Source organism: Astyanax mexicanus, chromosome 12 (genome assembly GCF_023375975.1).
Source record: "Astyanax mexicanus isolate ESR-SI-001 chromosome 12, AstMex3_surface, whole genome shotgun sequence".
Classification (NCBI taxonomy): Eukaryota; Metazoa; Chordata; class Actinopteri; order Characiformes; family Acestrorhamphidae; genus Astyanax; species Astyanax mexicanus.
Window position 1 is genome coordinate 14,386,557 of NC_064419.1, and position 51,902 is coordinate 14,438,458.

At 41.2% G+C, this 51,902-nt stretch overlaps 1 protein-coding gene across 1 annotated transcript; it reads right to left on the reverse strand.

Moving 5' to 3' along the window:
- Positions 1-18,338: 18,338 nt before the first annotated feature.
- sult1st4 (sulfotransferase family 1, cytosolic sulfotransferase 4) lies at positions 18,339-49,536 on the reverse strand. The gene is made up of 6 exons (XM_049485681.1): positions 49,385-49,536; positions 48,571-48,671; positions 29,568-29,694; positions 19,164-19,261; positions 18,879-19,053; positions 18,339-18,549 (listed from the first exon to the last, which is right to left on the reverse strand). Exons 1-6 carry the CDS (start codon positions 49,428-49,430, stop codon positions 18,437-18,439), a joined length of 660 nt encoding a protein of 219 aa, XP_049341638.1. The 5' UTR covers positions 49,431-49,536; the 3' UTR covers positions 18,339-18,436.
- Positions 49,537-51,902: the final 2,366 nt, after the last annotated feature.

The following is a 51,902-nucleotide window of genomic DNA, read 5'->3' on the forward strand; positions in this document are numbered from 1 at the left end:
TAGGCTGCAATGCAAAGTCTTGGATGGTCGTCTCTTAAGGCGTGCAGAATTGAAACAGTTAGCAGGTTGGTCACAGATATTGGCAGGTGATGCCAAACAGCGGTTTTTAGTTGTCTTGTAATCAGATTGGCGATATTGGGTCCACTCAAAGTAAATATTCGCGTAGGAAAATGATGAGAACTGGTCGGAATTTGACATACAAACTGTTGGGTCGACATAAGGACAGTATCGTTCACACGTGCAATTGCCCGATTCATACCAAGTCTGATGGACAATGGAACGTCTGTACTTGTTCATGTCAAGTGAGCGTTTAAAGATAGTCTGGGAAGAGTTGTCAGACTTTTGGATGGGAATCGTAGCCTGCGAGCCGGTTTGGTAAGTGCTACATATCATAGCTATGGCTAAGGCACCCAATGCAGAGGTAATAAAGGCTGCCATGACTACTGTCAAACCGAGTAAGAGATGGTCCTTATGGGACCTCCACAGGTCAAGACTCTTAGTCTTGATTTGTACGAGTCGCATGGTTAGGACGCAATCCAATGGCAGCAGTATTCTGTTAGTGAGGACTTGCTTGTTACAAATGAACGAAAGTATTGTCTGCGACTTAGAGATGTGTTATCACCTGGGGTGGCAAAATACCATACAATGGCGGTAGTAAAGTTTGGTCTAATTATTTCAGCAACTAGAAGGTGTTCAGGGTTAATCAATAGGGTTGATTCTAGAAAGGGAATAAAAGCAGTGTATGTTTCCAAACCAGTATCTACAATACCATTTGGTCCAGAGTGGTTAGAGGATGGTGCTATGAATGTGTGCGCTGTAGAGATGTCTGCTTTGATCAAATATAAAGGTAGGTCTTTGAAAAAGGAAAAAACAGGTAATGGATAGGGGAGAGTTGGAATATGAAAGGCTTGGCAGGGGGTCATCAGGTGGAATTTGGCTAAAAACATACACAAATCACAACAATAATGCAAACATAAAAACAAGAAAAAGGTCCAAGTACTTAATTAGTACTGTCCAGTAGTATTCGATTCAAAAGAACAGTTTGCACAAAGTTCAAGTTCCGTGTGAGGTGACTGTGCAGAGTGTTCCGTGAAAAGAATAGTGAAAACAATAATGCAAGAGATGATGATCAAAATAAGGGTGGTACCTTTTAGTCCGCAAAAACCAGGATGCCTAAAAGGATGCCATGGAGGCATTTCTTCCCCGAAGGATGTCAGTTGCAAGGTACCCGATTTTTACGGTCGGCAGTGATTTAGCTGGAATCAGAGTCTGAACCAGGGTCAGGAGAAGTTAGACGTGCACGTTGTCTAGTCAGGATCTGGTATCCACTTGGTCCTGCCCTAGGTGAAACAGGAGCAGGGTCACCTTGTGTTTGTTCAGCAGGTTGCTCATCAGTTTGCTGTGGTGGTTGCTCATCAGATTGTTGTGGGGGTCGGTAAAATGGAGGGGCTCTTGAACAATGGTTCAAATGGAACCAAACAGTCTTTCCCTCCACTTTGACAGCAGTGGGTGTGGCCAAAACTACCTTGTACGGGCCTTCTCGTCTGGGTTGATCCCACTGCCTTTTGTGTACTCTGACATATACATAGTCTCCAGGGAGCAGTTCAGTCAGCGAGCTGTCAATCTCAGCAGATCTGTTAGCACTTGCTCCTTTTACTTGAGCAAATAGGTCTCTGTGAATTTTGGTAAGGCATGTGACATAATCATGAAGTTCAGCTTGGAGCTGTTCAAGACTAGGGCCTTGGTATGGTGCCCTAAGATACGTGACTGGCATTGGTCTGCCTGTTACCATCTCATGTGGTGTTAGGTTGGTCACTCTATTTGTGGTCATTCTCATGCTCATCAAAGCTAGCGGTAGGGCATCTAGCCAATTGATTTTTCCTTCACTGTGCGCAATGATCTTAGCAATTTTTGCTTTTAAGACTCCATTCTGTCTTTCAACAATGCCTTGGCTCTGTGGTCTGTAGACACACCCAAGCCTACGCTTGATGCCAAGTGATCTGGCTATGGCTGCGATAACTTTTTAGCAAAATGCGAGCCGTTATCTGAACTAATCGTATCCGGGATTCCAAATCTGGGAATCACCTCCCGGATCAGGAATCTGGCAGCTGCAGTTGCTGTTTCTTTTTGAGTTGCTTGTGCCTCAGTCCATCTACTAAATCTGTCAGTCACTACTATTATGTAGCGGAATGCCCTAATGGGTTTTCCCATGTCTAGGTAATCCATTACCAAGTGTCTGAATGGGCCATCAGGAACAGGTATGTGTCCTAATGGAGCAGTCAAAGATTTTCTGAAGTTATACTGTATACAGACAGCACAATTGTTAAGGAATTGGTCTACGGTATGAACTAGATATGGAGTCCACCACTCAGCCTTAATTTGTTTGATTATTTCTTTCCGGTGGACATGAGATATTCCATGTGTATCAGCAATTAGAATATTTAATAAGGATATAGGAGCTACTGGCAGGCCATTTGGGCCGTACCAGACACCATTTTCTGGTTTAGCTCTTCTTTTGATCCAAACGTTTCTTTCATAGATGCTGGCATTTTCTTGGCTTTCACTTAAGCTAGTTAAGTCTGGTGTAGGCTGAGTTAGTTGTTCCTCCAACTGGAGCCTGTCTCGAGATTGTACAGGGCACTGTAATGTTGTGGTAGCAGCATCTTTTGCCTCCTGGTCAGCCATATTGTTGCCCTGGGTAATCAGAGAATCGTCATGTCTATGAGCAGCACATTTAACAATGGCAAGTCTGTCAGGTAGCAAAATAGCTTCTAAGAGGTCTGAAATGGCCTGTCCGTGTGCAATTTCGGTACCATCAGCTCGTACGAACCCGCGCTGGGCCCATATAGATCCGTACACTTGCGCCACCCCGTGGGCGTACGCTGAATCTGTCATCACAGTCGCTTGTTTACCTTTAGCTAATTGACAAGCAGTTGTCAAAGCTTTGAGCTCTGCCAATTGGGCTGAGCATGGCTGTGGTACGTTAGCTTTAAAGAGAGTCACAAATTGGTTTGTGGTCTGATCGTAATTTACTACGGCAAAACCAGCCAGGTTGCCATCTGGTCCTCTAAAACAGGAACCATCTACAAAGAGAATCAAGTAATTGTACGTCAGAGGCTCACTTGCTAGGTCATGTCTTGGTTTCAGAAAATCTGAGGTAAGTTGCTCACAGTCATGTGGAGTACCCTCCGTTGGGAGTGGTATCTTGTCAGCTGGGTTGATTTTGTTGCATCGTTTAATGGTTAGTTCAGGTGCAGACAGAATAACGTCATAGCCTGTGCGTCTGGCATTTGTCAGCACAAAAGAATTAGATGTTAGCAAAGTATGTAGACAATGGTTGGTATACATGGTAACTGGGTACCCCATGGTAACTGTAGTAGCTTTCTCAAAGGCATAGGCCGCTGCTGCCAAACCTTGGTAGCAAGGTGGCATACCTTGTTCAATTTTGTCAAGTTGTGTACTAAAGTAGGCTATGGTGTTTGCTTGAGTGTAGCCCTGTATTGGGTTTGACAATTGTCTCAGAATTGCATTAACAAAACCCTTCTTTACAGATACAAAGAGTTCAAAAGGTTTTGAGTAGTCTGGGTTGGCCAATGCTGGAGCATTGCACAGATCACGCTTGATTTGCATGAAAACTTGTTCAGCTTCCTCATCCCAAACCAAGATTCCTTTAAGGTCTCTCTGTCCGGCTGCTTTTACCAACCTCCTCAGGGGAGCGGTTTTAAGTGCGAAATCACAAATCCATTGTCGACTATAGCCAGCCATTCCTAAAAATGTGAGCATTTGGCCTACTGTAATTGGCTTAGGAACAGACTGGATGGTTTTAATGTGTACTGGCATAATTGTACGTTTATTACCCTTTAGGCGTCTGCCAAGGTAGTCTACTTCCTCGGCACAAAACTGCAATTTAGCCTTGCTAACTTTGTGGCCTTTCTCTGCCAATTTGGTTAAGACTGTTATTGTGTCTTGTTCACATTCCTGTTTGGTTTTGGAAGCAATTAGCAGATCGTCAAAATACATAATCAATGTACTGCTGATTTCGATATCACCTAGGTCTTGTGCTACTGTTTTGTTAAATATGCTAGGGCTTTCACTAACAGTGAAAATGCGGCATGCGGGTGTAAGTGTATTGTTTGCCTCCATATGTGAATGCGAATAAAAATCTGGATTGTTCATCAAGTGGAATGCTAAAAAATGCAGAGCAAAGGTCAATAACACTGTAAAAGGTAGCATCAAAAGGTATGTTTGATAGCAGTGTGTGTGGGTCAGGCACTACAGGAGTTTCGCCTTCCACAACAGCATTTACAGCCCTCAAGTCATGCACTAGGCGCCATTTATCAGAGTTGGGTTTTTTCACAGGGTAAATTGGAGTATTGCATCGACTGGCAGTTTGTACTAGAACTCCTGCCTGTAACAAGCCCTCAATTGTTGGCTTAATTCCCTCAAATGCAGCTTTACTCAGCGGATACTGTCTTTGGTAAGGTAATCTGGCATTAGGCTTAAGAGTCACTTGAACTGGCTCAACAAATCTAATAAAGCCTACATCAGTGTGGTGTTTGGTCCATAGTTGCTCAGGTACTGCCTTTAACAGTTCTTCCTGATCCTTGGTCAGTTTAGCTTGAATATAAGGCGCTAGTCTATCTACAGCAACCTTTTCAGCTATTGTTCTGTTAACAGACTTGGTGGTTATTTTGTAGTATGTTCGATCAACCGATTCGAAAACACACTGATCATCTGTTTCAATCCATGTCATCTTTTTGCTAGCCAACACCATTGGGCCTAAGTCCATTGGTTGATTGTATTTAGCAACCATAAGAGATACATGTGGTACAGAATTCTCAACCTTGTACCATTGTAACAAGTTGTCATCAAGGATGGCTTCTACAGCGACTCCTTGAGGACCTATGATCATATCTCCTGTTCTTAGTGTGATTGATTTACCTTGTAGACACTGTTGCCAACATGCGTCATACTCAGTCTGTGAATTATCATGATCATACAAAAGTGTACAGTGTAGATCATCAGACACATGCGTCATATCTGGCCTATGGCTCTCAATCCAGGGTTCCCACTTGTGGTATAACCTGTCAAGTAGGCTGTCTACTAGCCTCAGCCAGTAAACTGTTGGCAAGTCTTTGGTTGGTCTTCCCTCTTTAGCTTTTATGTACATCTGGTAAACTGGGGTTGGGAAGTCTATATACAATCCAGTGGGCGAGCATTTAATGTCTGCATTTAATTTACATAATATATCCCTACCTAGGAGATTAGCTGGACATGCTTCCGAATATAATAAAGGAGCTACCACAGTTTGCTCGTTTATAGTTAGGTGTACAGGTTCTGTAAATCTTAGTGTTTGCGTTTTCCCTGAAAAGCCTTGTGCCCTTAGTTGATGAGAGGACAGGGGAAGATTTACTCCTTCTGGACCAATTACAGAGTGGGTGGCTCCTGTATCAATTAGGAACAATATGTTTTTCTCACCATTAATTTTAACCTGTACTTTTGGGTCACTAATAGATGAATTTGATACTGCCAATTGGATATTCTCCCCCTCAAGGCTTTCCGGGCATCTTCAGTACCATCCAGCATTTGGACAGTTTCTTGAATAGTGGCCAGGTTGGTGACATGTGTAGCAAACTGGAGAGGTTCCAGCTTGTTGATAGCTTTGGCCTTGTTGGTAGGTTTGACCTTGCTGGTATCCTTGACCTTGTTGGTAATTTTGGCCTGGAACGTTAAATGTGTCTAATTGATCCAGGGTCTGCGCATTAGGCATTCCAAATGGGTTGTTATTAGGTCTTGGCATCCCACAGCCTCTACCTCTTCCTCTTCCTCTGAGTCCTCCCCTGTTGCCTGATCCTGTGTTAACATAGACATTGACAGGTGGCATAGGTCGTTGGAGCTGGTTGAGATTGTGGTTGGTCATCTGAATAGTGTTGGGCTGCATGCCTTGGTTCTGTGGCATGGGATTGATCGGCATCATTGGTGTTGCAGGTGCAGGAAACGTCTGAGTTGCAGGAACAACTTGTTGTGGTTGCATCCCCTGTTGGCCTTGCATTGGTTGTTGTACAGGTATTTGTGTAGTCAGGACAGGCAAAATCTGATCAGTTACACTTGGTGCCTTGGGTTTATCAGAGGTCATCACTGCCATGAGGTCAGTTGATTTTTTATCTTTTTTCTTCAACTCTGTTAGTTGTGCTCTCTGTAGCTGCAAAGCTATTTTCTCCAACTCTTCTTTGTTCTGGGCCTTCTTCTTCTTGTATCGCTCTGCATGATGGACGATGTGATCTTTAAACATGTTCCAATCCATGTTATTCAAGCCCATGACCTCATCCAGTGCATCTTGTACTTCTTTGGGCAGGCTCTTTCTTAGCATCATTTTAAACAGACACTGGTTGGACGAGTTCCAAGCAGTACCTGTTTCCTCTAGCCATTTCTTTTGAAAGTTGGTGATGTACTCAGTGGCAGAGGTGTCAGGTTTCAGTTCAAGTGAATCCAGTTGACTCGGATCCATGTCAGTTGGGAATTCTTCACAAATGGCATCCCAGATTTTGTTTCTGTAGTAGTTGAAGGGTGTGTCTTCAAAGAATTGCTTTGTTGCCAAGTTCTTGTAATTGGCCAGTGAAAATATGTCTTCCATTCTGGCTTTTCCAACAGTGTGTGACAGGATAGCCTTTATGTCTCCAATGGCTATAGTGTAGCCTGATGTCTTGTCTTCAAAAGCAGTGATCCACTTCTGCCCTCCTGCGGTAATGTTGGGTAGTTGCTCAACCAGGCCTTTCAAATCCATAAATGACCAAGGCACATATGAACTACTCTGGCCCTGAGCTATGATGGGGAAGAATAGGGATGACTTGGATTGCTTGATTGGTCTGAGAAGGCCCTTGGATTTTTGTCTCAGTTCTATGCGTTTAGAACGCCTCGGTCCTGCAGGTGATTTCCAGCCTTGAGGTGCTCTCCAGTCTGTAGGGTCTTCATCCTCATCAGTATCGGTGGGAGGGAAATCTGAACCCAAAACAGGTTCTCTCGGCATTAATGGTGTCTGCAGCTCAACAGATCGGCTTCTACGCAAGCCATGAACAAAGCGTGGGGTTGTCAAGTTCTCTGCACTTTTATTATTCAGCTTCTTTAATTCTTCCTCAATAGCCCTTTCTGTTTCGTTGCAAGTGTTCTGGAAGTCGTCTCGCCTCTGTCTAGCGCTTGCTTCAGGTTCTATCTCCAGCACGCCAGTAACTCTCCGCTGTAGTGGAGCTGTGAGGAATCGCACTTGTGGAAAGTTTTCTTCAGCATTTGGGAAGTGTTCTTCAGCTGCTGGGGTGCGTGACCTTGATCCTCCATCCTCATCGGGTAGCTTTTGCACGCTGTTATCATAATTGCTTCTTGGTGTCGTGTCATCTCTCACCCGTTCCTTAGCAGGTCCTGTTGAGGAGCCATTTGCTGTGAACATCTCTGGGGTCATCAATGCGGTTTTTGGCACTGTCCAAGTGGGTGCCAGCTGCAGGGGTTCACCAGACGGAAATGTTTTTGGTGTGTGTTTACTGCGTCCCTCTGCAGCCTCTTGATCTTCTATCGGTGTGGTCACACGTCTGCCAATTGATGGGTCAGGCCTAACAATTGGTGGGTCAGGTGTGTCATCTGATGCTTTATCAAAGCTTAATGTGCCTTTTAATTCAATTGAAGCATCCGGCCAACATGTTGTGACAGGGTAAAGCCCTGTCGTCGGTGTTCTCTCAGAAGCATAGGGCGGAGGCCTTTCTGGGATTGGAATTGGACTGGTAGGGTTTATCGGGGCACTAGTTGGCTTAGGGCCATGGTCCATAAATGCCCCCAGCAAAATCAGCCTGCGCTGCTGTTTAATCGTCTGACGGCTATTCCATACATAAGATTCTTGCTCTAAGGCACGAATCATGTTGCACAGCTCTGTGTCAAAGGTCCCTGCAAGGGGCCATTGCTTGTCAGCTTATGCCATCTAGTCATACACTGGGTCAGTTCAGCATAAGTGCCAACCCCTTTTTCAATAAGGAGCTGTACTGGGTCTACCTCATTTTTACAAGTCTTGGTGCTTCTATTACCCATAATAAATGAATTAAGAATGAGTAAAATGTACTCTTATCTGTTTCTGCGTGAAGGGTGTCACCACGTTAGTCTCTCGTTTTCTCCTCAAGTGGGACTGTCGTCCAGTCGATTTGAGGTTTTCTAAAAAGAAACTGAGAGAATATATTTACATTTCAAAATAGATTTCGAGAGTAAAATAAACATATTGCACCCTTCTTGCTATTTAGAAATGGTAACCAATGATTTGTCTTTGGTTTAGCTTAATAGCTAAAAGAACATCTACATGTTTCTAGTGTATAAGTGTATGTGTGTGCCTGTGTGTCTATGCATGTGTGCGCATGCCCATATATGGGTGGGTCATTATGTGTGTGTGTGACTGCATAAGCTTATGTATGTGCATTTTTTACAGCCTGTACATGTTAGACAAGGGTTTACGCTAGGGACTCTATTGAGCATATGGCTTGCTCCATTTCTTAATCAAATTCATCTCCCTAGCGTCTTCTCGTCTGCGCTGTTTTCGATGTTCCTTAATTTTCGCTCTGTTTATTCTCCTTCGAACTCGGCGTGTCTGAGCGATGTCAAGTGCTACTGCTGGCCCAGGGGCCGCTAGGCCTTGTAAACGCATTTGCAAATGAGTCATGCCCTTAAATCTGCATTGGTCACTCATTAACGAGGTGAGCCATGGTTTGGATGTGTATATCATAATTTCACCAACCCATGCTTCAAACAACTTCCAATTGCTTGGTCGGTACTGTTTGCAGTACCTCATGGTTCTGTCAGCTCTTTCGCTGGCTTCTAAATCGATCGGGAACTTTTGATAAACCACTGTTACTGTGGTTATGGTTATTATCAAATTTTTGTACTGTAATTTAGCATATTGCTTCACCGACTCCAACCTTGTAGTTGGCGGATGCATTCTTGTACTCTTCTAAAGGTGTCTGGGTCTAAAAACGTCTGCAGCTGTTTTACGCCCTTAACCACCTCTCGACCAACTCTCCTTACAAGAACAACACGAATGTCCACTCTACGAAAAATGCCACGCCTACGGTGTACGGCAACAGTCACTAAGCAACTAATTATTACTCTGTTACAAATTCTCAATACCTTTCTGGGTGGGCTCATCACTAAACAACATCAAATAACATCAATGACATTTAAACAGGTTATCTATAAGTCACAGCCAACAATAAACAGTTTATTTAAGTTTTGGCAAAATCTAAACAGTTGTTGACTTAAAATAAACTTAAAATGAACTAGAGATTTCAGACAGTAGTTAAACATAGACATTGAACATACAACAAAAACATATACCCTGCTAGTCAGAATTGAATAGCTTCCCTCGTCTCTTTTGTCAGTTACAGTGGCGTTCTGCACTAAGCGTTTTTCTCCGAGTGAGAATCAATCTCCGCTGTAAAAACAGTCTGGGATAGAGTGTCTCAACTTACGCTCATGGAACAAAGAGACGGATTTGATTTCTTATAACCTTCTGTTTAAACAGACAGGTGCTCAAATCTTTTCCCCTTTATTTCTTACTTCTCTTAGGCCTTTTCTCGGCGCACGCTCTCTTTCAGGCGTCGCTCTTATTTATATCTTTTTGGCGCACGCTTCACTCTCTAGCGTCGCTCTTATACTTATTGTTTTCTGTATTATTCTCTTTTTCTCATGTTCTTTTATCAAGTCTAACGTCGTGCTTTCTAGATCGCACTTTATGACGTGTCCCGTCTTTAACGCCCGGGAGATGAAACATACAACATACACTTAGACAGACATTAACATACAATTGTTTTATTGTAAGTTATTAGAATTTAGACTAGTTTACTTGAATTTAGGCGTCTAGACGCTAAAAATACTCATCAAGTATTTCATTAAATTTAATCAATTGGTTTCAATTTATATTGTTATACACATATTTCTAAACATCTATATATCTTTCTTTAAATCATAGTGCTCGTCTGTTTGTTATTCAATTAATTATTACATTAGCTTTTTACAAAAGTTTTTAATTTTCTTTTAACTTCTAAAGCAATGACATCTTTGTGAGCAAGAAAACACGTATTTCTTTTTCAGTAATTAAATTGAAAAAGGTTTCAATGCTCACCTTTCCTTGAAGAGGATTGTCTTCGCCGCCACACGATGTCACAGCTGCTTGTCTCTAATCGTTACTGCGTATGGGTTCGTTAGGGTTCGTTTTTTCGGGCCCCGGGGCTGGGCGCCAGAATGTCGTTCGTAATTCGACGACTCTTGGCCTCCCTTAAAGGGAAGCCTTAGGCTAGCTTAAATCGACTCTTATAAGGTCATCTAATCATGCATCACTACAAATATTTAAACTCAAAAGAAAGAAGATAAAATCAACAGACGAGAGCCTTAAGTTAAAGAAAGGAGAAGATGGAGTTCTTCGAAGTTCTTAAGATGTTCTTTATTGTCTTGAAGTCAGCCAGTTTCAGTCAGAAGGATCCAGTCTTCTGATCATACAAAGCAATACACACACTTTTATACAGTATTTGGGTGAACAAAGGTGGGGGCTTTAGGCTCCACCTTTTACCGTTATATAACCATCTTTTAGTTGAACATAATTGTTCTCAACATGATCATCTTTCAGGGAGGTTTTTTCCGGTCAAGGCTATGGGCATAATGCCATCAACCCCATAATTGAACTTAATTGTGATCAAATCAACATGGTATGTTTTTTTTAAAAACCTGACCTTCACCTGCCTCATGTTCCCAGGAGAACTAAGGCATATGTGGACATCTGGTTTCTGTCCAATGAATTTAGAGATACGCTCCCTAGCCATTATGTAGCGTTTTCCGGGAAAACAGCCAATTATGCCCTGTTATCTATAGCAGCTGTCTCTCGTGCCAGATATTTAAACTTGTTATGGAAAAGAGCAGACAGAGGATGAACGAACTTAATGAACCTGCTCATATAAGGCCAAGTGTGCCTTAGTATGTGAAGATTTATGCATATCGATCTCCAATATCCTAATTTAGGCCCCACACATATCAAACTGCCTGGGTTGGCTAACAAGTTAGTTAGCTGAGCTGTGCTACGTTACGTGCTTAACCTGCGTCCACAAACTTCTGTTCTGAGTTTAAATTTCTGAAAGTCTTGGTGATGAGAGAAATGCCTCAGGCAGCGCATCTGAACTTTTCCCAGCAGTGTTTATTATGGTTAGCGGGAGAGACGCTGCGTGAACCAGCTGTGCTCGGGGGAACCGGTGTTCTGTCGAGTTATGTTACCTATCAATATGTGCTTCTTTACGGCACTGGGCATGCGCCATCCAACGTTTTCTTTGTATGATTTCATGTTTTTAATGATATTTTTTAAAGTTTTTATTGGGAACATTACACAATCTGCTTGAATGTTAAAAAACATGTAAATAGCAGTTAAAGCATAGCAATGATAAGTTAAAAAATAATAATGAACTGCAAATCTATAAAAATACAGTTTATAGTCACAAGTATGACCATAACCTTTTGACAGTAAAGAAAAAAATGGATCATAGAAACATATGCCACTTGTTCTTGAAAATGTTTTATGGGATGGTCTGAACAAATACTTCCTAAGAGGTCTAAATTATTATGTGGAGTAACAATTTATATATATTAATTAATAATACTTAATTTATTATTTGTACTTTTTTACATCAACTAATTCAAAGTAACTGTGTAACTTTTACTAAAATGTACCAAGTAAATTTTAAATTGAGTATTTTTTTACTTTTACTTAGATTTTTAGATGGGTACTTTTACTTTTACTTTAGTAGAATTTTAGCAAAGTAAAGTTACTTTTACTTAATTACTGTGACACAGAAGAGGCAGGATGCAAATGCAAGTCTGTTTTATTTTCCATTGTTGCAAAATAAACAAAGAACAAAATACTAGGGACTAACTATAGAAAAAGGTTACTGAAACAAACACTATAAAACAAAGACTTAAACAAACCAAAAGCAAAATAAGCAAACAAAGAAACAAAGAAACAAAAAAAACTAACCAGAATACTGTAGACAAAAACACGGCAGGTCCAAGGCTCAACAAACACAGATAAACAAGATCCAAACAGAGTAACAGGACGAGGTCAAACCAGAGACTGTAAAAAAAAGATGGACGCCGTGTCGCTGTTCCCATTCATTCAAGAAAAATGAAGCCAAAATCTTCCTCCATGTTGGCGATCCTGAAACCCGAGTCTGCGCAGTAGAGACCAGAGGAGGGAGAAAGACTGTGGAGAGACAGCCTACTCATTTACATAAACTCACCCCTGAGGGCTGCCTCGCGGTCACAGACTCTGTCCAGCTATACACAGTCTATGGGTCAAACAAAAAGTACGACACAGAACAAAGGAGCACATGGGGTATTTGTACACAGGCACACAATAGGGACACCTGTGGAGGTAATGAGGGGGAGGAGTTACAAATGAGACACAAGGTTACAACACTAATGGCTAGGGTGGGGCTGGGGCGGAGACAGGAGGATAACCAAAACAATGCCATGTGCTCAAAAAAGCACATGGCTAGGGACACAAGACAGGATAACAGAGACAGACACAGGCTAAGGTGTGACAATTACAATTTTTTTAGTACTTTTTTCACCTCTGGTCGTTACCAGTGATAAGAAGCTGATTCTCAACAAAAGTTAAGCATGTTGTAGGGCATATTTAGTCAATGACATGTACACAGAACAATATATATTTGACTGTAATACGATCGCAGTGAGATTTCTTTTTTGTTTTGTTTTCTGTCAACTTGGACCAGAGCAGAACACATGAGGATTTCTTTTCATGCTTTTGTAACCTACTTCAAGGAATCGGTCACAGCAGCAAGGAGAGGACATGAAGAGCGGATGCAGACGCAAGTTAAAAACAGGAAACAAACAAACAATAAACCTAAACAAATAAAAAAATCTGAATCATAAATGCAGAATAAAGCACTGATAATGACAGACACAAACATGATGACAGGAACGGGACCAGAGACACAGGTAAAGGAACGAGGTAAGAAAGAGCAGGCCCGGGTACATGGGACCTGAGGCTGAATAAAGTCCTGGGAGTGGGTATTGGGCTGGTCAGGTGACGGGCATTGCTGGTACTGGAGCTGGCACGATGACAGCCATTGCTGGCACTGAAGCTGGTGCAGTGATAAGCACCACTGGCACAGCTGGTATTAGAGCAGGAGCGACTTGGAATGGAGCAGAGGCAGCGGGAGCTGTACAGCAGAGACTGCCGGGAGCTGAGGCTGCGGACCCTGCAGCAGAGCCTAAAGCTGCGTATACGTTGACAAGGCCGTTAAATGGCCTCAAATTAAAGCACAGAATGCTAAGTCACTTCACAGCTTCTCCATCTTTCTCACTGGGTGCAACAATGTTGTAAATGCGCATTAAGTCAAAGAAGAGCAACAACACCATAGAGACATATGCATTCATGGACTCAAAGTTCAGCAACGTTTTGCTCTGAGAGATGAGACGACTAGGTGTCAATGGTAAAAGGGCTCACGTGCTACTCCATACCATGGGCCAGAAGAAGCCTGTCTCCTGCTTCGTTCTTACCGATCTAGAAGTGTGTGGTCTCACGGAGAACAAGTACATCAGCCTGCCAGATGTGTACACCCACACTGACATACCTGTAACAAGGGAAAATGTTCCTTTAGAGAAAGACCTGGAGAGATGGCCGTATCTGCATAAAGAAGTGCGGCTACCACAGACTGATGCTGATGTGGAGATGCTCATTGGAATGAACGCTCACGCTGCAATGGAGCCATGGAAGATAATACACAGTCAAAGTGACGGGCCTTATGCCATAAAGACAACACTTGGCTGGGTAGTAAATGGCCCTCTGAAGAAAGACAATGACTACAAGCCAAGTCACATCATCCAGGGTGCTTGGTCAAAAGAGTGTCAGTCAGCAGTATGGACATCATGCTGTTGCAGCAGTACAATCATGACTTTCCTGAGCAAGCCTGTGAAGAGAAGTCTGAGATGTCGCGAGAAGACATCCAATTCATGCGGTGTGTGACTAAGACAACTAAGAAAATCAATGGACACTACTGCATAGGTATGCTTCTTAGGAACAAAGACGTTGTGATGCCAAATAACAAGTGTGTTGCTGAACAACGAGCACTAAGCCTGAAAAGGAAACTCGCTAAGAATTTCAGCTTCCACAATGACTACTCAGCCTTCATGTCAGAATTGCTGAGCAAAGGCTATGCAACGATGGCCGAGTTTGGTATATTCCCCATCATGGCATGATCCATCCACAGAAGAGGAAGTTGCGGGTTGTTTTTGATTATGCCTCTTCGTTCCAAGGGAAGTCGTTGAATGACGAGCTGTTACAGGGGCCGGACCTCACGAACAGTCTGATTGGAGTATTGACGCGGTTTCGCCATGACCATATGGCACTAATCTCCAATATTGAGGCGATGTACCATCAGGTGAGAGTCCCTGATGAAGACTCTGATCTTTTGCGATTCCTCTGGTGGCCAGAGGGAGATCTGAACCAGACTCTGCACGAGTACAAGATGGTTGTCCACTTGTTTGGGGCCAAGTCCAGCCTGAGCTGTGCCAACTACGCTTTGCGGCGGATTGCAGAGTACGGGAAAGATAAGTCATCTGCAGAGGCAGTAACTACAATCTCGAGCATTTCTATGTAGACGATTGTCTTGTCTCAGTTTCTGACAAGAAGAAAGCTACGTCCTTGACCAAAGACCTAATTGCACTTTGCGCAAGTGGAGGATTTCATTTGTCCAAATGGTGTAGCAACAGCCATGAAGTATTGTCATCACTTCCTGAACATGAGCGTGCAAAGGAGATGAAGAATCTAGATCTGGATAGGGATGAGCTACCCATGGAGAGGGCACTAGGAGTGGACTGGTGCATAGAGTCAGACTCCTTCAAGTTCCGCATCTTTGTGAAAAACATGCCTGTCACCAGAAGGGGTATCCTATCAGTTGTAAGTTCAATTTACGACCCCCTTGGTTTCCTGTCACCCTTCATTCTTCTCTGGCTTGGCCGCTCAAGCCAGTCACCGTGCCACGTCTCGAGCTGACAGCGGCCACCATTGCAGTGAAAATAGACAAGCTCATGAAGCAAGAACTTCGGATGGACCTCAAGGAGGCTGTGCTATGGACCGATAGCACAACTGTCCTCCGATATATTGGAAATGACGGAGCTCGCTTTAAAACCTTTGTGGCGAATAGAGTGTCAACAATCAGAGAGAACACAAGGCCAGCACAGTGGAGATATGCCAGCACGTCTTTTAATCCAGATGACCACGCATCACGAGGCATGAAGGCAGAGCACTTCATGAAGTGTCAGCATTGGATTGAAGGACCTGACTTTCTTGCCAAAGATGAGTCTCACTGGCCAGTCTTGTCAGCGTTCTCAAGGGAGATAATGGATGATGATGCCGAGGTGAAGCTCAAGATCTCTGCGAACATTAATGCCATCAACTCAATGCAGATCCTTTCTTCAAGTTGATTCATCATTACTCCGACTGGCACAGTCTGAGGAAGGCCGTTGCCTGGATGTTGAGGCTGCAAGAGCTGCTTAGGAACCTATGCGAAAAAAGGAAAATCTTTGAGTTACAAACTCAAGATGTGAAACTCAAGATCGTTGAAGACAACATGCAGAAGTGGAGATCTGGTCTAAAAGGAACCCATTTGACTGTCAAGGACATTAGGAGAGCAGAAACTGCTATCATCCAGTTTAGCCAAAGGCAAACCTTCCATGAGGAGCTTTGTGCGCTGCAGAAGGGTGATAAGGTCAGGAGAAGCAGTTTTATTGTGAAATCGGATCCTTTTCTCCAAGATGGTGTCCTCCGGGTTGGGGGAAGACTGCACCACTCAGCCATGCCGGAACATACAAGACATCCGGCTATTCTAGCAAAGAACCAACATGTTACAACTCTCATCATAAGGAATGCACATGAGGAGACATGGAGGAAGGAACCACACCCTCGCTCGGCTGAGACAAAAGGTCTGGATATGTAAAGGGAATGCAGCAGTGAGAAGTGTGCTTTCAAAGTGCATGAAATGCCGGAAAGGTCAAGCTGTTGTTGGTGAACAGAAGATGGCGAACCTACCACCAGACCGTCTTCAGCCAGACCACCCACCGTTCACTAACGTCGGCGTAGATTATTTCGGGCCCTTTGAAGTCAAGCGTGGACGAGCGCGAGTTAAGCGCTACGGAGTCTAATTTACTTGCCTTACAATCAGAGCCGTCCACATTGAAATAGCACATTCACTGGACACAGACTCTTGTATAAACGCAGTGAGGTGTTTTATAGTGAGATGAGGACAAGTGGAAATGATGAGATCTGATAACAGTTCTAACCTGGTAGCTACAGAACATGAGCTCCGCAAGGCAATAAAAGAGTGGAATCAATCCCAGATCTCTGAAGCTCTGCTGCACAAGGGAGTCACCTGGATCTTCATCCCACCTGCTGGGTCGCACCACGGCGGGATCTGGGAGCGCCAAATAAGAACAGTGCGCAAAGTAACGGGTGATCTGAAGCTCCAGACACTTGATGACGAATGTCTGCAAACTGTAATGTGTGAAGTGGAAGCAGTGATCAACAGCAGGCCACTTACCAAGTCATCAGATGATGTCGACGACCTTGAACCACTGACGCGAATCATCTTCTTTTTCTTTAGGAAAACCAGCACTCCCTCCAGGCATGTTTCAGAAAGAAGATATGTACTGTACACGAAGATGGAGGCAGGTGCAGTATATCTCCGACATCTTTTGGAAGCGTTGGTCTAGAGAGTACCTGCCCCTCCTACGAGAACGGCAGAAGTGGCTGGAAAAAAAGAGAAATGTGAAAGAGGGGGATGTAGTACTCACCGTGGATGAGAGGCTCCAAGAGGGTCCTGGTTGATGGGAAAAGTGGAGAAGACCATTCCTGACACCCAAGGGTTTGTTCGTCGGGTCCTTGTGAAAACCAAAGACCAACACCCTTGAGAAACCCATGGACAAGTTGTGTCTCTTGCTGGAAATGGAGGAACATCATGGACAATGAAATATATTTTCATTCAGATTATTGTTTTAGCTAGTGTGATGTTAGCTAGTTTATGTTGGTTTAGATCTAAGTAGAACCACTTAATGTGGATTAAAGTATAAAAAATGACAGTTTATTTAGTTTAGTGTAATTGTCATTTCCATAGTGAGCAATTAGGGGCCAGTACACCAAAACAAGAACTCAGAAAACAAACAGAACAGAAACGCAGCCAAAAGAGCGGCATAAACGCACAAGAACTGACAAACTAACACTGAGGACACAAGAGCTTATAGACATACACAAGGCGGAAAAAGTGAACAGGTAACACAGAGAAACATGAGCACAGAAGGGAAAAGACAGAGAAACAAGGTAAGGACATGACAGAATCAATAAAAAAGTACAGTGTTATATTTTTTGTTTTGTAAACAATTTCATTTGAAATGATCTAAGCCTTTTTTCGTTAGCACTTGAGCAGGTTCAGCAGCTCAACCTGCTCATGTTTATCTTACAATATTTATGAAGTCTAAAAAGGCTTCCATTTATTCACTGGAGAAAGACATTTAAAAAAAAAGTCAAACATTGATATGTTTTTAATACTGTCAGTTTTAAGATTTTGTTGGTTCTATGTAAGAATATGGTGCAACATTTTTGCAAGTGTTTTATTAGGTAATGTCAGTTTAAGATTTTTAGGTGAAAATTACCAAAAAGATTTGTTTGTTCTACATGAGTGGGCGGGAACAGGAAGGAGCTCTAGAAAACCCCGAATGACCGGATTCACATGTGAGCCCCCAACTATGCCTCCTGCTGTCAGTTTCACCCCTGGTCAAAGGGTCAGAATTTAAATTTAGGCACAATATTAGGGTTGAGCGGTATTGAAGTTTTTAATAGCTGTATGTAACTATTTTAAGCCAGACAGACACTGTGTGATTTTTTAATGGGGTGTGGAGAGCTCATCTGCATGTTTGAATGGTTTGTCCTGTAGAAAAACATTAATTCACCCGAGGAGCTTTAAACGCGCGGATGAGCTGTAACTTTTTGATCAGCACAAAAATCACAGTGCGATTTGTTAAATTGAAATAGTTCTACGTCCTGCCACAGACCATTTTCTTCAGCCGAACCCGACAGCGCGACAGGAAAGCAGTGAGAATTCTCACCTCGTTCAGGCTCGGGTTCAGGCAGACAATCTAAACTCTAGTATGCAGAACCATATTATTATTGTTATTAATTTTCCATTCTTTTAAATAGCAGGATACATCATTTTACATCTCCAAACATTCAACTTAACAGGAAAAGGAAGAACTTTCAGTGGAGGTCAACATAAGATTTTATTTTATTATTTTAACTCATTTTGGTCCCATTCATCATGAATATATACAATGCAAAGAACAAAAAAATCATGAGGGATCAAATCTCTGTTCTGAGCTGAAGGGTGATGTTCTTCATCTTCTGTTTGTAGTGTTCATCAAACTGGTCGTTCTGAGTGGCAGTGAAATGATTTTTCCAGTCCCCGACTTTCCCTACAGAAACAGACATATATAAAAAAAAAACAAAGCTGAAATTACATTTTCTGATCGCACAATGGCCTAATTTCTCTACTGTCTTTTATGACCTGTATGCATGTAACTTTCAGTGTCCTGATAGTGACAGATATAGAAGAGTCAGATGTTTAACATCTTTTTAAAAATATGTGCTTGAAATATAACATCAAAAATGATAGAATATATTGTTTTACACTCCCTTGGGCTTAAAATGCCTGATATAAACATATACTACATTCCACTTCTGGAAGGACCTATGGCCCATTTTGTGAAGTATATCTAAGATTCAGCCAGTGGGTCATATTAACCTTTTCGCATGAATGGTGAGATCTTGAAATCCATAATAGGGATTGTGGAGTAGTTGGTCATTGTGTTCTGCTTCATGTTGTCGAAGTGAACATCTTTTGTAATTTTCTCTCTGACTTCTGTTGGTATAGATAAACCAAGGAAGGAGCACAAACGTGCCACCTCACGTCCAGTATCCTAAGCAAGATAGAAACAAATGTTCAAAGCTCTAATTTTTGTCCTACAGCTATATACATATTAAAAAAAAAAAAATTGGTTAAATGTTTTAGTTTCAAAAGCTGCCTTACCTCCACCATGTCCTCAAAGAACATATAGTGAATATTTGAGTAGGTCTGCTTCTTCTCCCAGTATCCACACACATGATCATACCAAGGACCAAAAACCTCTAGAAAATAAGATGAAAGAAATCACACAAGCTTCATTAACTCATTCTTCTATTGACCATTCTTCTATCTGTCTGTTGTCACTGGCTAACACAATTTATCTCCCATGCCCCCATGCCTAACAATTGGGAAGGGGTGCTTTTCATCAAGTGCTGTTCTCATTCCTTATTCAAACCATTCAGACCACTGAATCTCTGATGCTCATCCCAGCATACAAAGCACTCATCAGGTGTGCCAAAATCAGAAGAAGCAACTGACAACCTGCCCTCCAGGAGCCATCTCTGCTCTTCAGGACTGTTTTGAGCACACTGACTGTTTAGATAAACTGCTACTTCTGATGACTCTATCAACCTGGAATCAGTAACTGGCTACATTAGCAAGTGCATCAATGATATTGCTGTCTCCAAAACCATCACAACACACCTCAACCAGAATCTGTGGATGACTGCAGAGGAGCATGTGCTGCTGAGAACCTGGCACAAGGCCTCAGGGGACAAGGGAGCCCTCAGAACAGCCAGAGCCAAGCTCTACCGAAGTTTTAGAGAGGCAAAGTGCACCTACACAAAAAGGCCATCACAAACTACAAGACACCTGCACTTTCACCACAGTGATACCTCCTTTCCAGATGCGCTAAACACCTTCTACACAAGGATTGAAGCACAGAACTACACGACAAGGAAGACCACACCTCCTCTAAACGACCAGGTTCTGTGCCTGTCCTTAGCTGATGTGCAGAGAACTCTACTCAGAGTCAACCCATTGAAAGCCCCAGGAACAGAGAGCATACCTGGAAGAGTGCTCAGAGGATGTGCAGACCAGCTCACAGATGTTCTCACAGACATTTTCAACATTTCTCTGAGCACTGCAGTCATTCCGATGTGCTTCTAGGCAACCATCATCGTTCCTGTGCCAAAGAAAACTTTGTGAAAGATGCCTCAGTGACTATCGTACCATTGCACTTACTCCCTTCATAATGAAGTGCTTTGAGAGGCTGGTCATGAGGCACATCAAAAACCAGCCTCCACTACCAGACTCAGCAACAGCTTTGTCCACCTGGCAGTCAGACTCCTCAACACACACAGACCCCATCACCACCACTACCATAACACACCCAAACGCACTCGCAGAACTTAACTGAACTTCCTCACCACTCTTCACACACACAAACACACACACACACACAACTCTTAGCACACAAAACTGAAATGTCTCTATCCCTATCAGCAATACTTCTTTCAAAAACACTATGTGAGTGCATTGTGCTGCTCACTAGCCTAACTAACTTTTCTTGGTTGTTTTATGTTTACTATAAACATATGATACAACACAAAAGATGAATTCCTATTTAAATGAAATTACATTTCTTTTAGAGTTATACAATGGTCAAAAGACTGTGATGCTCCTGGCTCACGGCTTCTGGCGTCTATGCGTCATTACGCTTATTATAATAATAATTATAAGTATTAAATCCACATCACAACAATATACAACTATACTCACCTTCCGTCGTTTTTTCTTTCATTTTAACATGTCTAGTTGTGGTCTCTAGTATGAATGAATGACATGTGAGACGTTTTTGTAAAAAAAAAGTGCTCAGGTGTCTCTGTATAGCTCTTTTTTAATGGACTGTTTTAGGGGTGTGTCCAAAATGACCGGATTCCAGCTTTGCTCATGAATATTCATACATGCAAACAGCATGCAAATATCTCTCCTCTGATTGGCTAGGAGCACTGCGACGCCCCTCCACCGCTCTGCCGCTCACTGCCTCCCACCTCCTAACTGATGAGCGGTGATGTTGCGTCGCTTCAGCTCCGCCTCTGGGAGTTTCTCGAGCCAAGGTGGGCTGGTCTGTGAGTTTCTGCCTACGTAGGCAGAAAGATAATTCAAAATTCACCCGTTTTTCGGAGGGGGGGAGGGGGGATTTCTTTGCTTAGCTCCTGCAGACAATGGGGGCTGCAAAACAGTTTAATGTGCAGGTGTACACATTCAACTCGGAGAGACCTACTGTATTCCACAAAAAACAAGAAAAATCGGATTTTCGCGGAAGGTGAGCTTTAACCAAACCAAAGAAATGGCTCTAACAACCTATAAACTCTCTACCTCAGTAACTGCTAACTGTAACTGCCTTATCATGGTTTAAATCATACTTAACTGATCGTTATCAGTTTGTGAGGATAAATGATATGTCTTCCAGTTATACTAAAGTAAGATATGGAATTCCACAAGGCTCTATATTAGGACCGTTATTATTTACATTATATATGCTCCCACTGGGCAAAGTTATTAGAAAACATGATGTAAATTTCCATTGTTATGCGGATGACACTCAGCTCTTCATATCAGCCAAACCTGATGACAGAGTCAGATTAAAGAAAATCGAGGATTGTGTAAAAGATGTGAAATTGTGGATGTTGCACAACTTCCTCCTATTAAACAGTAATAAAACAAAAGTTCTTCTATTAGGCCCCAAAGCTGCTAGAAATACTTTAGTTAGGCTGTTTTATTTAGATCTGCCAGAGTCATTAGCCACACTCTGATACGGTTTTATATTTTCTGTTTTACGTAAATCCAGTCAAAACTAATTCCATCTCTCTGCCTTCATCCGAGTTACTGACTGCCCACCTGTCTGACCCTATACCGATGTTAGACTCTCAGGCTCTCGTGTCTCCTGTCCGGCCAGACTGATGGAAGTTTCTGAAGTCAGCTCTTCTCCATCACCCACCCACCACAGATCAGCTGCTCATCATCCATCTTACTCTCCACTACAGATTACATCCAAGCCATTAGTGGCGCTACTACACTCCTGAGTACATAAAACCTATATGGATGTATAAAAGACTTTTTAAATTTTAATTTAAAAGCCGTTTGGCCAGTGGTAGGATGGTCCCCCCTTAAATGTGAGTCTTGGTCCTCCCAAGGTTTCTTCCTCCTCCTGCAGCTCTGAGGGAGTTTTTCCTTGCCTCCGCGCTCACTGGGGGTTCTGTATTCTGTATTTTCTATGTTTAATGTTTTGCTTAATTCTTTGTCCTGTGATCATGTTTCTGTAAAGCTGCTTTGTGCCAACACCAGTTGTAAAAAGCGCTATACAAATAAATTAGATTTTATTTGATTTGCTGTGATCATGTATGTTCTATATGTCACAGTATGTTACACATCTCTGCACCTTATCCTCACTATACACATTTTTATACCGTATCGGTACTGCACTGTCCTGTCTGTTAAATTGTCTCTTTTTTGTATTGATTTTATTTATTGTAGTGTTATGATTTTATTGTTACACTTTTGCACTTTGTTTGTCTATTGTATTGTTGTCGTACCTGTACTCAGATGTAATAATAATAAAAGTCTGTTGACTTGAGTTGGTTCCATCCAACTCTGACTATTCCTATGAGCATGAATAATTCTATGATTATTGCTATGAGCATGCTGGCCAGTGTTTAATGAGCTGAACCAAGGTAATTCTCTTCCATGACCTTGGTTCAGCTCATTGAGAAAATCTCGAGTGCATTCAACAACAATAAAATAACAATAGGTGTCTTTCTTGACATATCCAAAGCATTTGACACAGTTATTCATAGTATCCTCTTACAAAAGTTACAATACTATGGTGCTCATAACATGGAATTAGAATGGTTTAAAAGATATCATCACAGAGTGTGTTTCATGGCAGGGCACTTGCTCTAATCTCAATTTTAGGACTCTTACTGTTTTTAATATACGTAAATGATCTTTACATGGTAGCAAAAGACTACCAAAAGTTTTTTTTGTTTGCTGATGACACAAACATTTTCTTTTCTGATAAAGATGGTCACAAACTATTATCTCGTCTCTGGCAAACATTGATCACTGGTTTAGAGCAAACAAATTATCCCTTAATGTAAAAAAAGTTTATATATGTTTTTTAGTACCTAAAAAAAGGTATACTCATTAATGACAAATTATACTGGAAAGAACATATTTCAATAATTTCTAATAAAATATCTATGTTGGTGTCATTAGAAGAATAAAATATATTTTATTCAATATTTAAATAAAATGTTTAAATATGTCAGTTTATTTTCTCTTTTTCCAATAACCTTCTTCCTGATTGTTATGAAAATAATTTGCAATACAACTTTAAAGTTCATCACTACTCCATTAGATCCTCTAATAACCTCCGTGCTTTTTTAGAACATCAATTGGACTTTCTCACAGTGGGCCTTTTAATATGGAACAGCCAGTGATGGGAATAACGGCGTTGAAATAACGGCGTTGACATTTTTAGTAACAAGTAATCTTACTAATTACTGTGACTGTCACTATAACACCGTTACCATTTCTGACACCCTGTTACTGCACATTACTTCAGCCGCTCAATTAACTTTTTCTTTTTTTTTATTATACCTGTGATAGGAGATAGGAGACTCTATCGTCCGACACGTGAAATTAGCTACTCCTTTAGGGGCACCAGCGGCAACAGTTACTTGTTTACCGGGAGCCAGAGCACCGGACATTAGTGGCAACCTTAGGTTAGGGAATAGGAGATATTCGAGGGTAGTAATTCATGTAGGGGCCAATGATATTCGTCTGCGGCAGTCTGAAGTAACTAAGGCTAATATTAAAGAGGTGATTAAACAGGCCCAGACGCTGTCTGAGGAGGTAATCTGCTCTGGCCCCATCCCAATGAGGCGTGGTGATGAAGCTTACAGCAGGCTTTCTTCACTGAACCGCTGGATGTCCAATTGGTGTGCAGAAAATCATGTGGGCTTTATAGATAACTGGCTACACTTTGAGGGCAAGCCTGGTCTTTTAGGTAGGGATGGTGTCCACCCCACGCGGGAGGGTGCTGCCTTACTTTCATGCAGCATAGCTCATAGTCTTTTAGTTAGTCGGCAGAGTAGTATTAGAAGCTGCTGACAATCCAGAGCCGGGACCAGGCCGCAGACAGAGAGGCTTAACCGACCGTCTGCGAGCTGCAAAGAGACGTTACCTAGATACCAATGTATTCAGACTGTGTCTGTCCCCCGAGTCAAACAAAAACATCAAAAAACTAAAACAGTAAATCTAAATAACTTAACTTATATTAAACAATCATATCCAGACTGTAGTACTAACATTTCAAGCCTAAAGATTGGTTTACTTAATATTAGATCTCTAAATTCAAAAGCAGTTCTGGTGAATGAAATGATAACTGATCAGAAATTCGATGTTCTGTGTCTGACAGAAACCTGGATTAGGCCAAATGAATATGTAGCATTAAATGAAGCCACCCCTGCAGGCTATAATTATATACACAATCCGAGATTGTCCGGTAGAGGAGGTGGGGTCTGCATATTTTTCCAAAGTACCTTAGTTAGCAATCAGAAACACTATGATAATTTTACTTCTTTTGAGCTTCTTTACACCAGTATAATTAATCCAGTTACAAAAAAGAATGCATTTTCTTTAATTAACATCTACAGACCACCAGGGCCCTATTTAGAATTTTTAAAAGAATTTAGTGATTTTGTCACAGACTTAGCAGTAAGTAATGATAAAGTGATTATAGTTGGAGACTTCAACATTCATTTCGAAAAATTGGATGATCCATTAAAAAAGGCATTCACATCGATTTTAGACTCAGTTGGTATTATTCAAAATATAACAGGACCTACTCATTACTGTAATCATACTCTGGATTTAGTTTTGACCCTGGGTGTGAGCATAGATAACCCGAATATTCGTTCTCAAACCTCCGCAATTTCAGATCATTACCTTATTTCATTTAAATTACATCTCAGTCATAATATACGTACATCCCCTAGCTACTCTGTAAAACGTTCAATTACGCCTTTTACAGCCCAACAATTTACAGATAAGCTTCCAGACTTATCAACTCTAATGTACTCTCCTGTAGACCCAGTAGAACTAGACAAACTAACCGAAGGTTTAGAAAATACCTTTCGCTCTACCTTAGATGTTGTAGCACCCCTTAAACACAAAATAGAGAGACAGAAAAAGCTCGCACCGTGGTACAATGATCAAACTCGTACCTTAAAGCAGTTAGTACGAAATTTAGCGCGTAAATATCGGTCAACTAAACTGGAAGTGTTTCACTCTGCGTGGAAAGACAGTCTTGTTAAATATAGAAAAGAACTTAATAAAGCCCGCCTCACAGATCGAGATAAATAAAAATAATCCTAGAGTTCTCTTTAGTGTTATTTCCAAATTAACTAAAAACCAGGCAGGTACTGAACCTCAGATTCCAGCCATTTACACCAGCAACGATTTTATGGACTTCTTCAATAGTAAAATTGAAAACATTCGGGATACAATTAAACAGATAAATATTACATCCTCTCTGTCATCTGGTCTGGCTGATCTAGAACAAAACTCTGTTACTGAAGTTAGGTTGGAAGTCTTTAACCCACTTCCACAGCTAGAACTAGAGAAAATTATCTCCTCTTCAAACAGCACAACCTGCACACTTGATGCTGTTCCCACAAAATTATTAAAACAGGTACTGCCAGATATAATTAAACCTCTGTTAATGATAGTAAACTCATCGCTCGCCCTGGGCCATGTACCCAAAGCCTTTAAAACAGCTGTAATTAAACCTCTGATCAAGAAACCAAATCTTGATCCTAGTGTACTGTCTAACTATAGACCTATTTCAAACTTACCGTTTATTTCTAAGATTTTAGAAAAAGCTGTAGCCCAACAACTTTGCTCTTACCTGCAAAGAAACCAGATCTATGAAAAATTTCAATCTGGATTTAGGCCTTATCATAGCACTGAGACAGCTTTAGTTAGAATAACAAACAATCTACTTATAGCCGCCGACCAAGGCTGTGTTTCCTTACTCGTACTTCTCGATCTGAGCGCAGCCTTTGATACAATAGATCATACTATCCTTTTAGAAAGACTAGAGAACATGGTCGGTGTAACCGAAACTGCCTTAGCATGGTTTAAATCGTACTTAACCGATCGCTATCAGTTTGTGAGGATAAATGATATGTCTTCCAGTTATACCAAGGTAAGATATGGAATTCCACAAGGCTCTATATTAGGACCGTTATTATTTACATTATATATGCTCCCACTGGGCAAAGTTATTAGAAAACACAATGTGAATTTTCATTGTTATGCGGATGACACGCAGCTCTTCATATCAGCCAAACCTGATGACAGAGTGAGATTAAAGAAAATCGAGGATTGTGTAGAAGATGTAAAATCATGGATGTCGCACAACTTCCTCCTATTAAATAGTGATAAAACAGAAGTTATCCTATTAGGCCCCAAAGCTGCTAGAAATAAATTATCAGACTTAATGCTAAATCTGGCCGACTTCTCCGTCACACCTGGTTCAGCAGCTAAAAACCTTGGAGTTATCATAGATTCAGATCTAGCATTCGATAAACACATATCTAATGTTACTAGAACAGCTTTTCTACACCTCCGTAACATCGCCAAGCTAAGAAATGCCCTATCACTGCATGACGCAGAAAAATTAGTACATGCCTTTATTACCTCAAGGCTAGATTATTGTAATGCGCTACTGTCTGGATGTTCCGGCAGTAACTTAAATAAACTTCAGCTAGTTCAAAATGCTGCAGCCAGGGTCCTTACTAAAACTAGAAAATTTGACCATATTAGTCCAGTACTATCAGCACTGCACTGGCTTCCAGTCAAATTCCGCATAGACTATAAAATTCTCCTGTTAACGTATAAAGCCCTACACGGACTCGCTCCTGAGTATTTACAAGACCTCATCTCCTGTTATGAACCACCGCGATTACTCAGATCTCAGGGTGCTGGTTTATTAGTAGTGCCTAAAATTCAGAGGAGCTCTGCAGGAGGAAGAGCTTTCTCTTATAAAGCGCCTCAACTCTGGAATAATCTCCCCGAATATGTTCGGGACTCAGACACAGTCTCAATCTTTAAGTCTAGACTGAAAACTTACTTGTTTAGTTTAGCTTTTGGTAATTAATGTTTTTCCCTTTAGATAAGGCTGCAGATTCAGGGGTTCATGGACAGAGGAAATTGTGGTAAACTGAGATGCTGGTGCTGTTGTTCTCCCACTGCACACGGTCACTCAGGTTTGTGGACGGTGGAGTGGGTGGATGCTGGTGTTTCAGGGTGCCTCCATGTCTATGTTACCTTCTGGCTCTCTGCCTTTAGTTAGGCTGTTTTATTCAGTTCTGCCGGAGTCATTTGCCACACTCTGATAATGTTTTAATATTCTCAGTTTTGCATAAATCCAGTCAAAACTAATTCCATCTCTCTGCCTTCCTCCGAGTTACTGACTGCCCACCTGTCTGACCCGATACCGATGTTGGACCCTCAGGCTCTCGCGTCTCCTGTCCGGCCAGACTGATGGAAGTTTCTGAAGTCAGCTCTTCTCCACCACCACCACAGATCAGCTGCTCATCGTCCATCTTATTCTCCACTACTGATTACATCCAAGCCATTAGTGGCGCTATTACACTCCTGAGTACATAAAACCTATATGGATGTATAAAAGACTTTTTAAATTTTAATTTAAAAGCCGTTTGACCAGTGGTAGGATGGTCCCCCCTTTAATGTGAGTCTTGGTCCTCCCAAGGTTTCTTCCTCCTCCTGCAGCTCTGAGGGAGTTTTTCCTTGCCTCCGCGCTCACTGGGGGTTCTGTATTCTGTATTTTCTATGTTTAATGTTTTGCCTGATTCTTTGTCCTGTAATCATGTTTCTGTAAAGCTGCTTTGTGCCAACACCTGTTGTAAAAAGCGCTATACAAATAAATTTGATTTGATTTGATTTGAAATAAATAAATTTGATTTGATTTGATCAAGTCTCCTGTTTTGGCCCGGAAACTACCGTATTTTACCCCTCTTTCTCGCCGTCCTCCCGTATTAGTATTTTATATATATAAAAAAAAACAGCCAATCAGCTTTCTGGTTTTGTGGAGCGCGGAGGAGGGTCAGTGTGGGGAAGCCCCCCGTTGCTGTGAGTTCAGGCAGCTAGTCAAGTTTACATTATTACATTGCTACATGAAATCCATAGTTGGTGTACTGTTTTGCATACTTTATTGAGGAATGGAATATGAAACTGATGGAATATATATGGTCCATGTTCTTTAAGCTAAAAAAAAAAAAGCTTATTTTGCAGAATTTGTGCACCCTTTGTTCAATTTTCAATCCATTGAATAATAAAAAAATAACATAAGAGAGTGCATTCCTGACACAAAAAGTAAAGATTTCATGTAAATATCTAGAAAAGTGTTTTTATTTAGGCTGTATAATAAGAATTACATTTGTAGGAATGTCCACAACATTTCAGTGTCATCAAAGGTAGACCTATCAGATTCTGCTCATCAAATTGTAGTCTGTAAGTGGTTTACAGGTGGTTATTTAGATTTCTTGTAAAACTGTCTTAAATTGTAAGGGATACTGAACCTCAGTTGGGCTAGGGGGACGGCTCAAAGCAGGCGGCAGAAAATGTCCCTTATTTTTTAATTTAAACCTTGACAGGTATGCAAAAGTAACACAATAGTTACTTTAACTGGTAACTACTTTTACTTTTGTAGTGGAGTAACTCAGTTAGTAACTCAGTTAATATTTTGGAGAAGTAACTATAACTAATTACTTTTTCAAAGTAACGTGCCCAACACTGTGAACTGCCTACCAACTTATTTAAAAATATGCACTAGCATTATAGTTTAAAAAAACAGCTTAAAACGTATCCACTCTCACTGTAACCAATCCAAATACTAAATATGTATTGGTGTATATTGTTGTGATTATGTATTTTGAGTAACTACATATTATTATTATTATTTTTCTTTTGTTTTTCTTGTCTTTTTCTTTTTTTTGTGTTTCTCTTATAATTTCCTTAGAGGGAAAGTATTTCAATCCCCAGAACTCTATGAACTAAAAACACGATGACGTCGGCGCATTGCCTCTCGTGCATACAAAGCACTAATCATTGTGTTATATTCTGCTATTTTGTGTATTGACCCCTTTTTGTGTCTTTTGGACTTTTATTTTTGGATTAATCTATTGTTACTCTATTGTTGTTTGCTCGTTTTGATTTGTGCCTGGACTCGTTTCGTTGCGTTTGGTTGCCCGGTTTATGACCCTATTTTCTGGTATGTTGTGTTTTAACCTTCTGCCCTTCTGACACAGTTATTTTGTTTGTTTGTTTGTTCATTTGTTTACTTGTTGTCACATTATATTTGTGCAAATAAATACATAAAAAATAATAAAAAGAAAAAATTAATTTGACCATATTTTATATAATTTGTTATTATAATGCTTTATGTTTTTTATTTAAAATAGCTGTATACATCACATGACACCATTTTTAACTCACTCTTTCCATCCATGAACATCTGCAGAAAATTGTTCCAGTCTACAGGATCAGGCTGTATGAAGTTCATCCGCTCAAAGTGAAAATAAGACACGGCGTTGTCCTTGGCATTACGAGCTACATAGACAACCTGGATAAAGAAAGAAAGAAGTATTAACACCAATAGCAGAACCTGAACAAATCAATGATTAGATCCCAGCATGTTTACATACATATTGAATGCACACAGATCAGTAAAACCATTAACAATACCTTAATTTTTATCTTCCTTTTTTTACCATATAGGAACAATTTTTAACTCCTTTTAACTAAAATGACATTTAATATAACATCAAATTGACCTTGAATAGTGGTGACATATGACGTTAATATTTAGTTGTTTTTGCATCATAATTTTAGATAACCAAAATCCAACATTACCCAAACATCACATCCTTTCGTTAAATGGACATAAAATACCGATATTTTGTTGTATGATAACCAAAACCCAACATCTGTTACACATCTGAATCTTAACGTCAGCTTGATGTGACATCACTAGACGTGGATATGTAGTTGTTTTTGTGTCATAATTTTATCTAACCAAAATTCAATGTTACTCAAACATCATATCCTTACGCCAAATCGACATAAAATACCAACATTTCGTTGTAAGGTATGGTAAACAAAACCCAACCTCTGGTAAACATCTGAATCTTAAAGTCAGCTTAACAGGACATTTTAACATCATTTGATGTTGATATTTAATTGTTTTTGTGTTGTAATGTTTGGTTAAGTAACCAAAATCCAACGTCACCTAAACAACACATACTTATATTAAATTGACATAAAAAATACAGCATTGTGTTGTAAGGTATGATAACCAAAACCCAACATCTGGTAAACATCAGAATCTTAACATCAGTTTGACATGATGTTTTTACATCTTTAGACAAATTGTCAAATTGACGTAAAATACCAACATTTTGTTGTAAGGTATGGTGACCAAAATAAACAAACATTTAAACAACATAATGTAACTCCAAGTCAACCACACTTCTGTGAAATCAACCTCTCCAGTTAGGTAGCAACATTGATTGTGAATCAATATCAAAAAGTGGGTCAGTAATGGTGTGGGGAGGCATTTCTTTGGAGGGCGGCAAAGACCTCCATGTGCTTGCCACAGGTACCCTGACTGCCATTAGGTACCAAGATGAGATCCTCAGACCCCTTGGGAGACAATATGCTGGTGCAGTGGGCCCTGGGTTCCTTCTAAAGAAAGACAATGCCAGGCCTTATGTAGCTGAAGTGTGTCAACCGAAAATTAATTTAGCTAACAAGTTAGCTAGAAGCTGGATGTAGGGGATAGACAGAATTTAGTACAACACTGGGTAATGTTGGTAGTTTAAAGCAGTTTCTTAACCCTGATCCCTGCCCTAAAACTGTGTTTTCCATCAGATCCAACTGATTAGCTAATAAACAATCATTTATTGAGTGTACCTGTTAAAATCTCTTTAGCCCCCTATGGATCCTAAATTAATCATTATGTATATCAGCAGTGTATTAGACACATCATACCGCCACTTACTTTATTAAGTGCCTTTAAAGCAGAGAAAGCTGTAGAATATGCAGAACAGTGGGAATATGCAGTAGAACATGTAAGAACAGGGTTGAGAAACACTGATCTAACCTGACTTCTGTTCATATGTAGTTAACATAAAGACCACATGTCCTGACGTTTATATTAACAAAAATCTCTATGAAACGTAGTTACATTCTCTCAGTAGAAAGAAGTGCTCTCAGTAGAAAAAATTAAAAAGCGCAGGACCCAAAGTTTTTTTTTAAAAGAGTGGAGAAAATGTAAACATACAACAGAATTGACATACAATACAATAACAATAATAATACAACAACAACAATAATAATAATAATAATAATAATAATAATAATAATAATAACCAAATCTGTTAGATTATTTTAAATATTAGGTGATAACTGATCAGTTTTTGTACTATGTATATAATTCAGACATTGCATGCATAATTTGTTTCTAACACCAGTAAATGTAACGTGGAGTAACATGTTTAGGTTGTAAAGTCACCTTTTCTTGAATGCAACTAATTATAAACAAATACAGAAAAAAGGATTATTTGTGATAAAAAATTCCACAAATGTTGTTCTGGGAAACTATAGGGTAGGCTTTGGTTCATATTCACAAATGTGTCCCCCCGCTCCTACGCCCTTAATATATATATATAATATATATATATATACCATGAAACCAAGCTGAACTGCTTGAATTTTTGCTCCAGGAGTGTCATAAAGTTATCCAAAAGCAGTGTGTAAGACTGGTGGAGGAGAAAATGCCAAGATGCATGAAAACTGTGATAACAAAACAAGGTTAATTCACCAAATATTGATTTCTGAAAGCATTTTGCATTATTTGAGGTCTAAAAGCTCTGCTCTCATTTTCTCCAAATAAATGCATTAAATGACAATATTTTTTATTTGTAATTTGGGATAAATGTTGTCTATATGCCCCAGATAGGATGGGTGGAGGCGGCAAAAAATACAAATCAACTTTATGAATTGTTGAAACTTTCAAAACGTTTTTTATTCAGGTGAAAAAGTGAGTATAAGATCAACTGGTCAAAATCCATACTGATGCTTTTGACTGACACTGCAAAATCAGAGAATATACCATCCATCATCCCTATTAACTCCAGACCGACATATCTGGGAATTAAGTTCCTACCATCTCTTCTCACAACTACAAAAAAGTAACTATTCTTTACTTACTAATAAGGACTTGCAGAGATGCAGTGCTTTACATCTTTCACTTCAGGGTAGGATTTCAATAGTTAAAATGAATGTGTTCCCAAGATTCCAATTCTTGTTCTGATGATGATTCCATTTCAATCCCCATATTACATTTTTCTAAAGAGCTCCTAAACCCTTGTGCGATCTTAACATTCTGTGGTCAAAAATGACCTGCCCTAACAAAGCTGCCTAATTGAATTTTGAATCCTCCAAATTTGTATTCCCCAGGATTTTTTGGATGGCTGGTGTCATGAACAAGAGAAAGGTGAATGGGATGAAATGTCCTGGACATGGGAAGCTGAATACTCTGTTGGCCCTGGAGTCATCCTTATGTTTGATGCTGTGTGTATTAGAGAGAGTTTGTGTTTGGCCTTTAGATAGATAGATAGATAGATAGATAGATAGATAGATAGATAGATAGATAGATAGATAGATAGATAGATAGATAGATAGATAGATAGATAGATAGATAGATAGATAGATAGATAGATAGATAGATAGATAGATAGATAGATAGATAGATAGATAGATAGATAGATAGAATATACAGTGTAAATGTACAGTCTTCGTGTGTGTGTGTGTAATGGAGATGGAGAATGGAGGTAGTGCAGTTGAACACAATAGACAGTGAACACCAGTTGATGTGCATAAAGTGAGGATAACTGATGTCAGCCAAACAGAAAGTGCAAATACACAGTTATATAATAATTTAAATTCAGCAGTGCAAAAGATACGTAAACAGTGCAAAAGATACGTAAACAGTAGATGAATTAACTAGTGAATGAACTACTAGTGCAAAATATGGTAGAACTATAAAAAGTGTTCTAGGCATCAGCAAGTCTGAGAGTGTGTCCATAGCTGGGGGTGTGTCCATGGTGTGGCCAGAGTGGCCGGAATGAAAAAGTTTCACAGAGTCTTTAGTTTGCTGTGCTGAGAGGAGTTGAACAGTCTTATGGCCTGAGGAACAAAAGACTTTCGGAGTCTGTCTGTGGAGCAGGACTGGGACAGCAGTCTGCCGCTGAATGAGCTCCTCTGCCTGGTGATGGTGCTGTGCAGAGGGTGGTGAACATTGTCCATGATGTTCAGCAGCTTGCTGAGGGCTCTCCTCTCTGCCAGTGGTGTTAAGGACTCCAGCTCTAATCCCAGCACAGAACCAGCTTTCCTCACCAGCCTGTCCAGTCGTCCAGCATCCCTCTTGCTGATGCTGCCTCCCCAACACACAACAGTGTAAAAGAGGACGCTGGCTACCACAGACTGGTAGAACATCAGGAGGAGTTTCTGGCAGATGTTGAAAGCCCTGAGCCTTCTGAGGAAGTACAGTCTGCTCTGTGCCTTCCTGTAGAGGGAGTCAGTGTTCACTGACCAGTCCAGCCTGTCGTCCAGGTGCACACCAAGGTATTTGTAGGATTTGACCACCTCCACGTCAACCCCCTCGATGGAGATTGGCTGCTGAGCAGAGGGCCTGGACCTCCTGAAGTCTATGCACATCTCCTTGGTTTTGGAGATGTTCAGCTGCAGATGGTTCATCTTGCACCACATCACAAATTCCTCAACCAGGCTTCTGTACTCCCTCTCATCATCATTACGCACACACCCCACAATTGCAGTGTCGTCAGAGAACTTCTGCATGTGGCATGACTCCGAGTGGTATTTGAAGTCTGATGTGTACAGTGTGAACAGGACTGGAGAGAGAACAGTCCCCTGTGGTGCTCCTGTGCTGCTGATCACTGTATCAGAGGAGCAGTCCCTGATCCTGACATGTTGTGGTCTCCCAGTAAGGTAGTCAGTGATCCAGGTGACCAGGTGCATATCCACCTCCATCTCCATCAGCTTGTCTCTCAGTAGTAGGGGCTGGATGGTGTTGAAGGCACTGGAGAAGTCGAAGAACATGACCCTCACAGCACCTTCCCCCCTTGTCCAGATGAGAGTGAGCTCTGTGCAGGAGATAGAGGATGGCATCTTCCACTCCCACCTTTTCCCGGTACGCAAACTGCAGTGGGTCCTCAGCATGGTGGACCTGAGGTCTGAGTTGGTCCAGCAGCAGTCGCTCCATGGTCTTCATCACGTGAGATGTCAAAGCAACCGGCCTGTAGTCATTCAGCTCCTTCGGGTGTGCCTTCTTGGGAACAGGAATGAGACAGGTTGTCTTCCACGTGGCAGGAACTCTCCCTATACGCAGACTCAGGTTAAAAACATGTTGGAGGGGCTCACCCAGTTGAACAGCACATTCTTTGAGCATTCTGGGGCACACTCTGTCCGGGCCAGCTGCCTTCCTGGGGTGAAGTCTCCTCAGCTGTCTCCTGACCTGGTCAGCAGTAAAGGTTGGTGGACTGGAGGAGATGATTTGTCTGCCAGTTGATAGTGTTGATGGTGGTGATGATGAAGATGGTGGAGGTGAGGGTGATGATGGTGCTGATGAAGATGGTGGAGGTGAGGGTGATTGTGCTGATGGTGATGAAGATGATGATGGAGGTGAGGGTGGTGGTGATGATGATGACGGTGATGATGTTGATGAAGATGGAGGTGAGGGTAATGGTGGTGGTGATGAAGATGGTGGAGTTGGAGTTGAAGGTGATGGAGATGATGGTGATGATGGTAGAGATGGAGAAGATGTTGGTGATGCTACAGGAGGGTAGGAGGAGGGGGCAGCAGGAGCAGGACAGTCAAACCTGTTGTAAAAGTTGTTGAACTGGTTTGCTCTGTCCACACCGCCACCTACTGGGTTGCCGTTGTTGTTCTTGCACCCAGTGATGGTTTTCATTGCACCCCAGACTTCCTTCATGTTGTTGTCTTGCAGCTTTCTTTCCACCTTCTTCCTGTAAGACTCCTTGGCCTCTTTAAGACGTACCTTGAGTTCCCCCTGTACGCGCTTCAGCTCTACCAAGTTTCCGTCTTTGAACGCCCTCTTCTTTTGGTTGAGGAGGTCCTTGACGGAGCTGGTAATCCAGGGTTTGTTGTTTGGAAAGCAGCGTACAGTCTTTGTGGGAACAGCAACATCCATACAGAAATTCAAGTAGTCCGTAACACAGTGAGTCACCCCCTCAATGTCCTCACCATGTGGGTGCAGCAGCACGCTCCAGTCAGTGGTGTCATAGCAGTCCCTTAGGGCTTCTTCTGCTTCAGGAGACCAGACTCTGAATGAGCGTGTGGTAGTGGGCTGCCTCAGTACCAGTGGTTTGTACTGAGGCTGCAGGAACACCAGATTGTGATCTGATTTCCCCAGCGGTGGTAGTGGAATAGCCCTGTATGCATGCATCACATTAGCATACAGCAAGTCTATGGTCCTGTTTTTCCTGGTTGGACAGTCCACAAACTGGAAAAAGGCAGGCAGGGTAGAGTCCAGCGTTCCGTGATTAAAGTCACCAGTGATCACATAGAAGGCATCAGGGTGCTGTGTCTGCAGCGCTGCGACGGTGGAGTGGATGACGTCACACGCCGCCTGCTCGTCCGCTCTCGGCTGGATGTAAACACACACGAGGATCGCGTGAGAGAGCTCCCGCGGCATGTAATAAGGTCGGAGACTCACCGCTAACAGTTCAATATCCCGACAGCAGATCACCTCCTTCACGTACACATGTCCAGGGTTGCAACAGCGCGATTCCTCCACCTTTCCGCTTCCCGCAAAGCACCGGGTCCCGATCCGCCCTCACTGAAGAAAAGCCGGGTAGCTGCACGTTAGCATCCGGCGTGTCGGGGGTGAGCCAGGTCTCGGTGAAACACAGCATGCTACACTCCCTGTAGAGCTTCTGATTCTTCACCAGACACGCTAGCTCGTCGGTTTTGTTGGTCAGTGAGTTAACATTCCCCATAACCACCGACGGAACTGAGGGTTTGTACCTCCAGCGCTGCTCCGACTTCTTAGCCTTTAGCTTAGCCTTTAGCATAGCGCCGGCCTTGCAACCTCGGTACCTCCTTCTCAGATCATCCGGTATTGTGTGGACAATGCCCCCACGTCCCGCGGGTCGGAGGGCTAGCAGTTCTTCCCGGGAATAAACACGGTATTCCTCGCTGCCCCGCATATTTACACAAAAAATATCCTTAGGATATAAATAAGATGCACACTAGACGTGTGTAGTAGCACAGAGACGATAAATAAACGTAAAAAAACTCAGAAAAACACACAAAGAGACGGAGCTACTGGAACAGGCAGCCACTCGCGTCGGCGCCGGAAGTAGATGCTTTTTTCTGGTGTTTAAATGCTTTTATTATTCATGGGTCAAAAATGACCCATAAGACAATCTGTGTACCCTAGTGGTGTACAGTCCACATGGAAACATAAACAAAAACAAAGTATCACTCTTTCTAATAATGGGGTGCCTTTACGAAAAGTCATAAAATTTCAAGTTGGAAAAAATATTTTTTTTCTACAGCTAAACAGGGTAGCGGGTCACTTTTGACCCGCAAGACGACACAAAATCTTAGCATTTTTTTGGACCAAAAAAGGCAAGAATTAGTATCAAAACGTTACAGAAAAAGATCAGTGAAAGTGGCCTGGCATTACCAAGCTTTAAGTTATATTTTTGGTCCTTTCAGCTGCGGTTAATAAGTATTAAGTTAAATACAGAGTAGAGGTGCGAATCTCTCAGTGTCTGGCGATTCTATTCGATTCAGATTTTTGGGGTCACGATTTGATTTAGAAGCGATTTTCGATTCAGGAACAATTTTTGAATTCAAATGGCCTATACATTTTGTTAAATTATGTGAGAAGATAAAAGATGAAAGGACAATTTTAACAACTCAAACATTCATTTAAAACAATAAACTTACATTCCTTACTGTATTAAATCTTTTTGCAACATAGTGACAGTGTCATAATAATAAATGGCTAATTTCTATCATGGTTCATAAATCCTGAAATCATTTGTAAAAGGAAGACATTGTTAAAACTGGAAAACACTCATCCATGTAACACAGCCACAAGGTCAAGAATGGAATGTTAGATAGGCTATAATTACGTACCGCGGAGCCCACTTACTGTCGCAAGGAGCTCTTTAACTGTACTGTGGAGCTCACCTACTGTCGCACAGAGCTTTTTAACTGTACCGCAGAGCTCACCTACTGTCGTGCGGAGCTTTTTAACTGTACCGTGGAGCTCACCTACTGTCTCGAGGAGCTCTTTATCTGTACCACGGAGCTCACCTACTGTCGCAAGGAGCTCTTTAACTGTACTGCGGAGCTCACCTACTGTCGCACAGAGCTTTTTAACTATACCGCGGAGCTCACCTAGTGTCGCGCAGAGCTCTTTAACTGTACCGCGGAGCTCACCTACTGGCTGGTTTTATAAAATACTTTAATGTTATTCTTTAATTGATAAATATTTTTTTTTAAGGGTACACAACTCTTGAGTTCAGAAAGCCACATCCCATAAGAGCATTTGATTTCCAATTACGTGCTATACATTTTTTTTGCAGCAATTAGCATAATTTCAGTACGTTTTAGAGCATATTTATTCCTTAAAATCAGCTCTCAGGTCCTACATAACGCACCTTTAAAGCAACTCCATTGGACGTTATCATAGCTTTAAGTTTTTTTTAAATAGATCAATAAAGCCATCACCAAAGGCAAATTTCTCAAGAACCTTAAATAAATATGGCCACTCGACTCGATCGAAGGCCTTTTCTGCGCCAAGGGAAACAGCCACTCCTTGTATACTGTTAACTTTAGCTTTAAAATGTATTATATTAAAAAGCCTTTTTAAATTATTAGAGGAAAATCTCTTGATAAAACAGCCTGTTTGATCTGGATTAACTAATAATGGAAGATAGGATTCAATCCTATTGGCTATCATTTTAGTAACCAGTTTATAGTCTGTATTGAGAAGTGCCTGTAGAAGGAGCACTGTAACAGATCCTTCCCCTTTTTATAAATCACAGAAATTATAGCATTAAAAAAAGATTTTGGGAACTTTGTCTTTCCTTGCTTGCTCAAGCACCTTCATCAAAAGTGGAATAAGGAGATCCTGAAACTCTTTATAGAATTCAGGTGGGAATCCATCCTCATCTGGTGATTTATTGGATGGAAGCGATTGAATGGCTTTTTTTTAAACTCTGACAAAGAAAAAGATGTATCTAATTTCAACCTATCTTCCTCCTTTAAACTTGGTAAAATCATTATCAATTTTTTTATAGATCTAAATAATATTTCTTAAATGCATCATTTATCTCAGTAGGATGATATGTTATCTTGTCACCAGTATCTATCGCATTCATCAGAATTGGAATGGGAATTCTGGATATTTTAAGAGCTCCACAATTAAATAAATGAACGTTGTCAAAACACTAGCCTCATAATTAACTTTATAGTTAAATCCCGACCAACATAGGTCTTCAAAATTAAGCAGAGACTTCATCCCAAACAGAAACGTGAGAAGAGCGAGATCTTACCTAAAAGTCTCATTTAGCTTAAGCAAATAAAATATTTCCCTCTTGATAATATCAAATCAATGTACAAACTCAGAGGCAGTGCATATGCTAAAGAATTATCATCTAGCCTACCTGTGGTCGGGACCATAAACCTTGAAATTAAACAGTTCTACCAGTCCAAGAAGGTTATCAGCGACTAGCATCAAAATAGTGTGTTGTTCAAATTTCTTCCTCTTCCATAAACCTGGAAACTTCTCCTGGTGTGGTGAAAAGGGTGGAATTGCCCATCTTTTAGCTCTACTTACAGTCATGCTGGGTAAGTAAGGTAGAAGGTAAAGTTCTTCTCTTTCAGAGCCATCATTGCTGGGCTCTGCTCCCTGCTACTCTGGTCTGCTGCTATGCTGGTCTGCTGCTCTGCTGCTGAAAGCTTGCTCTAATCTTCAGCTTCTACGCTTTTCTCTGTTTTCTTCTCTTTTACTCTCTTCACACTTACTAATCCACTTTTAGTCTGCTTCCTCTTTGCTCTACACACCTATTAATCCACTCTCAGTCTACTTTTATAGACTTTTTCCTCAGGTTTGCTGGATTAGCTGTTTGCTGCTGCAGTTTGTTTGAGTAAGTTTCTAATTTCAACTAAAACAAGGAGTGCTTTTTTTCTCCATGGCTTCTGCTAAGGTTTACTCCTTTTCAGAGTGTGGCATGTTTCGCTTAGACCCCTTGTCCACCGACACTGGTAAAAATAGTGGTATTTGTACTAAGTGTGAGATAGTTAGCTCCTTGGTGGATAAGGTGAATAAGTTAGAGCTGCACATCCGGGGTTTAATAAGGGATAGACAGCAGGATTCACTGTTGGCCGGCCTGGGTGTCTCAGGGAGAGTTAGTACCCCCTCGACTCCAGCTTTAGAGCCCTCACAGCGGGGCGAATGGGTAACGTCTCGGCGGCATAGGCTAAGGCTAATGCTACCGCAAAGGCCACAGCCAGCCCACCTGAACACCACGCTCCCCCAGTTCACGTGTCAAACAGGTTTGCCCCGCTCAGTGAAACCCCCGCTGAGGAGCCTGTTAAAGGTACTCTGGTGACAGGAGACTATCATCCGACACGTGAAATTAGCTACTCCTTTAGGGGCACCAGCGGCAACAGTTACTTGTTTTCCTGGGAGCCAGAGCACCGGACATTAGTGGCAACCTTAGGTTGTTAGGGAATAGGAGATATTTGAGGGTAGTAATTCATGTAGGGGCCAATGATATTCGTCTGCGGCAGTCTGAAGTAACTAAGGCTAATATTAAAGAGGTGATTAAACAGGCCCAGACGGTGTCCGAGGAGGTAATCTGCTCTGGCCCCTTCCCAATGAGGCGTGGTGATGAAGCTTACAGCAGGCTTTCTTCGCTGAACCACTGGATGTCCAAGTGGTGTGCAGAAAATCATGTGGGCTTTATAGATAACTGGCTACACTTTGAGGGCAAGCCTGGTCTTTTAGGTAGGGATGGTGTCCACCCCACGCTGGAGGGTGCTGCCTTACTTTCATGCAGCATAGCTCATAGTCTTTTAGCTAGTCGGCAGAGTAGTATTAGAAGCTGCTAACAATCCAGAGCCGGGACCAGGCCGCAGACAGAGAGGCTTAACCAACCGTCTGCGAGCTGCAAAGAGACGTTACCTAGATACCAATGAATTCAGACTGTGTCTGTCCCCCGAATCAACCAAAAATGTCAAAAAACTAAAACAGTAAATCTAAATAACTTAACTTATATTAAACAATCATATCCAGACTGTAGCACTAACACTTCAAACCTAAAGATTGGTTTACTTAATATTAGATCTCTAAATTCAAAAGCAGTTCTAGTGAATGAAATGATAATTGATCATAAATTCGATATTCTGTGTCTGACAGAAACCTGGATTAGGCCAAATGAATATGTAGCATTAAATGAAGCCACCCCTGCCGGCTACAATTATATACACAATCCGAGATTGTCCAGTAGAGGAGGTGGGGTCTGCATACTTTTCCGAAATACCTTAGTTAGCAATCAGAAACACTATGATAATTTTACTTCTTTTGAGCTTCTTTACACCAGTATAATTAATCCAGTTACAAAAAAGAATGAATTTTCTTTAATTAATATCTACAGACCACCAGGGCCCTGTTTAGAATTTTTAAAAGAATTTAGTGATTTTGTCACAGATTTAGCAGTAAGTAGTGATAAAGTGATTGTAGTTCAACATTCATACATTCAACATTCATTTCGAAAAATTGGATGATCCATTAAAAAAGGCATTCACATCGATTTTAGACTCAGTTGGTATTATTCAAAATATATCAGGACCTACTTATTACTGTAATCATACTCTGGATTTAGTTTTGACCCTGGGTGTGAGCATAAATAACCCAAATATTCGTTCTCAATCCTCCGCAACTTCAGATCATTACCTTATTTCATTTAAATTACATCTTAGTCATAATATATGTACATCCCCTACCTACTCTATAAAACGTTCAATTACGCCTTTTACAGCCCAACAATTTACCGATAAGCTTCCCGATTTATCAACTATAATGTACTCTCCTGTAGACCCAGTAGAACTACACAAACTAACACAAGGTTTAGAAAATACCTTTCGCTCTACTTAAGATGTTGTAGCACCCCTTAAACACAAAATAGAGAGACAGAAAAAGCTCGCACCGTGGTACAATGATCAAACTCGTACCTCAAAGCAGTTAGTTCGAAATTTAGAGCGTAAATATCGATCAACTAAATTGGAATGTTTCACTCTGCGTGGAAAGACAGTCTTGTTAAATATAGAAAAGAACTTAATAAAACCCGCTCAGCATATCTGGCCTCACAGATCGAGATAAATAAAAATAACTAATCTTACGGCATATCTAATGTTACTAGAACAGCTTTTCTACACCTACGTAACATTGCCAAGCTAAGAAATGCCGTATCACTGCATGACGCAGAAAAATTAGTCCATGCCTTCATCACCTCAAGGCTAGATTATTGTAATGCGCTACTGTCTGGATGTTCCTGCAGTAACTTAAATAAACTTCAGCTAGTTCAAAATGCTGCAGCCAGGGTCCTCACTAAAACTAGAAAATTTGACCATATTAGTCCAGTACTATCAGCACTGCACTGGCTTCCAGTCAAATTCCACATAGACTATAAAATTCTCCTGTTAACGTATAAAGCCCTACACGGGCTCGCTCCTGAGTATTTACGAGACCTCATCTCCTTTTATGAACCACCGCGATTACTTAGATCTCAGGGTGCTGGTTTCCTAGTAGTTCCTAAAATTCAGAGGAGCTCTGCAGGAGGAAGAGCTTTCTCTTATAAAGCGCCTCAACTCTGGAATAATCTCCCCGAATATGTTCGGGACTCAGACACAGTCTCAATCTTTAAGTCTAGACTGAAAACTTACTTGCTAAGTTTAGCTTTTGGTAATTAATATTATTTCCTTTAGATAAGGCTGCAGATTCAGGGGTTCATGGACAGAGGGAATTGTGCTAAACTGAGATGCTAGTGCTGTTGTTCTCCCACTGCACACGGGTATTTGGAGGGTGGAGTGGGTGGATGCCAGTGTTTCAGGGAGCCTCCATGTCTATGTTACCTTCTGGCTCTCTGCCTTTAGGCTGTTTTATTCAGTTCTGCCGGAGTCATTAGCCACACTCTGATAATGTTTTATATTCTCTGTTTTACATAAATCCAGTCAAAAATAATTCCATCTCTCTGCTTTCCTCCGAGTTACTGACTGCCCACCTGTCTGACCCGATACCGATGTTGGACCCTCAGGCTCTCCTGTCCGGCCAGACTGATGGATGTTTCTGAAGTCAGCTCTTCTCCACCACCCACCACAGATCAGCTGCTCTTCGTCCATCTTATTCTCCACTACAGATTACATCCAAGCCATTAGTGGCTCTATTATACTCCTGAATATACAAAACCTATGTGGATTTATAAAAGACTTTTTAAATTTGAATTTAAAAGCCGTTTGACCAGTGGTAGGATGGTCCCCCCTTAAATGTGAGTCTTGGTGCTCCCAAGGTTTCTTCCTCCTCCTGCAGCTCTGAGGGAGTTTTTCCTTGCCTCTGCGCTCACTGGGGGTTCTGTATTCTGTATTTTCTATGTTTAATGTTTTGCCTGATTCTTTGTCCTGTAATCATGTTTCTGTAAAGCTGCTTTGTGCCAACACCAGTTGTAAAAAGCGCTATACAAATGAATTTGATTTGATTTGATCATTTCTCTGTCCTGGTAACGAAGAAAGCAAATTAGAACGGGTCTCGGAGATTCGTTTAACGGAGGTTTGAAACTCGGAGTGCGATGAGCACGTTCAATGTCCAGCGGGCTGGAAAAATGTGTCGTTCCCAGAACCTGGGGCAGCCATTCACCAAAGAACTTAACTGGATCACCACTCTCTGTGCCCTCTTTCAGGCACAGAATGCGGACGTTGTTTCGCCTGCTGTAGTTCTCCAGATAGTCCACCTTGCTTTTAAGAGACTTGTTGTCTTTCAGCAGCGTGTTTCAGCACGCCTATTTTTTAATGACCAATCACAGGCATTGTCGTGTTGTGTGTTCAGCCGTGGAGTTCGCCCAGCTTCCATGTGCACGACACGCCGAATGAAGCCCCTGTGTGACGTCCGCGGCTGTTCGCGTTTTCCGCAATTACGTCACATTGTTCGCTAAAGCCACGTGAACGCCGTCTCCGCATGGTGTATGCCGAGGCCTTAAGGAGTTTTGAAGCTTGGCTGTGTTGAAATCAATTTTCTGCGAGAGAACTGTACCGTGGAGCTCACCTACTGTCGCACGGAGCTTTTTAACTGTACCGTGGAGCTCACTTACTGTACCGCGGAGCTCATCTACTGTCGCGTGGAGCTTTTTAACTGTACCGTGGAGCTCACCTACTGTCGCACGGAGCTTTTTAACTGTACCGTGGAGCTCACCTACTGCCGCACGGAGCTTTTTAACTGTACCGTGGAGCTCACCTACTGTCGCACGGAGCTTTTTAACTGTACCGTGAAGCTCACCTACAGTCGCACGGAGCTTTTTAACTGTACCGTGAAGCTCACCTACTGTCGCACGGAGCTTTTTAACTGTACCGTGGAGCTCACCTACTGTCGCACGGAGCTTTTTATCTGTACCGTGGAGCTCACCTACTGTTGCACGGAGCTTTTTATCTGTACCGTGGAGCTCACCTACTGTTGCACGGAGCTTTTTATCTGTACCGTGGAGCTCACCTACTGTTGCACGGAGCTTTTTAACTGTACTGCGGAGCTCGTCTACTGTAGCGTGGAGCTTTTTAACTGTACCTCGGAGCTCAGCTACTGTCGCACGGAGCTTTTTAACTGTACCGTGAAGCTCACCTACTGTCGCACGGAGCTTTTTAACTGTACCGTGGAGCTCACCTTCTGTTGCACGGAGCTTTTTATCTGTACCGTGGAGCTCACCTACTGTTGCACGGAGCTTTTTATCTGTACCGTGGAGCTCACCTACTGTTGCACGGAGCTTTTTATCTGTACCGTGGAGCTCACCTACTGTTGCACGGAGCTTTTTAACTGTACTGCGGAGCTCGTCTACTGTAGCGTGGAGCTTTTTAACTGTACCTCGGAGCTCAGCTACTGTCGCACGGAGCTTTTTAATTGTACCACGGAGCTCACCTACTGTCGCGCGGAGCTTACACTGTCCTACAGAGCTTTTTAACAGTTAAAGAGTTAAAAGTTCCGCTGGACAGTAGCTTCACCCAAAAAAAAAAGTTTTATTTTTTTTTAAATGACAATCGATTCTGAATCGTTCAAAGTTAGAATCGCGATTCGAGCTCGAATCGTTTTTTTTTCCTGCACCACTAATACAGAGTTAAGGGTGGCATGGCATGCCATGGAGAGAAATTCTAAAAAGAATATATTTCAAAAAAGAAGATAATGCTAAATGATTTAATTTTATAGTGTCACACACTGCTGGTTTGGTGAGACATTTGTAACTGGAGATAAACTCTTTATTTTTAAGGCTTAGTGTAATCAAGGAGTTCACAACTTGGGGGATACAGTACAGGCCAAAAGTTTGGACACATCTTCTCTCATTTAATGCATTTTCTTTATTTTCATGACTATTTACATTGTAGATTCTCATTGAAGGCAAAACTATGAATGAACACATGTGGAGTTATGTACTTAAATGTACATAACAAAAAAAGGGAAAATAACTGAAAACATGTTTTATATTCTAGCTTCTTCAAAATAGCCACCCTTTGCTCTGATTACTGCTTTGCACACTATTGGCATTCTCTCAATGAGCTTCAAGAGGTAGTCACATGAAATGGTTTTCATATGTGCTTATTATGATTAATTAGTGTTATTTATTGCTTTATTAATGGGATGGGGACCAACAGTTGTGTTGTGCAAAAATGTCAGGTTACTACACAGCCGACAGTCCTATTGGACAACTGTTAAAATTCATATTATGGTAAAAAACAATCAGCTAACTAAAGAAAAACGAGTGGCCATCATTACTTTAAGAAATGAAGGTCAGTCAGTCCAGAAAATTGCAAAAACTTTAAATGTGTCCCCAAGTGGAGTCGCAAAAAATATCAAGCGCTACAACGAAACTGGCATATACGAGGACCGACCCAGGAAAGGAAGACCAAGAGTTACCTCTGCTTTCAGGACAAGTTCACCCGAGTCACCAGCCACAGAAATCGCAAGTTAACAGCAGCTCAGATCAGAGACCAGTTGAATGCCACACAAGAGTTTTAGCAGCAGAAATGGTGAATGGATGGATTCCACATGCCTGGTTTCCACCGTGAAGCATGGAGGAGGAGCTGTGTTGGTGTGGGGGTGTTTTGCTGGTGACATTCAAAAATAATTTATTCAAAATTCACTGAACCAGCATGGCTACCACAGCATCCTGCAGCATCCTGCATGTACCTGGTTTTTGTTTTTGTTGGACTATCATTTATTTTTCTGCAGGAAAATGACCACCCTACACACCTCCAGGCTGTGTAAGGGCTATTTTACCAAGAAGGAGTGTGATGGAGTGCTGCGGTAGATGACCTGACCTCCACAGTCACCGGACCTGAATCCAATCCAGATGGTTTGGGGTGAGCTGGACTGTAAAGTGAAGGCAAAGGGGCCAACAAGTGCTAAACACCTTTGGAAACTCCTTCAAGACTGTTGGAAAACCATTTCAGGTGACCACCTCTTAAAGCTCATTGCGAGAATGCCAAGAGTGTGCAAAGCAGTAATCAGAGCAAAGGGTGAAGAAACTAGAATATAAAACATGTTTTCAGTTATTTCACCTTTTTTGTTAAGTACATAAAACTCCACATGTGTTCATTCATAGTTTTGATGCCTTCAGTGAGAATCTACAATGTAAATAGTCATGACAATAAAGAAAACGCATTGAATGAGGTTCAAACTTTTGGCCTGTACTGTATATAAAGAACAGCGAGCGACAGAGAGCGCATTAGACAGCAAGCAAACAACGCTGATTTAATTTATTTCCCTTTACTTATTTATTAAGTTTTTAAGTTTTATCAGTTTGATTATGCCTCCACTTAGCTCACACACGGAGTGCGATGGCTGTCTGCGGCTAAGCCAGAATATTTTAGAGCTTGAAGGAAGAATCTCTGTCCTTTATTAAATTAAAGAAGATGAGGATCTTATAGACTCTATGTTGGCACCAATGCATGGGATTACCTCCAGGCTGGATGGCAGTATTCCTCGTGCGGCTGCTGCAACAGGCGAGATTGAGGATCCTTGGCCTATATTGGTGGCTAAACCCAAAGCGCGGGAAGTCTGATGCTCGATGCCGCACCACCTGGCATCGCAAAATATCCAGCTGAGTAACAGATTCTCAGTGCTGGAAGATACTACCACCATCATTCCTTCAACTCCTGTGCACTCGGTGGTCATAGCGGAAGCGAGTGAGCTCTCTGGTGGTTCACTTTACTCCTCCTGGAACCCCGCTAAGTAGCGGACCCATAACTCCATAGCAGAAACGCTGCTCTCCTCCGCAGGCCTCCACCAGAGCACCACCTGTCCCCAGCAGCCAACCTCGGATCTCTGCCGGGCAGCAGGAGTACCGCTCCTCCCCGCGGAATACCGCTGTACCGTCCTTTCCCTACCCGAGCCTCTGACCTTCTAGAATACCACTGGATGACCGACCCGCAGCCCTCAGCCGACCACTCTGCTAGTAGGTGACTCTATTATCAGGAACATTAAACACCACACAGCTGTTGTCTATTCCATCTGTGGTGCTAAAGGGTTCGGACATTACACTGCAGCTTCCTGCACTTCTAAAGAAATGTTCTTCTGTACAGATAATAGTCATACACGTTGGACGCAATGATATTAGAGCTCAGAGCACAGAACTGCTGAAAAAAAAGATGTCACAGCTTTACTGTCTTCTCTAAAGGACTGTGAAAAGTCAGTTTTTATCTCTGGCTCAATACCATCCCTAGGCAGAGGTGCAGGGCATTTTAGTCGTATTTTAAATCTTCACAACTGGCTTCAACAAATCTGCCTTAAAACCGAATGGACTTTTATTGACAATTTTAATCTCTTCTGGAACCGGCCATCATTCTACAGATTCAATGGACTGCATCCAAGTAGGCTTGGATCACAGATTTTAGGTCATAACATGTTTTATTCTGTTCTTAACCTTAGATGACTATGTAATACTGAACACTTTTTTTTAAATATAAGTAGTTACTGTTCTTTTAAGTAAGAGTACAAGACAAAACAATAAAGAGGAAAGTTTTAGTGGTTTTATTAACAAAAACAATCTAAATAACATTGATCCTCTACCTATGCCTTTTTATTTCCAACCAAACCTTTCTACAGAATATATATAAAAAAAGAAAGGTCTTGGAATAATTCATTTAAATATTAGAAGTTTATTGCAAGAAAATAAAATGGATCGCTGTTTGAGTGTGTGTGAGTGTATTGTAGTAGTATGTGTAGTGTAGTGCATTGGCCCACCTCTGTAATAGGAATAACCTTGTAAGGTGCTCTGGATACGAGCATCAGCTAAATGTCATAAATGTAAATGTTTAGCCTATTAGCTTTTAGCTCACTGGCCTGTTGTTATATTGAGGTTGGTGCGGCCGACAGTTCCAGCAATAAAGCGACGAATGTAAACTTCTTTCTCATCCGTCCTTTCAACGCATCCAGTCGGACACTACAATATCTTTTTACTACGGAAAAAAAAAAACGAGAATAGTGGCTGTATTTCCAGCTAGAAAATGTGCATCTCTCTCCTCCCTCCAGTATGTGTGTGCGACTGTGTGAGTGTGTGTGTGTGTGAGGTGAAAAGAGAGGGGGCTCGCTGTGTGAGTGTGTGTGTGTGTATGTAAGGTGTAGAAAGAGGGGGGCTTGCGTTGTGTGAGTATTGTAGTGTATGTAGTAGTGTAGGAGTGTGTGTAGTGTAGTGCATTGGCACACCTAGGAATAGTAAAGCGTTAGATTACTTGTTACTGAAATAAGGATTAGAGTAAAGCGTTACCGATATCACTGATGCTAACCAGTGCTAACCACTGAAGTGCTGAGAAAACAACCCAACACCCAAATAATAATAGCTGCTCTGTGGTAGTCCATCCTGTGGGGTCCTTAGTATTGAAAAACAGGATAATAAAGTATCTAGAAAAATATACAGACTAGAGTTTAAAGTGTAGAACCATAAAATGCCTCTAAATGCTCAGTGAAGCTAATACAATAAATGAATTGTATAGAAATGTGAAAAAGGTGGTATAAATATTATGGCTGACCATTACATGTCCATGCTCAGGAACAAGTACCAGATATATTTACACTGGGAACAGCCCTTAAAGTCAAGCAGAGAAGAGAATCCGCACACTATACCCTGCAGTTCTGTTCCCAGAAAGACTTTGGTATCAACTGAACAGGAAGATGAGTTTTGATGAGTCGTGGAGAAGTGGACAACCTGTCTGCCAGCTCCACCCCTGGGAGAAAAAAAAAAAAAGCTTTATTTGAAACTAAGCCAATATGTTTGAGAACCTGATAATATGATACATATCGCGATAAAGGGTTTATGATGAACAAACTCTTACACTTAAATTGTGCTGAAAACTCTTTACTTACAATTTCTTCATACTACTTAATATGGGATTACTATATTAACCACTACTAATATATCATTAAAATGTACATAATACACAATTACTATACTGGTCATATGTTATGGATGCCTCTGTTCTAATGCATTTGAAGTATTCTTATGTGAGCTGCCTGACTAAAACCTAAAAATATATAAAAAGTGTGCTTAAAAATATTTTCTAATCAATTAAATATGATGTCAAGTTGTATAGTAATAATAATTAAATCAATCACTAAATGTAAGGAATAGTAAGGAATACTAAATTCGATACTTTAAATATCTATTCAGTTTTCCTAATTGCAAGCTTACTGTAGTACAAGCCATATATCTAAAATGACTTCTTTACTTAACAAGGAAAAAATCATTAATGGAAGACAATTTTTTTATCAAGTATACCAGCGGTAAGTACCACATAAGTGTGACAAAATAAAGAATACTACACCAAACTTACAAAAAATAAACAGATTATTCCATTCGTAGTTTAAACACAACATTATTATATTAAAATATATTTTTTTATTTTTAAAAGGTTACAAGACAGTTGTCAGGACTACTGACCTGTTGGCAGCTGAGGGATGGTCATCTCTAGGAAAGGTACGCGCATGTAGATTGGCTGTGAGGTCTGAAGCTCTGGTTCCTTGTTCCCAAAGTAGAGCAGATCCAAAATATAGGAAACCCAGGTCGTGCCTGAGAGAAAAGAGAGTGATTCGATCAATCATCCCAGAAGAAAGAATATCAAGTTAAGATATTGACTTAGTCTTATCATTTTTCCTAGACACAGAGATTTAAGATGATTTTGTTCTAAAATTCAGCTCCAGGAAAACAACCCAGTGATTATCTCAATTTGAACAAAATAAGGTCTCCCATATAGCTTTTTTGTTTTTTTGTTCAGGCTGATCTAACCGCAGTCTTAGCTAAATTTAAAGATTTAAATTTAGTCATAATATACGTACATCCCCTAGCTACTCTGTAAAACATTCAATTACGCCTTTTACAGCCCAACAATTTACAGATAAGCTTCCCGATTTATCATCTATAATGTACTCTCCTGTAGACCCAGTAGAACTAGACAAACTAACCAAAGGTTTAGAAAACACCTTTCGCTCTACCTTAGACGTTGTAGCACCCCTTAAACACAAAATAGAGAGACAGAAAAAGCTCACACCGTGGTACAATGATCAAACTCGTACCTTAAAGCAGTTAGTACGAAATTTAGAGCGTAAATATCGGTCAACTAAACTGGAAGTGTTTCACTCTGCGTGGAAAGACAGTCTTGTAAAATATAGAAAAGAACTTAATAATTCTCAGCGTATCTGGCCTCACAGATTGAGATAAATAAAAATAATCCTAGAGTTCTCTTTAGTGTTATTTCCAAATTAACTAAAAGCCAGGCAGGTACTGAACCTCAGATTCCAGCCATTCACACCAGCAATGCTTTTATGGACTTCTTCGATAGTAAAATTGAAAACATTCGGGATAAAATTAAACAGATAAATATTACATCCTCTCTGTCATCTGGTGTGGCTGATTTAGAACAAAACCCTGTCACCGAAGTTAGGTTGGAAGTCTTTAACCCACTTCCACAGCTAGAACTAGAGAAAATGATCTCCTCTTCAAACAGCACAACCTGCACAGTTGATGCAGTTCCCACAAAATTACTAAAACAGGTACTGCCAGATATAATTAAACCTCTGTTAATGATAGTAAACTCATCACTCACCCTAGGCCATGTACCCAAAGCCTTTAAAACAGCTGTAATAAAACCTCTGATCAAGAAACCAAATCTTGATCCTACTGTACTGTCTAACTATAGACCTATTTCAAACATACCGTTTATTTCTAAGATTTTAGAAAAAGCTGTGGCCCAACAACTTTGCTCTTACCTGCAAAGAAACCAAATCTATGAGAAATTTCAATCTGGATTTAGGCCTCATCATAGCACTGAGACAGCTTTAGTTAAAATAACAAACAATCTACTTACAGCTGCCGACCAAGGCTGTGCTTCCCTACTCGTACTTCTCGATCTGAGCGCAGCCTTTGATACAATAGATCATACTATCCTCTTAGAAAGACTAGAAAACATGGTTGGTGTAACTGGAACTGCATTATCATGGTTTAAATCATACTTAACCGATCGCTATCAGTTTGTGAGGATAAATGATATGTCTTCCAGTTATACCAAGGTAAGATATGGAATTCCACAAGGCTCTATATTAGGACCATTATTATTTACATTATATATGCTCCCACTGGGCAAAGTTATTAGAAAACATGACGTAGATTTTCATTGTTATGCGGATGACAAGCAGCTCTTCATATCAGCCAAACCTGACGACAGAGTGAGATTAAAGAAAATTGAGGATTTTGTAAAAGATGTGAAATTGTGGATGTCGCACAACTTCCTCCTATTAAATAGTGATAAAACAGAAGTTCTCCTATTAGGCCCCAAAGCTGCTAGAAATAAATTATCAGACTTAATGCTAAATCTGGCCGACTTCTCAGTCACACCTGGTTCAGCAGCTAAAAACCTTGCAGTTATTATAGATTCAGATCTAGCATTTGATAAACACATATCTAATGTTACTAGAACAGCTTTTCTACACCTACGTAACATCGCCAAGCTAAGAAATGCCCTATCACTGCATGACGCAGAAAAATTAGTCCATGCCTTCATTACCTCAAGGCTAGATTATTGTAATGCGCTACTGTCTGGATGTTACTGCAGTCACTTAAATAAACTTCAGCTAGTTCAAAATGCTGCAGCCAGGGTCCTTACTAAAACTAGAACATTTGACCATATTAGTCCAGTCCTGTCAGCACTGCACTGGCTGCCAGTCAAATTCCGCATAGACTATAAAATTCTCCTGTTAACGTATAAAGCCCTACACGGTCTCGCTCCTGAGTATTTACGAGACCTCATCTCATATTATGAACCACCACGATTACTTAGATCTCAGGGTGCTGGTTTCTTAGTAGTCCCTAAAATTCAGAGGAGCTCTGCAGGAGGAAGAGCTTTCTCTTATAAAGCGCCTCAACTCTGGAATAATCTCCCCGAATATGTTCGGGACTCAGACAC

Bases quoted from the DNA above. Each gene is read 5' to 3' on its own strand.
- sult1st4 (XM_049485681.1), bottom strand. From the start codon at position 49,430: ATGCGCGTACCTTTCCTAGAGATGACCATCCCTCAGCTGCCAACAG. The intron at 48,672-49,384 runs GTCAGTAGTCCT...TTTTTCTCCCAG, and splicing joins CATCCCTCAGCTGCCAACAG to GGGTGGAGCTGGCAGACAGG. The intron at 18,550-18,878 runs GTTAATATGACC...CTGTTTCTGTAG, and splicing joins CTCACCATTCATGCGAAAAG to GGAAAGTCGGGGACTGGAAA.